The sequence below is a fragment of the Watersipora subatra genome, chromosome 7, assembly GCF_963576615.1.
Source record: "Watersipora subatra chromosome 7, tzWatSuba1.1, whole genome shotgun sequence".
Taxonomy (NCBI): Eukaryota; Metazoa; Bryozoa; class Gymnolaemata; order Cheilostomatida; family Watersiporidae; genus Watersipora; species Watersipora subatra.
Genome location: NC_088714.1, coordinates 16,265,248 through 16,326,195, shown reverse-complemented (window position 1 = coordinate 16,326,195; position 60,948 = coordinate 16,265,248). Strand labels below are relative to the sequence as shown.

Sequence of the window (60,948 nt, the reverse complement as noted above, 5' to 3'; positions counted from 1 at the left end):
TTCTACAGTAGATGTAATGTAGCTGCTGGAATAATCTAGTATGGTAGCCGTTCTAACCGCTGATAAAAGGGCTAATAAGGCGGATTCTAGAGTAACTAGTGAGATAGACGGAAAGGATTTGACGAGCTAAGAGAATATGTGTATCTGGCAATAGGTTGTAATGGTAAAACACAAAATAACTCTGAAACAAGTGAGGTAATGAAGTTTGTCTGTCTATCTTTGACTTGCAAGAGCTATCAAAATAAAAGGTCAAACTCACGTGTTACCAAAATGGTACAAATTTTTACTGTAATGTCATGTTCAATGATAGAATTTTGCAAGTTTTACATACTAGCTCATCTCAATTTTGAGAATGAAAAGCATTGTATATTCAATTGCTATTAGTTACAATAAAAAGAGATATTTCCGGTGACTTGTTTTTACTAAAAACTAGCTGGATGTTCGGCGTGGCACGGATAATAAAAAAGGTTTTTGAACAGAAAATAAACTTTTAATTAATATATTAAACACCAACATTTACCATTCTAACTTTCAAATCAAGGTGTTTGTTTATTTCTGTGAACTGTGCTATTTATGTTTATTCTGTTTATTTCTGTGTAATTCATACTGTACCGGCTGCAGGGCCTACTACAGATCTATACTGATTGCAATAGTCTTGTTGGCTATATGAATTTCAGCATTTTTCCTCACTTATAGGCATGAATTTCTATTATGGTAAGGCTACATGGAATTTTTTCTGGCATGACTTTACACACGAAGCTAGCGGCAGTGTTTAACGTGAAGTCATGAAAGATTGGCATGTATTCCAAGTATGTGCCAAAATTATTCCATGGTATAGCCAGTTGGACATTGTAGTGTATTGGATAAATAGATGTCTGCAGCACTAGAGGTTGTGAGTTCAAATCCAACTCACAGCGAAGTTCTCATTCTTAAAGTTTCTCACTATAGCTGGACAGGCAGAAGTATGAACAGACAGACAGACTTTGATATATATTATATATAGATTTGCTAAAAAACAAATGCTCACTTAAGTATATCAGAAGTCTTAACTTTGAAACCAGCATTGGCTAAATTACTTTTGCAGTGTGCATGCTATAGCTATCCTCTTATTATGAGTCTGGGCCTCAACAAAAAAATTGTATCATGATGATCGATATGTGAAAATAGGAAACTATAATCAGTTAATACTAGTTTTCTTTATATGTGTAATTTTATTGGTCAATCCACAATAATTTTTATCACAAAAATGTTTTTTATATGGTGCACCAAGAAAAGCCATAAACATAAGGCTAATCCCCTAAATTGAGTTAAATGAATTTAATAAAGTAGCCTCTTTGTAGAAAGTATTTTATGTGACAGCTTTGTAAATAACTCTAAAATATCTAAGAGAGATTACAAATGCTAAAACAAGGTTTCAGAAAATCAAGTATGAAACTCCAGATGTTAGTGAGCTTGGTTTAAAAATTTAAGTTTTATAAAATAAAAGCATTAAATCGTTCATTATTAAAGTGAAGCCACCATTCATATTTCTGATTTTTTGCAAGTACCAAGCACGTTGGTTATTCCTTGTATGGTAGAGCCAACTAGATAAAGAAATCTACAATTATATGCTATAGATGTTCCCTTCCTGACTGGTCGGATGACAACTACCAGGTGATAAACGAACATCATAATGAGTCCATACATCAGTGGATACCTATGAAAGATGGAGAGCTGGACAGTTGTCATATATACACTAGTAATCATACTAACCAGACGAGAGAGTGCACTCAGTATGTATACAACAGGTTAGAAGGTCAAGGCAACTCTCTCAACATGGAGGTTAGTTTTCTGACCACTATAAAACATAAGGGGTGGGTAACTGTAATAACTCACAGACATTTACAGAATTCTAAGAAGAGTAACCTATGAAAATAGCGTTTGTGGCTTGAAAAATACAAAAATAAAATGTTATAACATACATAGCTAGATAGCAGATGAATTGAACAGCTACAAAGATATACCTGCATACATACACTCTTGTATGCTCAAGAGAGTGATAATAAGGGGCTGTCTGTCAAAATCGACAACTGACTTACCACTTAGTGATGCATGCTTGCGTCAAGCAGTATGGTAGAGTAAAAGGTGACCCTGTTCTCAGAATCTACCACTTCTGGAACTGTCAGATTACCCTGATAGAATGCAATTTTTTGCAACACATCCAGTTTGACAGAGCCAGGTAGCCATATCACTTGAACAATGTGTGAAGGACAAAGGTGGATCTTTCACGTGCCCACAATGTCAATGTGGTACAAGGGACCTACAAGTTATGGTCTAGATCCGAGAAACCAAGCAATTTAGAGTTGAAAGCTTGCTGAGAGCTTTTTGTCGGATCGGCATTAAGCGGGACTTGAACCACCAAACCCATTGTTAACAATCAAAGACACTACCACTAGGCCACTCTGACACTCCACGAGGCCACCCTGACATGCTCAAGAGAGTCGCTTGAGAATAAAATGCTCTGTCGGCTTTGGCTCTGAGCAAGGTTTCGTTTAAACTCTGAAAAAACTTGCTCAGAAGCAATCTGCTGCTCTTTAATAGACTGTAAGTGCATTTCTGTTACTTGTATGCTGTACCTGCTGTTAAGTTTTCCTGATGCTAATAGGATATAAGTGGACATGTATAAATCGTTCCTGTAAGGCACTTAAAATATAAAGTGTGATAATTTACTATTAGCGTGGTTGACTGAGAACAAATTAATTGACTGATATTATCAGTCAAGGTTTTTATCTGATGTCATTCACAAAATACTGAAGAAAGTGTATCGGGTCACAACTATCAATGTCAGCAATGTAAGAAGATGGTCATTGGGACTGAAGACTGTGCAACTGTCAAAGGTGAAGCTGTGATGACTGAGCAACCATAAAGTGGGGGGCATGCGCATGAAGCAGCTGATGAGTTGATTAAAAGAAACAGATGGATAACAATTACCATGATCAGTGATGCACTACCGACCAGTAGAGGTAGTGCAGACATTTTGGTCAGCAAATTAGACTACTGCTAAAGCCTGTGTAAGAGCCAAAACCTGTTTTGAACCATTACAGCTTACAAACACAATGAAACAGCAAAGGATTGCAGCACCATCTGAGCTTCTACAACCTCATATGAGTGAAAAAGGTGATAGTTGATAAGATATTTTCTCAAAGAGTCATCAAGGGTAGACCAGGCCACCCCATACACTCCTGTTCTGGCACCATTAGATATCCATATGTTTAGTCTATATGGTGCAGCAAGAACTGGGTGGCCAGCAATTCAATGACTGTGAGCAGCAAAAAAAGACAACGTTGAAAGATAGAGTTGTAATTTTAAGTTGTGGTTGTGTATTTCTGGTCATTTTAACATTTATTTGGTATATATATGAGCAGTAAAAATTCTTTGTCATTGTACAATATGCGGTGCTTTTCGAATTACAATCATAGATGTCAGATGTGTTAGATCTATAAATAAGTTGGAGAAATCTTTTTGAAAATAGTTTAGAGAAGGTGTCAGCTAAAGGAAAGATTTCAACAAATCTTATAGTACCGATAGCGCTGATCCAAAATGCTTTTTTTTGCACAATGCTCATAATGAGTTTATAGTATAAAATTTTTTTAATACGTTTCTTTTAGTTCAACATGGTCTGCTCAGCAGCTATTATTGCTACCACAACCAAAGTAGTGTTCACAATTGGTCTAGTGGTTGGAGCTGGATTGACCGGCATAATCGCTGACAGGTGAGTCATTGTTCTGTCTTACAAATGCTTTAATTCAATTTTCTTGCATCATGGGTTTTGTTTCTGCTAAAATTTAGTGAGTTGTGATGACCGCAAGGGACTACAGATATGCTGCATTTGTAGGATAGGAAGGAAACCGACTCTATTGGCGCTTTTAATCATTGGAGGAACGGCTAGCCTAGCCTCTGCGTATTCCATCAACATCATCATGTTTGCTGCGTTAAGATTTGTTATTGGAGCTTGCTTTGTTGGAGTTGCTCTTCTTGACCACGTCATATGTAAGTCAATCACTAAGTAGATCTGGGTACAGCAGCTTATTTTCTACAACTTGCCATAAACCAGCCTAAAGTCTGTTTTATATTATTACTAGGTGAATGCCCGGCATTACACCGATATTAAAACAGCTCATAAATAGTGGCAGATAATGTAGTTGGCATTGGCTAATTTGAGTAAGCTAGTATACTAGAATAAGAGCCGTGATAGCAAGCTTTAGTGGCATTGCACGTAACACACCATTGTTATGCATATCTCAACCCAGATAATGACTATCTGCCAAATGAATTCATTGTATCCTGTGTGACTTAATGAGTTAGCTTATCGCCTTGTGCTTGGGTGGTTCCAAGATAAAATATGCCATGTGGCATTGCACGTAACACAGCATTGTTATGCATATCTCAACTCAGATAATGACTATCTGCCAAATGAATTCATTGTATCCTGTGTGACTTAATGAGTTAGCTTATCGCCTTGTGCTTGGGTGGTTCCGAGATAAAATATGCCATGTGGATTTTTCATTGAGAGATTTTAATCGCTATAACTGGGCACAGGGATGAAACCAAAAAGACAAACAAACACTGAGACTTATATATAGTAGTACTTTGGCAGTATAGTGCATTGCGAGAGGTCGTCAGGGTTAATAAGTTACTAAACAATCTTTCCAAGCTACAGCAAGGTCATTGATTCATGCAGGTTTTAGAGTGTCGGTCCAACAATCTGAATGTCATAAGTTTAAATCACGTGTGTATGGAATATTTTTTCCAACATCCAACTGGGTCTTTGGACAAACGGACGGAGAAGGCTCTTTTTATAGTAAAGATTGCTTGTCCCTTGAATTTGTCATGGTGTCCTGTTTTAGTAATGTGATCATACATTTTCGAAAATTTCATAACTTTAACTTTTTTGGTTTTTTGCACTTTGAAACATTGCAAAAAAACTTTGAAAAACTCGTGCAAAAAATGAACTTGTGCAAAGCATGTTGAAACACACTGAAAATATCTAAAGCAAAGTTTTTGCAAACAACTATTTTTCAAGGCAAATCAAAGTTGCATTTAGTTGTGATTAGCGGAATTTCTGGCGTTGCACTGGTATTAAAAACAGCTTACAAACAGTGGCAGATAATGTAGTTGCCTACAACTTGCCATTAGCCAGGCACATTGCCAATGGCTAATTTGAGCAAACTAGTATCCTTAGTGCTAAACTTACTAGTAAGAGCCGCGAAAGCAAGCTTTAGCGACGTTGTGCCATAACGTAATGCAAAGTCGCTATGCGTATTTTAACCTAGATAACCACTCAGATTACCCAATGAATCTAATGCATCTTGCATAGCTCAATCGGTTAGCCTATTGCCTGTGAAAGGGAGGTTCCAAGATCAAATCTTCTGCAGTACGGATTCTTCACTCAAAGATTTTAATAGCTATAGATGAGCAGACCGGAATCACAGACCGAATTACTGATGGAAAATGAGATTTACATGTATATATATGATGGTTGCTATTGAGAACAATCAATTTGTATGGCTTGCACACATCAATCTGGAATTACAGTATATATAAACTAATCTCAACAAACAAGAGCAGTTATTAATCACTTTCATTAGAAAAAGAATTGGCTATGTATAAGGATGCTGTACCGTAATACTTTATACTTTTTAGTCCCACGACCAAACGAGCAAATGCGAAGTTTGGGAAGTTTTATGATAAATGCATGTGCACACAACTAACGAAAATTATTCATCTACAATGAGACGAACCCTTGTATAAAAATTTCATCAACAAATTTAACCATCGTTTTGTAGATTAGTTAAAGTATAATAACAATACAAAACACATAGGGCCTATAGGCATATTTAAATATGTTACCAAGTCTTTGTAAATTATCGAAATTCTCTAAAAATTTACCCATCTGATCGGATTATACACAAATAGACAGATTTATTTGGACAAAAATCGTCACAAAACGCTTGAAAAGCTTGGTTTAATAAAAGTTAAGACCGGAAATTGAAACGCCGGGCGACAGAGAATAGAACGATTAAATCGTGCGTATTTCGCGAAAAAATAACGTGCACATTTTACCAGTCTATGGCATTGTCGACGATTTCTATAATTAATGTAGGAGTACTGAAATCGTTTCATTTTTGCCGATTTCAAATTGACATTTTAAACACTTGAGTATGTTGGTATTCTAACTGATGTTCAACGCAGTGTAAGTAAAGGAAATGACGATATTTTTTCTAACGATTCTTATGAGATTATTAAGATATTTAATTATAAGTTTGGATGACTACAGAACAATGACTACGTAGTACAGATTTTCTAAAAATCTATATAAATATCACAACTTCTTGATATCGCTAACTATGATGTTTTTAAATGTAAACAAAATTGTGCATTGGTTTTATATTATTACTATATTAATAATATTGATTATTCTAATAATATCAGTGCATTTTACTTTTAATATTGGCCAATATTGCATTTCTCCTATTGCAGGGGGAGAGATATAAACATATAATCTTTTCCTTTCATTATTGCTGTTTGTTGTATATAATAACACCCACACCCAGTACATTACAGCTACCATTGCAGTTATCCTATTGCACAGCAGTGCCATTTGACTGCTAACATTGCATTTCTCAACCATCAGTACCCTTTCTTTTTTCCAATATCACTTTGGTCGTGGGCTGTATGACAGTGGAATTTCTAGTAACTATAACATCAGCAAAATTCAGAACAATTGTTTGCCAGAACCACCCACACAAAAATGCTCAGCACCATGTGCTATGAGCAGATAACTTCAATTTAGTGTGAAAAGATGAACCTACACAAAAATTTTGTAGATTTCATCAAAACGTATCAATTTTTTTATCATTTGATGCTGTCTTTGATGTTTGAGGTGGTCTGATGGCCAGAATGTCTCAAGATTAAACTCGATAAAATTTGTTCGTGATTAAAACGCTCAGATGAAAAATACATGCGAAGTGACGCCATTAGTTGTCATCATTGCAATAGTTGATATCAACTATTGCGTTCATGTTGAAGCCTTAAGCGTCTCTATTCTGTCAGTCTCTTTGCAATTATAAATGTCGTAATCTCACTTTCGCTTGATCTGAGCGTTTATTTGCGATTAAGTTTTATTGATTTTAATGTTGAAACATCCTGGCAATCAGATCACTTCAAACATCAAAAACAATTGCAAATGATAGAAAAATACTGATGCTCTCTAATAAAACTTACTCAAAATTTTGTACAAGTTTATCTTTAGCAAACTCAAGGTTTGGTTGATACTATATCACCATATGCCAGTGTTAATCATGCAATACTTCAGTGATTCTTTGTGATAACAATATTTACCTTACCACAATCCCATTCGCAATCACAATTCCCAATCCCATTTCGTTTACACCAGCAAATAGGCCATGTCGTAGCTTTCTCATTATACAATGCTCTCCCAGAAACCACAAAATACTAGTTCGGCAGCAAATATCATGGAAAAAATACATCAAGTTATCTGTAGCAGCCAACCACCATCGCCAAAGTAATGCGCAATGCACAGGCTGTTGTGGATGTTCGCTGAACTATCGAAAAAGTTTGACAACTGCAATCTTTCCCGATGTACCTGCATTGTCTCAATGATGCTTTTGGTTTACAGTGACAAATAATCTCCGAGAGGAAAATGCTGACACATGGCGATATATTGTGAGCCAGCCTTTAAGGATCGACTTATAACATGGCAGACTTATGAAGTTTGTCAATATAATTACTTGCATTGTGTGTTTATAGCTGCTTGTAAAACCTTTAGTTCCCTAGTATAACGTTAGCCTGGGGAGGCCACTAAAAGCTGTAATGTTTTTTAGGATTCAAAAAGATTAAGTTTGCAGCAGCTTCAAAGCTAAAGCAGGGTATAGTGATTCACATAGTTATAAGTAGAACTGAGTACTGTGAGTCACACAGTTATGAGTAGAACTAGATAGTGTGAGTAACATAGTTATGAGTAGAACTGAGTACTGTGAGTCACACAGTTATGAGTAGAACTAGATAGTGTGAGTAACATAGTTATGAGTAGAACTGAGTACTGTGAGTCACACAGTTATGAGTAGAACTAGATAGTGTGAGTCACAAAGTTATGAGTAGAACTGAGTACTGTGAGTCACATAGTTATGAGTAGAACTGGGTACTGCGAGTCACACAGTTATGAGTAGAACTAGATAGTGTGAGTAACATAGTTATGAGTAGAACTGGGTACTGCGAGTAACATAGTTATGAGTAGAACTGAGTACTGTCAGTCACACACTTATGAGTAGAACTGGGTAATGTGAATTAGATTACTAAAGTAAAGCTAGGTACTGTGGTCACTTCAAAAACATTTGTTAGAAGCACCTGTTCTTTTGATCACACAAAGCACTTCAACAATGTCCTTTTCAGTAAAAAAGCTGTAATCCCCAACATACTTTTGTAGCCGTAGAATCCTCTGGTCCAAGTCGGCGCACCTATGTAGTAGCCACAAGGGCTTTCTTCTGGCCGGTAGGAACCATGTTAACATCTCTAGTGGCCTACTATATAAAGGACTGGGACTGGTTTCAAATTGCAGCTTCTATACCAGCCTTTGTATGCGCTTCTCTGACTTTACTGTAAGTTTCTTGGTATCAGCTGCCATAAGTAATATAATTAATTTCAGCACTGGTTTGTCTTAGTACCATTAATGGTTTTATTGCAACATTATTATTCTCCTCATTTCGATACCGTCTCTAGAAACCCTATAAATAGTTTGATACTAATTTTTCTGTTTAAACTGGTATGACTCTACACTCTGCATTGTTTGAGCTAGCGGTTCTCAAAAGCCAAAAACTAATCACATGTATTCATGTAAATTGGAATCTTTTTTATCGTGTAGATACTATCTGTACTCAAAATAGAGCTAGCTTTGCCATAAGAAAAGAAAACAAACTTTTACATTAATACAAATAATCATATATGTAAAAGTCACAACACATGCAGGTCCAAAGTTATATGTGCAATTTGATCAAGCCTTCTTCTCATATATGTTGCAAGCACTGGCGACAGCATTGGAGGGCTATCAGCTGTGAAATGTAAACCCATGCACCGAGTACCGCTGGTAGTTGCCGGCGGTCAACGCAAGAGTTCAGCACTGTTCAACTTTCACATAAGGCTGCAGGCAAAACCTTCCCAAATTGCACTTTTCTTCACTTTTGAAACGGTATTGCTAGCGACCATTTTTATGCAATCACCAGCGATGCAGCTTTATGTGAACATAAGCCGCCAAGCCTAGCGCTACGAGTGTTTTGCTGCATGAGGTTATTGCCGGGTCTCAAATTCAATATGGGAATGAGGCTTTATTAGACATAAGTAAAGACAACTTTAACTGAGAGGTTATTTGAAAAGTCATTTTTATTTTTTACACTGATAGTTTATTGTTTATATGTAAGCTTTAATGTTCGCAGCTTTGATACTTGCGTTTGATCAACTCATGGTAATGTATAGCCTTAGAATATGAAGTACTTATTGTGAGTGTATGTTGTTGCATGTATGGAGCAGCCGTGGTTCAGTGGTTAGTGCGCTGGTGTATAATCTTTAGGTCTGTGGTTCAAATCACAGAGCAACTATTGGTGGTCTTAAGGAGGGCATTTTGCCACAATTGCTTCTGTGCCAAAATTCATGAGCAAATGGTCACAGTGTATTTAGTTCCAGGATGGTTATGGTTTAAAATAAAGTGTCGTACATGCAGCAGAGAGGGAATCAATCTTGATATTGAAAAAAATAAAAGTTATATTTAAGATGAAGGTGTTTGCTACTAGGAGTTAAAGACCATGACACAAGATTTGCAGAAAGGTTTTAGCAATAAACAAGTCAACGCATCTATAATAGTTCTTTCATTTCTACAAAGTTTATCTGACTTGATGTATCTGTTTGGATTACTTTTGTAAAAGTGCCTTACAATAAGGTACTTAAGGAAAGGTGTATCAGGTGCCTTAATCTATTTTCCAAAAATGTCAAAGCTTTGTTTAAACTTTTTCTAATGGCTTTCGATAGGTTCCTCGATGAGACACCTCATTACTTGATGAGCAAAGGAAGACATGCAGATCTAAGAAAACTTTTTCAAAAAATGGCCAACCGAAACGGCAGAGAGCTGCCAAAAGAGCTTGTTGAAGCCCTCAAGGAAGACGAGCAGGCAGCGCTCTCTGAAAGGTTCTTGGACATCCTGAAGGCTCCTGTACTTCTAAAAAGATTTCTTGTGTTTCTCTACCTCTGGTATGTCTGCTCAATATTCAACAAACAATTTTATATTCTAAGTCTAGCAATTGTTTCACATGTACAGTGAGTAAATTTGAGCTTGTAGAGCTTTAAACTACCTTGTACCCACGTTTTACAAGTGCAGTGCAAAGGTATCATACAATTGAGGTCATCACCATAATCCTTAAAAATATAACAGTTTTACCAATGACATTATTTTGCTCACTATTGCATCAATTGTTATTTTGCCAGCAATAATTGTTGGCATTGTCAAAGAAGCCATAAACATCTATTCTTTTTCAATAACTTATCGGTAGAAAAAAATCATTTTATCATTTGCTTGACCACCCGTATCTTTGGTATGAATCTCAATCATCCTGGCAAGCCGTATACAAATATGTTGATTTACGTGGGTATACAAATATGTCGATTTGCTGTGTGATGCTGCAAATTGAGTCAAGGTTTAGGATGTGCCAGCATCATACTAGTGTTGAGCCGGTATATAATTTAGTGCCGGATAGTATATCCTTGCACTATTTTCTCGGTTTTCCCGGTGTCGGTATCCTCGGTATTTACCATCTTCGGTATCCTTTGCCAACTAAGGAAGTTCGGTATGTAGTTCGGTATATGGTTTCCAGTGTGTGTTTAACTTCAGCTTACCTACTGCCCATTTTTATATAATGCAGGTGGGGGGGGATAAATCAAATATAAAACGTATAAATATATCAAACGGGGGTGTTATCAAATATAAAATGTTACATACGTTTTATATTTGATAAAATATAAAATGTATATTACGTTTTACATTTTATCGATGTAAAACGTAATATAATACTAGATACCTATAGATAAGCGTGGTAATGTTTGTTGAAGAAAGAGTTATAATATAATTCGCATGTGTTATGTTTTCAGAATATCTGAGAAAAAAGTTGTGATTGCCAATGTGCGCTGAGCGACCCCTTTTGATTAGCGTGTTCCTTAAAGATGCATTTTAGCTATTAACCATAACATCAATTGACACGCGATTTTTCTTTTTCCTTTTTCTCATTTCTTTCTCATTCCGTTACATAGCTATTATGGGCGAGACGTCAAATGAGCTCTTTCATAAGCAGCTCATTGTGCAGGAAATTCTCCCGTGCACACGTCGCTGGTAATGCTGTAGCCTGTCAAATACAAAATTATTTCCAGATAACCAATTATCGATAGGCTTTCATGGATAAATACCGATTATATCAAACCGGTCGCGGATAACTAGCTGTCACTGAAAATGATTGGTTTTCCGGATACCGATAATCACTCAGTGTCGTTAAATGCGGATAACTCCTTACCGGCCCAACACTACATCATACGCTGTATGTAATGACCATGTAAAAACCACGCTTAACACTGTGTAGTTTATAGACTTCTAGAGCTTATTTTAAAGGTACATGTAATGATATTCAGAGATCTGGTAATTAGGTACTTTTGTGCTGCTATACAACTAGGCTGTGCATGTGTACGCTCTTTATCATTACTGTAGGCTTTCATCTCAACCTTTAAGATTGGCTGTAAGCATGCCATTAAAATATCAGCAATGGAGTACAAGAAAAGACACAATAGAGTGGTAATAATAGGCGTTGGAGTTTGTCTAGAAAGCGTAGACACAAAACAGAAACTTTTAATGAGAAACAGCCTTAGAGGTTGAAAAAGCAAAGATATCGTGAGATATGAGCATTGAAACAGATCATGTAATACTGGCTAAACAACCAGATATAGTACTGAAGGACAAGGAGTTTGACCACGTGTGGCTGATTGAAGTGGCTATACCAGAAGATGGGAGAGTAAAATACAAATATCTGGAAAAAATGGAAGAGCATCAACATTTGACAAGAAAGTTGAGGAAGATCCGCAAGACATTTGCGATGATTGTCTTTATAGTTGTTGGAGCATCAGGTGCAACCAAGAATCTAGACAAGAATCTTAATAAACTGAATTTTGACAAGAAGGAAATCCCACAAGTAGAATTTGTTGCATTGCTGGGATTGGCTAGAATACTAAGGAAGGTTTCAGATCTCTTAGGTTAGTTGTACTGACCCGATTTCTAAGAATACCAACACCAGCTCAACCTCATGCTGTGCTAAATACCAATAATAATAATAGTAATAATAATAATAATAATTGTAGAAACCTTTTCAAACACATCTATGAGTGTTGGTGGTGAATTCCATATGTTTTTACTGTTGGCCCGTTGCGTTGGCCCGTTGCGTTGGCTTGTTGCGTTGGCTCATTGCGTTGGCTCGTTGCGTTGACCCGTTGCATTATATCTTAAAATTCAAATAAGTCAGCCGATTTCAGAGCCAGTTAATTGGAAGCCTTAGTACTGGAAACAGTTAATTTACAAGCCTTAGTACTGGAAACAGTGTTTACTACAGAACAATGTTATTAAACAGAGGTTGTTAAAAGGAGACAAAGGTCAGTAAATTTAGTGTATGTATTTTGATGTAATACGTTTTATTTGCTGTAAAGATACATGTTTCAACAAAGTTAATTTTGGCAATTGGAAGACTTTTAATGGAAAGGTTAGGCAGCCACCAGCATTAGTTCCATGACTTTTATATTATATACTGTGTGCTATTTTACGCTATTGTGTTGTTTAGTTTATGTTTTATTAATTAATTAGTATTATGTAATATTTTTGCCTAGTTCATGTGAAGTTATGTTTTACAGACTTCACGGTAGTCTAAATAAAACAAAGACTAGCAGTGAAACTTATTCCTTCTTCAAGCAACCCCAAGTAATTATTAGCGGGACGTAAAAGTCTCCACAATAATTATTATTATTAGCACTATTGTTAGTACTATGGTAACTAATAACAGTAATTATTATTACCCAGGTAATCATTAAGATTACCTGAATAACAATAAGATTCAAGTAAGATTCAGGATTCATGTATCAGTGTGCAAGACCTAGTAGACGGATCCTATAAATACGTAAAAGTACTAGAGACAGATAAGGTCGAAACAGAAGATATGAAGGAGAAAGTCAGGAAGGAATGCTATCAAAGAGTGAGAAAAGTGCTGAGTTGATGCAGAATGGGGAGAATATAGTAAAATAATTGAACACATGAGCTGTGGCAGCAGTGCGTTACACAGCAGGAATAATTGATTGAACTGTTGATGAGTTGAAAGAGAGAAATAAAAAGAAAAGAAAACTGATGACAGCGAACCATGCGCTCTACTCAAAAGCAGATGTAGACAGACTATACATCAGCAGAGATATAGGAGGTCGCGGAATGGTTTCAATAGAGGAATGTGTGAAGATCGAGGAATGTAGTTTGTCAGACTACGTAAAAGAAATCAGGTTGAATGCAGATTCAGTTTTGAACGATTTTGTGAAAGGCCAGACCGCAAGAGAAAAAAAAAGAGCACTTAACTCAGAGGAGGTTGAGAAATGAAAGAAGGTTCTTCATGGTCAGCATCCTCAAACTGTAGAAGAACCAGATACCCACTCTTGGAAGTGGTTGAAAACTGGATGGCTAAAAAAAGAAACGGAAGGATTAATTTTAGCTGCTCAAGATCAGGCACTCCCCACAAGAAATCAAGGTAAGCATCATGAAGAAATACGCAGAAAGAGTTGTTGGATGTAAGATGAGCAGGATAAAACGTTGCTGCGCCTTCTCAGTGAATGGGAGAAGTTAGCAGAGATAAAATATAAAAAGAGCTATGGCCATATGGCTTCAATCACTTCCTGGGATTTGTGTGGTACATATGGATTCCAGAAAAGTAAAAACTGGTTTTACTACCGGGCTGATTCAGTGCTAAAAATGAAAATGTAAAGATCTTGTAGAATTTCAATATACATACCAACCGGGTCATAGAGACTAGGAGACCTGCTATTGTAATAATGGATTAGCTGAGATCAGAAACACTGGTTGTAGATTTTAAAGTCTCTGGTGATTTCCGAGCGAGAGAGAAGAAGTCAGAGAAAACTGAGAAATACCAGGACCTGGTATAGGAGGCGACCTGTATGTGAAAAATGACAGCAGAAGTTATCCCTTTTGTAGTAGGAGCTCTTGCGGCCAAGCATCAGGCGACTGATTGGATGGTTCTACTGAGAGTTGATGTTAAGAAATACACGTTGCTACAACAGACAGCCCTGTTAAGATCAGCTAAAATTCTTAAGAAATCCTAATCATTCCAGCCATTCCATTCCAGAAAAGGACACCAGCTTGAGCAGCAATAAAACCAACAATAATAAAAAATAAACAGCAGAATGATCTCATATTTGGGAGAATTTGGATCAGACATATCTTGCAAACAAAACAGAAATTGGCATATTTAAGGTCAGCACAGATTTTGAGAAAGACTATACAGTATAGAAGCAGTGACAAAACTTTGGCCCTTCTATAGGGATTGTTCTCACTTACAACCAACCTTGAAGGGTATAATAAAAATCTCCCATAATAATGATGAACGCCGTGCACACGTTTTGTGCAGGACAACCAAATTAAAAATAAATGAAACAACCGTAAAGGTTTTCAAACAACTGTAACTTTAAAATTTCTTAACTTGAAAAAATTGACTCGTTGAAATAAATTAGAAAGAAAAATAAAAAATGTAAAGGTGTTTAAATGTAAATGTGAAATCATTAGAAAGTAATGGCTAAATATAATGATATTTCATAATAATAGTAGTTATTATTATATTCTTATGGCGCACTGAGCACACTCATGTAGTCATGTACATACTTTATGCTCAAGTACATTAGATGAGGTTCTGTTGACTGAATAACAGCAGAACAGTTTGAATCTTCAGTTGTTTTTTTGTTAGATTTTTTGTTTAAACACATTTGATAGGGTTCTTCTGGCTGAACATCAACAGAACAGTTTGAGTCTTCAGTGAAACTTGTTGCACTCAAGTGGTGTTATTAAGATCCCTTTTCTAAGTTGAGTTGAGTTTATAACCCACTCGCTCATCAGCTTTCAGACTAATATTAATAGGCAGAAGTTGTCAAGGTATGTAGCTGTTTCAATTTTGGCATCAGCAAAGCCCTGTCTACTTTAAGGTATCATAGGTAGCCTTGCAGGACCAGAAATGTTTTTGACTACACTGGTAGACCGAGTGTAAATGCTCAGGGTTTTTGCCTTCTACTCTTACAGTGGTGATCGCAATTATGGGATCATTTAAAATAAACACATATTTTTGTTGTTTATTCATATATTGTTCAGCTGGTATTAAGTGAATTATGACAATATGCACATCAATAGAAAGCTCAGAGTGTAGTAGACGAGAATATTATAGAAAACTAACTGATATTGGCTTTATTAGTTTGATTTTGGTACAATATGCCATTTTTGGCATAAAGCGGTACAAAAATGTAAAATAAGTTTTTTTGGTGAAAAACGCAACTTAATTTGACATAATTTTAAAACATAGCTCTATAAAAGTTAATTGGTGGCGCTTTTAGGTTCCTTCAGAGTATTTTTAGCATCCCAGTATTTTGTATGACACCACAAGCCTAAACTGACTGACCTGATAGGATATCATGGGTGCCCATTAAACAGATTTTATTACTATAGTGCACCTTTAGGCGTAGACAGAATGTCTAGAAAACTTGCTTGTCAAATATGTATAATATGTATGGTCTGAGATTATAAGGAAAGGGAGTTTATGCCATAAATGAAAAATATTAGTATGACATTCCCAGAGGGTCCCATTATTATGATCACCAATGTATTATGACAGAAGAAGACAATGAAACTCATGCTAGTGCTAGATGACAACCCTTGAATTTTGAAAATAGTTTTGACCTTGAAAAGAGCCAATAGCCATAGCTGTTCAGAGAAGATAAAATGCTAGATTTAGTTTGGCTTATTTTTGTCAGCCGTTACCAACCGATTCTTTTTTCTACAACAGTGGTATCTGATATATTTTTAAGTTGAATGGCGACTTGCAGTAGGCAATTATTAGGTATCAGTAAAAACCCACCAATTTGAAAAAGTAAGCTCACAACACATGCGCTTATCTCTGGCTGCTCAAATGATCAATCTCTATAAAGTTGATAAATTAAGGTTCCATCAGCATCAACATTGAAACCATTAAATTTGTAGGCTTATTGCTGGGATGGGCTATTATGGTTTAAACTTCAACGTAGCCAACTTGACTGGCGATGTGTATATAAATAACGCGCTCTCGGGAGCCGCAGAATTACCAGCATCAATCTTGGTCTACATGGTGCAGAAAATAGGACGAAAGAGCTTATGCATTGCATCGCTGTTCTTTGGAAGTCTAGCTCTCATTTGTTCTGCAGTTATGACTGTGTACCTGGACATGAAGTTGGAAGGTGTGTAATGCTTACCTCACAACCCACTTATGTAGGTAATTCCAAAAGCTCATAGCTATTGTGCACGGTAGATATTATATACTATTATAAGCATTACATGCAAAACCAGTTATTCTTATATATAGTGTATGCATTATATATAACAATTCTTGGAAATAGAGCATGCAATATTAGTGACTGTTATAAATAGTGCATGCGATACTAGTGGTTATTATATAGAGTGCATGCAATATCAGTGATGGTTAAAAATGGTGCATGCAATGTTAGTGATTATTATATAGAGAGACCATGCAATATCATGATAATTATAAATAGTTCATGCATTATCTGCGATTATTATATAGAGTGCATGTAATACTAGCGGTTGTTGTAAATAGTGCATGCATTATCAGTGATTATTATATAGAGAACATGCAATGTCGTGATTATTATAAATAGTTCATGCATTATCTGCGATTATTATATAGAGTGCATGTAATACTAGTAATTGTTTGTAACTAGTGCATGCATTATCTGCGATTATTATATAGAGTGCATGTAATACTAGTAATTGTTGTAAATAGTTACATCAATTTCTATCTTAAGACATTTTGTCAGCAATCGCAAATAATAAAAGCATACCAATATTTTCTGATAAAATCAACTAGAATTTTGTGTAAGTTCATCTTTAATGATGAATTGATACGCATGCCTACATTCCTTACTAAACTAAGTTGTGATGTTACCTTCTTTAATTGATACGCATGCCTACATTCCTTACTAAACTAAGTTGTGATGTTACCTTCTTTAATTGATACGCATGCCTACATTCCTTACTAAACTAAGTTGTGATGTTACCTTCTTTAATTGATACACATGCCTACATTCCTTACTAAACTAAGTTGTGATGTTACCTTCTTTAATTGATACGCATGCCTACATTCCTTACTAAACTAAGTTGTGATGTTACCTTCTTTAATTGATACGCATGCCTACATTCCTTACTAAACTAAGTTGTGATGTTACCTTCTTTAATTGATACGCATGCCTACATTCCTTACTAAACTAAGTTGTGATGTTACCTTCTTTAATTGAACTAAAGCTGAAGCTACCATAACTCCCCTACAATTGCAAGGGGGGTCATGGTTAAAATCTGAATGTTGTGAAGCGACCATAACTCCCCTACGATTGCAAAACGTTCATGGTTAGAATTTTAATGCAAAAAGTGTATCTCATCCCATACCCTCTACGAGGAAGGAGTTAAAATCGTGCGCAAATGTTGACTCTTAGAATTGCCTTAGCTATGGGGAGTCGCAAATCTATGACTAATTAACTTCTATGATTTTTGCAGGAAACAGTTCGGCACAGATCGCGGTATCTATGTTAGGAAAGCTAGCTATCAGCATTGTCTTTATTCTTGACTACTTTTGGTCAAGCGAGATGTTTCCATCGACTGCAAGAACAACGATGGTCGGCTTTTGTTCACTTTCCGCAAGAGTCGGAACTATCCTTTCTCCCATCATAGCCGATTTAGTGAGTATATCTTATCTCAAGTTTATTATCTTCGCTTTGCTCTTGGCATTATTCCAACTTAACCTAAACGCAATAAACCTTTCCTGGGAAGACCTACTATCATAGAATCTAAATCCATGTTCCCGTATAGGCCCCAAGCACCCGCGACTATCTTAACTGACAGCGCAAAAAAATGAAAACATATAGCTTACTCTGAGTACTGGAGTAAGCTATATGTAAGCTATATGTAAGCTATAGTAACCCTCTTACGCTAACTGGAGGCAGTGATTATAAGAGATGAATGTTGCTATTGCTGGCTGTATTATTTATTTTGAGAAATTTTCAACTATCCTTCATTTTTTTCGTGACGTCATTCTATTGTTGTCTGCCATCTTTATGGACAACTTTTATCGTTAAAAATACGAAGCTTCTGCAATCAATTATTGCAAACAATGCTTTTTTAGCAAATTTTTTTATTTTAGTATCAGAACAACACCGAAAAATACTGTTAATCCAGGGAATGACGATCGTTTTCTACAAAGATGGCGGTTTTTTCGTAAGCGAGCGCATGTGCAAACAGGGTGATGACGTCTAAAAAATGATGGATTGTTAATAATTTTTTCAGAAAAATTAAGCTGCAAAATGATCTTTGATTTTTTTATAATCTACGTATGTCGGCGCAAAAAACTGCAACAAATTTGCAAAATATAGTGCTTCCATGACTCTGTCAAAAGCCTGGCATGCAAAAAATAATAAAGTTTAGATTAGTTTAAAATTAGCACGTACAAATGGTTTTTCATTCAAGAAAAAGCTACTTTTAAAATGTTTCTTCATTTTATTCAGATCTCCGTGACATGAAACACTCAAACTAGAAATATGTTTGAAAAAGCCCTCGGCAAATAAAGATAAGCTAATGGTTATTTGTTTGTCACTGCTTTTTATGAAGAAGGCCATATTAAATGCAAGCAGATGACAGAGAGCAAGATGCGGTCAAAGGCAATTAAGTATAATGCTGAAATGGATACACGATGAGAGAAAAGAAGCAAAAAGTTCTATTTGAAATGATGCGAGAGTCTGCAAAAAATCTATCAGAGCAATTGATAATACATAGTAATTGGTAACACATAACTCCAATTCCATTGAAGTAAAGCTCAAGCTCATATTCTGCCAGATACTTACATCTATATATATATTTCTCAAAGTATGTTCGCATGTCTGTCTGCATTTTGGCTATAGCTATTACTATAGCTAGTAGAATAACTGTAGCTGGACAACAATGCTGACGCAACGTCATTGAGTACCGTCATTAGAAGCCTAGCAGCTTACTGGAATTTTCTATTGGCAATGTGCAAGGCTAATATTTTGAAAGTTGCAGTTGTTTGACAAAGTTTTAAAATTTTCACTGTCATTTTATTTTTCCTTAATTTATTTCAACTACACAAAGCACTTCTCTCATGATATGTAGTTTGAAAGTTAGAATGGCAAATGTTGTTATATGTTAAATACAAATCAATTTTCTGTCCAGACTTTTTATTACTCGAGCAACGCCGGGTAGCCCAGCTAGTAAATAATTGATTTCAAAATGCCATGACATCATTTTCAATTTGTTCATTTTCCATTTTTTCTTATTCTTTCACACAGCTTTTTTAGTGGGCAAAGAAATTATTTATATAGACTTCTTTCTTTTGTCTTTGAGCTTTCTTTGCAAAAGCTAGTTTAGGACTAACCTCACTAAAATTGGCTGTAAGATAAATTTTTAAAAGATTAGTTCACATCAAATTAAATCATAAAGTTATACAAACCTGTTTTAGTCACCTAAGATAATGACCAGGCTCGATGTTTGTTTAGTTTGCTCTTTTTAAACCCTCTAAACTGTGGACATGTTTTAGCTTTTACCTGCCTCCTAGTTCAGCTAAGCAATTGTTTTTATTACAGTATCAGCAAGTAGGAACTGTATTTGGTGTTGGATTTGGACCTCTGATCTTTGGCATCAGCATGTTTATTGGAGGGCTGCTAACTTTTTATTTACCTGAGACCAAACAACAGAGAGTGCCTGAAACTATCAAAGAAAGCAATGTATTTCTTACCAAGGCTGCCAGGTAAACTTGCCTTTTTACAATTTTTAAATTTTAATACTTTAACAAAACTATGCTTCTTGACACAACACCAAACGCTGCTCTAAATATCAATTTTGTAAAATAAGAAAAAAATTTACTCATGTCATAATATTTAGCTTATAACGTGTGGGAGTTTGTAGAAACTTGTCAATTGTCAATTTTAATATAAAAACCAGAATATTTAGACGGATGTTGAAAAATGCTGAGAAAAAAGAGGAACCAACACAACGGGCTGGCAATACTGAGCCCAAAAAACAAACTCGGGCCCTTCAGAGACTCGGATAAGACCCGCCAGAACCAAGGAGAGACCAAGCCAGCCCACAACTCAGCTGGCAGGTATAGCAGTCCGGCCGTTGGCCTGTATGACAGCCGGACCAGCCACCAAGCTGGCAAAGAGGAAGATCGATCCATGGCTGAACCGACAAAAATGAAGACCAACCCATGACCAAGCCAGCAAAAAGAAAAACCGACCTGTAATAGAAGCAGCAGATGAATCGCTAACCTGCAACATAGCCAGCTCTGAAAGGACGGATTTATTACCGAGTCGACCTTTTCAACAGAAGGAGGAGCTTAACGATATGCTTTCATATATAAGGAGTCCTGATGAGCCAAGGAAAGCAAAGCATCTGCAGTCTCAATGAATACAATTAACTTATATGCACACTGTTGATTTTCTACATATATATTTGTAAAAAAAAAGCATTCGTCTATATATTCAAGTTGTGTAGTTTTTTGTTGTGTAGTAAAGAGGTGCAGCGGTTTCCTTTACACATTGGTAAAAAAACTCGTCAAAAAGCTTTAAAGGGAAGCTGACCCTTACAATAATGCCAGGAGTTAAGTTACTGCAACTACTTTAGGGTGTGTATTTGTTGAATGTGAATGAGAAAAAAAAGTTTACTAATCACCTAAATACACAATTGTACATACTCTACATCTATATAAAAATATTTCTCATATTTTGTAATAACTGAAGTTAATACCACTGGTTTTTGTACGAGATACACATCTATGCATATGACTTTCAGCAAATTATGCAAAACATTTTATCTGCTCCAGCGCCAAGGATTCATGCAGTATGTTTGTTATTCTTATTTATATTTCTCAGTCCTGAAACTACTCAATATGACAACAGGTGTCGCTACTAAAAAATTAGTTCTTTCAAAAAATGTATGTACAGGGAATGGTGGTGAAGCTGTCTAACACTTTTAAGATGTTTCGTGGACTATTTACAGGAGAAGATCAAAGAGTGAAAAGTCTGAGAACACTCCAGAAGCTGATTCGGAAAGATTTACTCAGTTTTAGCTTATTATCATCTTGGTCAATAATTGGTTTCTTTTAAACTGTGTAAACTTATTATTTTTAAAACGCATATAACAAATTATGTCAGGTTATTTTAAAACAAAGACCTGGCATCAGTTGAGGTGAGACCTTTACTTTTCTGTGCCTCACCCAGTAGTTTATGTGTTGGAATAACACTTATGAATCATGATTGAGCATCATCCGATTGGGAGTTCATTTTGCTGTATACATACATGTACGTGTGTGATTTATTTCATCAAATACATAGTACATACAATTGCATACATACAAACAAGAAAACAAAGAAAAGTTTCAAACAATTGTATATCAGCATTCAAACAAAATTAGAGATGATGGGGCCAGTGCGAAAAACAAAGCTAAACCGGTTGCAGACCCGAGTCAACAGCATAAGGCGTAGACACTAATGCTCACCAAGCCAAGCTAAGGTGGAGCCTTATCTCCGGTTTAAACTCACCAATAGGTTTTATTAATTTCAAAATGTATGTGATACGTACAAAAGAACTATTCAAATTGTGGCAATATATGCACAGTTACCTAAAGATAATCTTCTTTCTTTAAAGACAGCTCAAATATTTTATTTCAACTGGCTAATATTAAAAATATCAAGAAATAGTAAAATTTGAGCTGGAAGCGTTAGGCTGAAGGAAAACCCTTTTTAGTAAGATACATAAACAGATTTGGAGTTAAACACACTTGCTGCCTGGAGAAGATGCATCAAGGAGTGGTAAGTCTTGACACACATTGAGTCTTGACACTTGAAAATCATCAAGTGTAGAGCAAACAATAAGGATTTTGAAATATGCTGCGTAGCTGTCAGCAACATTCCTCCTAAGGTGTATGCAATTCTTACTAAGCTGCCTTTTCAAGCTTGAGGTAAATGATACAAACCGTGAAGTACATGTATATGGCGATGGCAATATAGCCTTGTGAGGCTGTGGAGGAGCAATATAAATTGCGCACAGTCGCGCCTTAGTTTTCAAATACTTCAGATCTCAATCAAGTTAGAGTTTAAACAAAAATTAAAAAGTTTTTTGTTGTTAATGAATTCGATTAGAAATTTGAAACTCAAACACTGTTGACTGCCAATTTACACTCTACTTTCAATGTTTAAATTAGTATAAGTATAAAATGCTTGAATGTGTTTACACTATCTTTAGTGGGATATACTTTATTGGAATAGACCCACAAAATCTTTCTACAAGTTTTATTTAATACAAAACAAATCTAAGAAAAAGCGCTTTAATCTATTTAATTTAATAATACAAACAATGATAATAAGAATTATAATAATAATAATAATCTATAAATAAGACATTTATGAGAACTCCCATGTAGTTATTTAATATATTATCTGCTTTGTTTATAAAAAATATATTGCGTGAATTAGGTCAGGAATGATTTGGAAAGTTATTTTCTATGCAACAAAATAAATTTATGAGGTATAGATCTATATATATATTTCTCAAAGTATGTTCGTGTGTATGTCGTATGTCTGTCTGCATTCTGGCTATAGCTATTATTAGAATAACTGCAGCTGGACAACAATGCTGATGCAATGTCATGGAGTATCGTCATTAGAAGCCTAGCAGCTTACTGCAATTTCCATTGGCAATGTGCCAGGCTAACAGCTTGAAAGTTACAGTTGTTTGGCAAAGTTTTAAAACCTTTACAGTTGTTTTAATTTTTCTCTTAATTTATTTCAACTACACAAAACACTTCTCTCATGATATGTAGTTTGAAAGTTAGAATAGTAAATGTTGTTATATGTTAAATACAAATCAATTTTCTGTCTAGACTTTTTATTACCCCGGCAACGCTGGGTAGCACAGCCAGTGTAATTATATATATCAAAAAATGCTGGTTCAGTCAGACTTCAAACAAACTATTTTAAGAGCAGCATTCTAATATAGATCATGAAAAAATCTATTGTTTGAACTTGTGTAAATGCAAATGCTACAGGTATCAAGATTTTTATAAATCATTTTAAGTTTTCAAAATGGCATTTCAAATCACAACTTGCTCATACAATAGATGGTCTTCATAAAATTGAAATAAGTTTTTTTCATTTACTTAAAAACAAAAGTATGAACTTTGACCTTTAGAATTGATAGTCATATTTCACATTTTGAAGGTTGCGGAAATAAATTATAACCACCACACTGGCCATATGCAGATGCCTAAGTTTGAATATTGCATTTTTGCTTACGGCTATTAAAATTTGGGGCTGATAGTCTATAAATTTGTTACATTTAACGCGGCCATGTTTACATTTTCTCAGTTTATTTTTATGCTATTTTTATTATTTATATGCTTTTGGAAAAGCAGCAGCAAAGGCTAAATGTTGAGATGCAGGTAGCCATTTGCAGTGAGTTCTAAAAAATGTGTGGACTATTTCGCATTTTCAGTTACTTATTTTAGCTATTTACCTGTAGCTTTAAGCAAAAGTTTGCAAGTAAATAGTAAAAGTTGTATGCATTTAATATATTATAAATTAATCCAATGGATGAACAGAAATAAACACTTTCGTAAAAGTGTAGCTTTTTGCGTACTTGTACGTGTATATCAAAGCTTTATAGATATATATTTATATTTTATATTAAACGGTTTGCTGTTTAAGCTTAAGGCAAGAATAAAAAAGACAAGCAATGTAATTTACTAGCTTCATTGACTTATAGAAGGAATATAAAAGTAAATCGTTTGTTGTCACAAAGTAAAAATAGTTGTGTGCTACATGGACTAACTAGAGAAAATATGGTAAAGGTATCTCACATACTTGCTAGCCGACTAGCTCTACTGTTTCTACTGCCTTCAGACAGTAAGTTTCTTCTGAATTAACTCACTATTAAATGTGTATACTTCCAATACAAAAATGTAGAACAGAGGTGCTTTTGCTTATTGAGTCTTAGAGTCTACTACACACCTAAGTATGAACTCTTCGAATATCAGTGCAGAAGGCCTGTAAGTTTTGAAAAAAATGAGTGGTTAATATTGCTAAGGAAGAAGTATGATGCTAATTTATTTGAACTGAAATTTTTTTGATGGTCATAAGCACATAGTGTAAAGGTTTGTGCGACCTTCACTTTCCTCCACTTGTACAAGACTCGTGCATGAGTACAATACATATATTTCTGCTTAGTTCATCAAGGTGTACAAGAAATGAATCAAGTGACAAGCAATGAACAGGCCCAAAACAACTCTGCTCTACTAAACAAATGTTCGGGCTTATATAGCTGCTAAACTCCGCCCCTGTTCTGCTTGGTTAGACCCAGCTCGGCTCGCCTCGGTCCAACTCGGCTCGGTCCAGCTCGGCTCGGTCTTCAGTCGGTACGGCTCTGGCTTGGCTATTCTTGACTCGGCTGTACATCGGCTTGGCTTGGCTAAATGTAAGGGGACGCCATCCACCACAATAGTAGTTGTGCTAGACGTTCTTATCACACATTAACTAAGTTTCCATGCAGCGACAGCATAGTGACACACTTCCATATGGCACTGCAATACCATCAAGGCAACAGCTGTATCATTTTCATTTTGTCGTAATTCAGTGTTGCTGTTCGGTAACGAAATGTTTGCATGATTGGCCATCTTAGTGTCATTTACTCCATGTACACAGTAGTTTGGCTAATCAAGGCACAGAGCCTAGTTAGCAGGTAGTGTGCAATATGTGGCTCCCATGGATGAGAAATTACTACAATTTAAAGGAAAAGAAAAAGACAGCTCAACGATGTGCAGACTATTCTGGCCTCGACTACAGGCACCACTTTAAGGCTGTCTTAAATAGATTAGTGTTTTTGGTTTGCCAGGTGTCAGCAGGTTAGTATGAAGGCTGACTATGTTTAAATGCTAAAGTAAATGCTGGAAGCGGTAGATTGAGAAATGATTTACTAATATAGCAAGGGTGGATGGTTTTAAAGAAAGACCAACCGGTGTAGTATGTACAGGTTGTGAGCAAGCATACGAACACGATGGTGGTGTAGGACAAAAACAGGAAAATATTTAGCAGTTTTAAACAATGGAGTTGAATAGGTATGAGAATCTTTTTTTAAAGAAGATTTCTAGAAGGTTCTAGAAACATCTGGAACTTAGTTTGAGGTTTTGAGCATTGATTAGTACTCAGAAGTAGAATATCTGCTTGCTAGCAGCTGATTGTAAAGCCAGCTTCTGTAGCTAGTCAGAAAGCAAGAGCAACTGTCTTGTTAGTTGGTAGGATAGCAAGTACTCTGCACTCATCTGTTATTAATAGTCAATATTTGTACATCTGTTACAAGTCGAGAGTACGGACTGTGTATATTGGCCGATACATAAGATATGTGGACACAAGCGGTGTACTGCGCCTTGATTAGGAATATTGTATAACCTAGGCTTACAATCTGTCTATCTGTCTATCTTAACTTACCTTGACTGACCTAGATTTAACATAAACAAACAAATTTTGGTCTTGACATACAAAGTAACATTTAATATGATACGACTATAACGCCTTAACACATTGCAGTTTTGTGAATTGGTGCATATGTACAAATTCATCTTCTAAATGTATGGCTGTATAGCTCTTGAATAATACTAAACTGTGATCCATGCATTCCTTTTTGGTATTAGATACAAAGATCTACAAAAAAACTAATGCCTAAGGTGATTGCAGGGCAAAAAAGAAGAAAGAAGGAAATAACTTTCTTAGCACTAAAACAAAAATAATAGTAACATCTGATTAAATACCTTTGCAACATTGTTTGAAAAGTTGTGTTTTAAAAAGAGCCATAATTAGTGTTTGTTCATGTATAGTAGTGCAACTCTAAATACAGTCTTCATGTAGTCTTTGTGATAATAAATCTTAAGCTCTTTTCTTATGGTAAAGCACAGAGCTCCACAAATGTTTTAATATACTAATAAAAACATTCTTAATATTGGAGCAGCTGCCACTTAGTTATAGCATAAATATAATACTAGTAATTGTAGTTAGCCGTTATTGCACCACCAGATTAGAAATAGAAGAAAAGGCTATAATAATCCCAGGATTTTGTTCCTTTTGAATGAGTGTATATATTCAGTCCATCGGTAGGAATCACGGAGTTTGTTTATACCTAACAAACATGCCACTACTTGGGTAAATATCTACCCTGGTTTTTGCAACCCAAGTGCTGCCTTATAAATGCTTTGGGCTGTTCAACATTCTTTGTTCTATGGTCACTACACCATTTTCACTTGCCCTCTCAGTGCAGAACATTCATATTGCATATGATTTTGGCAGCATATCTCTCCCACTTGTTATTTTATGACTAGCCATTTTGGCAGCCCATATTCATGGAATGACATCCATTGTGCACTGACATGCATATGCTACTTATTTAGGCTCCGATGAGCCAGAATGAGATCAGCAGCTAAAAATCAACTGAATATAAACTCAGTAAAGGCCAGTAAAGCCTGGTTCAAACTATATCGACGTATCTCGGTATTGATGCTGCAATACTTCGGTGATCGTCGATGATAACAATCTTCACACTATCACAAACTGATCTGCACTTGAATCAGCAAATGCTCCATGATGTAGTGTTCTCTTTCTCCTTTTTAATTTTTTACAAAGGAACTTTTTTGCATTTAAGTGCTTGAGTCAAATACTAGTCTCACAGCAACTATCATAAACGAAAATAAATCACTCTATTCGCAACCCGAACTATTATTGTCAAAGTGGTGCACATTGCAGTTTGACGTTGATGCTCGGCAAAATACAGGGAAAGTTTGACAGCTGCAAGCTTTCCCAACTTATCCACGTTGCTTTGTCGATGCTGTCAGTTTACTGTGCACATAGTAAACTGACAGCATGAACGCCAAAAGGACAACTCCAACATATGACAGAACTTAGTGTGAACCAGCCTTAAGGAGCTTTGCTTTAGTCTCATCTAATTCCTTAACAAACTACAAAATTCTTTCTCCAAAATGCTCAGCCTTAAATTTGTTCTAAGCAGGGTAGGTTTTAGGTAGTAGTTCAAACAAACCAATGGTAATCTAACGCTCATAAAGTGTGCAACTTTGAGACAATTCTTGGCAACAATTTTCAAGTTAAACCTTAAAACTTCCATCGTTGTCTTCAACAATCAATCTTGCTTTTTAAACTGCTAGTAGTTGGACAGATCTTGTGTGTCCTACAAGTAGTTAAATATCTTGGGCGGGTCATATCACAAATGTTGAGTATGAAGAAGAGCAGAGAGAGAAATTAAATAAAAACAATCAGGAAAACACAGCTGGAGTTGTTTGGACACATAATGTGTAAGGGGGTCCAGAAATATTAATGGTAATAGGAAGAATGGAAGGAAAACATAGCAGGGTCAGACAGTGGCTGACCTATTTTGGAAGCTTGAGTGAATGGATGGCGGTTCATTTATCAGAAAGAATGAGTAGAGCTATCAGAACAAGCATTGTTGAAAAGAACAAGGATAGGAAGTTGTGAAGAGCCATGATCATCCTCACAGTGCGTGGTACTTAGAGAAATAGTAGTTATTGCAAGGAAAAGGGTAAAGGCAATGCACACGGAAGAAAGCCAGAAATCTCTAAAAATGGTGAAACTTACCAAAGAGATATATATTATAACACGGGCCGTATCCACCTATACATCAGTCTGCGCAAAGCCACGAACGGTGATTAAAAAACAATTACATCATGCAGAACTTGTACTCTCAACATTCAGCTCAACAGCTTGATAGATTTAGCTTAGGAGCCAAAAGGTGAACTAATAGTTTACCTTCATGGATTTTAGAATTGTACATTACTTTTGCTACACTAATTCTCTCTGCTTTATTAGCACACCCGAAGCTCTCACCGCACACCAATCTGTCAGGGTACTAGTTAAAAATCCAATGACAAATGCCAAATATAGTAACAAAAAATGTCTACATAAATTATATTGATATATTGTTCACATTGTCTAGGTTAGAATAATTGTGTATCTCTATTATGATGCCGCGCAAATACATGTATGTCTAAAGCATGAACTTGCGGTATGTAGGGCCCTCTTATGTAAAAGGTGATACAACAGATGCCATAGATATGAGATCAGTTATACGCAGCTATACATAGCACACATAAGGCAGGCAATCTTACCTCACTAATCATTGTCAAGCCCCCAACAGTGTTTGTCACATATCAAATTCATTAAAAATGTTTCTAATGACTTAATCTTGTGACAGAATATAATACGCGAGTAAATAATCAAATTTGCAGTGTTTTTAAATGCCTCGGTTTTGATGAAGAAACGTTCAGATTATGTATGTATATTTCTCATCAATTTATTTTTGGTACAAATAACTTAAATTTCTTTTAACCTTAGCTTGCAATTAAAGGCCTTCTTTTGTGTATGTGGTTTAGTCAATAATTAATAGTTGCAGTCATTGCCATCGCTATAGGAGGAGTGGTCGTCAGCATCATGAAGTCGATGCTGTCATTGTAGTCGTCATCACAACCATCATCACCAACCACAATCATTACCATGATCATGGTAATGATTGTCATCCTCATTATCTGGCCTCTACCAGTGCACCATCTGTCTGCTATATTAACGATGGTTTGACCTCATGACCTCAATTTTCCCATTTTGATATGAATATTTTTATCTATAACTTTATTTTATCAGATTTTGGTGTACAACAGAGGTTTCTATATTTAGTTTAATACATATTTTTATATGATGTATTCATTGCTAGGTTTTTGGTTCTTTAGAACAAGTTAAACAGTAATCAATGTATTCTTATAGGAATTTTTTGTGCCAGCATACAAAGATCTCAACATACAAAGCAAATACTAGAAAAGATTAGCTTTGTATGTCAAGGTTTGATGATAGAAGTTTAGTAGATTACTCAGCAGTAGAAACTTCTAACACTATGCACAAATGTTAAACACGAAACGTTATAAATTTTAAATGCGTGTGCGTAGATAGGCACAAATGTAAAAACTTTAGGTACTTTAAAGTGAAAAAAGGTTTTAAAAAAGACATTACTGTAACTCATATTCTATGTTGACTAGGTCAAAGTTTAGAAGAATACAAGCTCGGACAATATGGCTTTGTTACCCCAAACAATGGACTTGGAACCTACAACTTTAATCTCTACAAGACAGAGCTACTGATAGAAATCAAGGTGAATAACTCTGATACGGCCAATGGCATGCTGTTTCTCTTCGTTAGCAATGAGAAATTCTTTCCGAAAGGTGATGGACCATGGTTTGGTTTAGCCTACATTCGCAATGGGTTTGTCACATTCAAGTAAGTGCTATTTATTGGAGCAAACGCATGCCTTTTTAGCAGTGCTTTGTACTCACCATGCTGTACATAGATTAGTTTATAGAGATTCAACACAAACAAACCTGTTTAAATAGCGTTGAAGGTTAAATTCGGCTCAAGTGAATTTAAACTTTTGTTTGAGTTTTTAAAAGTATGATGTGAGTATATTTATAAAGATCCTTTTTTTGTAATACATAGTTTTAAAGCTAATATTTAGAACAAAAAAAATATATTTTTTTAGTTTGTAAGTTTTGTACCTACTCTGGCTAAATCTATGCTTTTAACATCGTTAACATTTTGAAGAAGTACTCTGCTAATAGGAAGATAACTAAGGTACTGTGTGAATGAGAGGATAACTAAGGTACTGTGTGGATATGAGGATGGCTAGGGTACTGTGTTGATAGAAGTATTGCTGAGGTCCTAAACACTATGTTTATTGTGGATGAACTGCATATTGTCTAAACTTTATCGTACATGAAGTGCAGTTTGCTAAGATTAAGCATAACTTGCTCTCTCACTGGAACTTCACTACCCGAAAGAAAGCTGTGAGTGATGTATATTGGCTATTGTGAGTTCACCATCAAATACTAACTAGAGTGAAAGCACAGTGTTCATAGCTTTAAACATGCCACTCTCTCTGTTAATTTACTTATCTAAAATTTCCACAGAATTTGAGTAAGGTTAAGTGACAGCAACCAAAATAAAACATAGGAATAGTAAAAGTCAGCCATTATATAAACAGTGTTTCTCTCCTGTCCCAAAAAAATAAGGGTAAATATATAGAATTTTTACACAAAATGGTATCAAATCATAGCAGCAAAAATAGAAATAATAGGAACAGCAAAAACTAGCCATTATGTATTGTGCCCATCACGCTGTTCCAAGCTAAAAATAAAGGCAACTTTACTAAGTACGAGTGGGTAAATTGGTACACTCTAAACTATGGTGCTTCTGATATGTCTGTTTTGTCTATAATCATTTTACTGTTTTAAATGATCCTTGTTTTTCTGGCGACTTGAGCAGCGTAACATCCCCATTTGTTTTCATTATTCATTACAAACTTAAGTGGTAGTTATTTAGGAATCAATACTTGCCTCAGACACCGACACGCAGGCACCACCTATTTCAGACTTCCTGAGACAAAGTTTCCCGCTATCTCTACCTCTAGCGAGTGGAGCTCAACTGAGTCCTGAGTCAGCAAAGTGTTTTTTTATGGTTGCATACCATTACTTGACAGAACTCGCACTCTCTCAAAAATGCTCAGTCAAATATATCCTCTGAGCCAAAATTAATCTGTAAAGAGTTGTTGAAATTATCCAAGAATATTTTACTCTCAGGCGTATGCATTTTAGTAATGATTTCTCAAATTAGCCTAGTTTTAGTTTAGTTAGCCGCGTTAACTAAAGCGCCCCTTCAAGGCCACCCACCTTATCAGATTCACTTGGCTCCATTAGTTGCCTTAGTCTATTTTACTGCATCAGAGTTGCTTATCAGGCATATCGTAAATTAGAGAAAAAAGTCCTGAATTCTCAATTTAACTGTTCAAGGAACTTGATGCTTTTTTGCACCTCATGTAACCTCGTATATGATCATGTTGTTTTAATTTGCGTTAGTTTTGTGCAAACGGGTAATAACAATATTACCTGTTTATATTTTTATTATCAGACTGGTGTAAATCCTGTTTCTGTTTTTGGTAAGCTTTTAAAATTTTTCATCAAAATTCACTGCCATATTCTTCATCGCTAGTCTAGTTTAGAGCAGTATGTCAGCAGTCTGTGCTGTTCAACTTGGCTGCTTCAGCTAAGGTATGATCAGGCACTCACCATTTTCTGAAATACATATTCCTACAAATATATGACTTTTTAATAAATGAACACTTCAAGTGTTTCAACAACCAGTAAAGTAACGTAATTTACATCTACATTATTTTAAGCCTCAGCGCAAACCGCTCCTATCATACAGATGCAAAGAAATATAAAGAGACAATAAATTTAACAAAAGAGCACATAATACAAACAAAATAAGAGAGATAATTATGGCAAGTTATGAACATACAACAAATCCAGCGAGTAGCTCTGTAGCCTTTCCGCTGGGAAAACAATATAAATGTGTTTTATCCCAAATCTGTGTTTTATCCCAAAATGTGTTTTATCCCTTTTGTAAACAAACTTATTTTATGTAATTTTTACTAAATTTTGCTAATTTTTTTAATTTAGTAAAAAATTTTTTAATTTAGTAAAGCCATTGCATAACGCAAGAAAAGTATACTAACTTTGCAAAGTCCTAAACAATTTCATGAAAGTATTTCTTTATGACCCACAATATTGTTGTGGAATGTGATCCGCTGAGAGCTGATCTGTGCCTGTGATACGACTTGTTGCATGCTATTCTTGTAACCACTGTATACTAAGCAGATAAAATATATGTATAAACTCTTGCACTGAGTCTTGTACTTTGGAGCAGTAAAGATAGCGCGCAAAACCTTTATAATATGAACATTTAATTGAATTTTTATCAAAAAGATTTGCACAATTTCATATTGTTTTTGGGAGATTTTGACTTGGCAAAAGTTTTAAGTGCACTACATGTATACTACACATATATTACATGTAGTAACATGTAGTATACATGTAATACTACATGTAGTATGCATGCATCCTACATTTATACTACATGTGTGCCACACATATTGTGGAGGACTGGTACATATACCAATTATTACGCACTTATATATATCCTTACTAGCACTTGCCTAAACTTCCTGAACTTCCTTTCTATTATGTAATCGTACTCCTGAACTGCCTTTCTGTTATATAATCGTATGCTTATCCTGTGTGCAAATCCTATTACATCCTGTGCATCCTTTGTGTCATAAATAGACTGGTGGGCGGAGCTAGACCATGGTGCGCTGGCTATATAAGCCAGCGCAGTGAGTAGACAAGTTGTGCTTGATATCACTCAAAATTGTGAACACATGTGTTAAAGCTATCATTTATAAAACTATTACATACTCGCAAGAATTGATTATATTGACGCCTGCCTGGTTGGCTCACCGATTACGCAAGCAGGCTCATTGTAACCATCAGACGGAACTGCCAGGGTGGCTCTAGAAGGCTAGGGATCGATCCACGGCTCTGTCTAGACTTGATCGGGTGTGCCATGGCACAAGAGATCAAGTCGTAAGGCAAGCCGCTAGTGGATCTAGACTAGCCTGAGATAGAGATCCAGAGGGGAGGCCGGGGGTTTGGTTTCGGAGCAAGCCTGACTACCAGGTTCTTGTCTTGGACCGACTTGACCGCTCTAGGCAGGTCAATCAGGCCTCGGACAAGGCAGGCCAGTAGCTCAGGTTGCGTCTCCCTTGTTAGGAAGTAAAGCTGACTCAGCTACCGAGGTCAGATCCTTTACACTGGTGGCAGCAGTGGGATTTGCTGAACCCACAACGAGACAACTAACAGGGACTAAAGAAGACGCAAGTATGGCCAGATGGGCTCGCAGTGCAGAACGACCGGAAGCTCTCCGAACGGAGGGACTAGGAGGTCTAGAGCGACTGACAAACGTTTTGGAAAGACTGCTCACCAACCAGGGAACCCAAAGACCCCCTGCACACAGAGAAACATTCAGAGCCCCAGAATACGACGGGAATAGCGATGTAGAGTCCTTCATCAGACAATTCAACGACGTAGCCGTTGCAAATGACTGGAGGCCAGGATCCGCGCTGCTACACATCTGAGAGAGACTGCAAGAGCAGGCTAAGGACTGTGGACACGGGCAGACCATACACGCAGTGTTTAACAACCTCCGGGCCAGGTTTGGACTGACGCCCAAAAAAAGCTAGGGCCAAACTACAGGGCCTGAAGAGGGACCAGCACGCCACACTGTTCGATCACGCCACTCAAATAGAGAAGCTGACCAACATTGCATTCGAAGAATTGTCGAATCGCCTGAAAGAAGAGATGGCCGTGGACACTTTCTGTGGTTCGCTGGGTAATGTTTATCTACAGAGAGATCTGCTCGAAGTGCCTACCCCTACATTAGAGGCAGCCGTGAGAGCAGGGAACGAGTATTTGCAGATTCGACCTAGTATAGCTCCTCACCAAGCCCAACCCTTCAGGTCAAACGTCAGGGTAGTCCAGCCGGGTGAGACAGGGCAGGCCGAAGGAGAACAGGCCTTCGAAGAGCTGGCTGTGGTGGCCAGGACCACACCGAATACCCTGGAACTGTTGTTGACCTTGGTAACATACCTAACCAAAGAGGTGGCCAAACTAAAGTTGTACATTCATCAGCCACAACCCATTCCAGGAAACGGGACCAAGGAAAAGGAAATGGCTAAATGCTAGAGATGCAACCAGGAAGGCCACCGGAGGAGAAGCTGTCCACGGAGACAAACAAATCAAGGGACGCCCCACAGGCAAAACCAGGGAAACGCCTACGGCCCGCAGCAGTAGGTCTAACTGCTGGCTGCAATAGGGCACCAGGACACAAAAAACGCAGAAAACCTAGAAGAACAAGTCGAAGGGAGTTGGGGGTTGACCCGGAAGGCTGGCAGCATCTGGCTAGGACGGCTGCCCCGGCCCAGAGGGCCCCAGTAGAGACGAAACCCGTCTACAACCCCTACCAAAGTCTATGGGGTCTGGACGAGAGGGAAGAGCATTGCGAGGTGAGCCCCCGAGACTCGCCACAGGTGGCCAAACAGGTACAGCGGCAGTACTTCCACCAGATCCAGAGGCAGGGCGAGGGATGAAGGGTTTATGGACATAGCGGAGAACCGGAGAAGCCACTAGGAGGCTGGGAAAGGCCAGGGAGGAAGGGAGGTCCAACCAGGGCCGAGCACCCTGAGAGATCTAGACAGCAAGGGTCGGGACAGAGAGCGGATTCAGTGGTAACTGAAGCTCTCGAGAGACCAATGCAATACAGATCGGGAAAGGGGGAACACTCGGCACGGATGGAACCCCGCCATAAACCTAAACAAGTTAGGTCGGAGAGAGATGGCCCTGCAGGCGCTGATCCTTTCAAGAGATCCGTATCAACCGGATCGGGATGGAACGAGGACCCAGCAATGGCTGAGCATCTCCAGAGACCAGAGTATCACAGATCCAGAGGTGAAGGGGGCTGGAACGAAGCCGACTCTCCCAGAGGATCTGTGCTCAAAGAGAGACGAGGGCCGAACCAAGGCGGCCATCTCCGGGAAAGGAACCCAGGCCAACGTATGAGTCCGGTGTCGGGTCCGACAGGCCGGTAAAGGGAGAGCACGATACCAGCTACTCTTGAGGAAAGACTGGCAGACCAGCTCGAGAAGTGTCCACCACCGGACAGGCCTAGGAGACGTCCAAGGAGGAGAAACTCAGAAGAGACGCGCGACACCGCAGCGGTGGAGGAAGGGTTGCCAAGGATTGGAGCCTTGGAAAAACCACATAAGTCGAGCTACTTCCTACCTGGAAAGGTAGAGAGGCAAGACTTACTGTTCCTCATAGACACCGGCTGCAACACTAACCTGCTCTCCAAGAAGGTGTTCGATAGAATGCCGGGAGGGTGAAGATGCATCTCGAAGAGATTGATCGGTACGGGCTCATGGCAGATGGTAGCAAGCTCCAGTTTTATGGACTAATAAGGCTATCCGGAAGGATCAGGGACAAACCTATCGAAGAGAACTTCCTTGTAAGCCAGATCAGCGAAGATGCTATTTTGGACATGCCTTTTCTGATCTCCCATAAGTGTCAAATTGAATTTGGCCGACCAGTCATTTCCCTAGGAGATAGGCAGCTTACTTGTACCGACAAGTATGGGAGACTGATGGTGTCCAAATTTTACACCTGGAAGAAGGTCACTATCCCTCCTTTATCAGAAGTAAGAGTGGCAGGAAAGATTTCCACCAAAAATTATGTTCTAGTGGGCATGATAGAGGGCTCTGACCCGCGCATACCCGTAGCCTATAGCCTGAACCAACCTGGAGAGAGGGGCGATGTCGCCATACTATGCCTGAACCCAGGGCATGAACCCATAGAGTTGGGCGCTGGGCACGTCATTGGCTCGTATACGGCTGTTGAGGAAGAGGACGTGCAGACGGATCTCTGGTCCGGGCCGAAACGCGAGAGCCTCGACGAGTCAGGAGTTGGGTGTGCCGCTATACGGGCGGGGGAAGCCCTCTCGGGTCACCTAGTTGAGTTGTACCGGCAGGCCCTTCTAGGATGCCAGCACGAAGAAGAGAAGCAGAGCTTGGCATGCCTTCTGACCAGGTATCAGGACGTGTTCAGCAAGTACGATGGCGACATAGGAAGGACAGACCTGGTAGCGCACAGCATACCTCTGATGGAAGGTGCCAGGCCGGTCAGACAACCCCCCCACAGGTTAGGACCCCTCAAAGAGGCAGAGGCGGATAAGCAAGTACAGGAACTGCTAAAAAAGAGACTGATCGAGCCTGCCAATAGAGCATGGAGTTCTCCGGTCATTATGGTGAGAAAGAAAGATGGCAGGTGGAGGTTTTGCATTGACTATCGACAGCTGAATGCCGTCACCCAACAAGATGCATACCCCATTCCAAGGATCGACGAGAGCCTGGACGCCCTGGCGGGAAGTCGATTCTTCAGTACGCTGGATCTAACCAGTGGGTACTGGCAAATACTGTTAGGTCCAGAAGCCCAGGAAAGATCTGTCTTTGCCACGAGAAGCGGATTGTGGAAGTGGAAGGTACTGCCCTTCGGATTGATGTCGGCCCCTGCCACTTTCCAGAGACTGATGGAGTCTGTACTCCAAGGGCTTCAATGGAAAACCCTCTTGTTGTATTTAGACGACATAATCGTCATAGCTCCGGACTTCGAGACCCACTTGGCCCGTTTGGGGGAAGTCTTTCAGAGGCTAACCGCCGCTCAACTGAAACTGAAGCCCTCTAAATGCGAGCTCCTCCAGGAGAAAGTGAGGTATCTTGGTCATGTGGTGAGCCCAGAAGGAGTGTCCACGAACCCAGAGAAGGTAAAAGCAGTTGCCGAATGGCAGATTCCTCAAAACATAAAAGAACTGCAGGCCTTCCTGGGGACCACAGGGTACTACAGGCAGTACCTGAAAGATTACGCCACTGATGTCAAACCACTCACGCTCCTGACCAGCAAAGGAAAGCCATGGAAGTGGGAAGAAGAAGAACAGCAGGCATTCGAGACCCTCCGACAAGGCCTGATCTCGGCACCCGTGTTGGGATATCTCACCCCAAAGAATAAATATATTCTGGACACCGATGCCAGTAACGTGGGAGTGGGGGCCGTCCTGTCTCAGAACCAGGAAGGTAGGGAGATATTGGCGGCATTGTAATAGGCCGTGGTAGCCTATTACAGCAAGACTCTCAGCCCAGCGGAACAAAACTACTGTGTGACGCGCAGGGAGCTCCTGGCAGTGGTAAAGGCTGTCAAACACTTTCGGCCTTACCTGTATGGACAACAGTTCGTGCTCCGCACGGACCATGCCTCTCTGAGGTGGTTGTGTAGGAGAAGGGAGCCGTCAGCTCAAGTGGCTCAGTGGCTGGAGATTCTGTCAGAATTCTCGTACCTACTAGAGCACCGACCAGGGACCAAGCACGGGAATGCCGACGGTCTGAGTAGACAGGTTTGCCCAAACGGCTGTCGACAATGTATCCGAATAGAGGAACGAGATGGGGCCCTAGCAAACAGGCACTGCTGAAAGGAGAATCTGACACTGTGGCAGCAATTAAGTTACCAGGGGACCGAAACTTTCGACAGCTGGTGCAGAGTCAAGTGGAAGGAACACAAGCCGTGGCTAGAATGTACTGGACAATAAAATACGACCAGGAACTACCGGAGGAGGAGTTAACCCTGGGGAGTAATGAGCTCCGGATTCTACATAAAAGACGGGAAGCCATGAGGTTGTCCGCTAACGGTGTCCTGGAAGTCAGACTAGCGGCAAACGGCCACCCCAGATGGTGTACCCCATGCCCCCGGGCAGACCGGGACCGGGTGATTTGGGAGACACAAAGACTAGCCCATGCAGGGGTTCACAAGACCGTAAAGAGGCTACTGCTAAATTGGTACTGGCCGGGACTGAATGCCGGCGTAAGACGACTCATCAAGACGTGTGAGATCTGTCAGGTGGCAAAGACCAGCGGAAACCACGCGACAAAGAGCAAACACCGACTATACGCCGGGCGACCTTGGCAGAAGTTAGCGGTCAACCTGGTGGGACCGATGCCAGAGACTGACCGGGTAAATAAGTGGATCCTAGTAATTAGTGACCACTTTTCCAGATGGCAAGATGCCATAGCGATTCCGGATGCAACTGCCCCGGTGGTAGCTACAACCCTGGATGAAAGGGTGTTCTGCTATTTTGGCCTACCCGAGGAGTTGCATTCTGACCAAGGGGCCCAATTTGAGTCTAAGCTCATGGGGGAATTATGTGGTCCATGGAACATAGATAAAACACGGACTACACCGTACCACCCCCAAGGAAATGACGTCGTAGAAAGAAATAACCGGAGCCTAGGAGATTCCTTAAGGGCCTTGCTCCTGCGCCGTGGACCTACGGAGTGGGACTTTTTACTACCTCAGATAATGAGGGCCTTCCGAGGCACTCCCCACTTTGCCACGGGTGAAACCGCGAACTATATAATGATGGGCAGAGAACTGAGGTTGCTGGACCAGCTCTCGGAACCCGTTGCAGTCGCTAGTCAGGCGGTACAGCCCTACGTACTGGGACAAGCCAGTCGGCTAGAAGAAACTTATGAAATTCTCCTGGAATGCCAGATGAAGGTCTGAGTGGAGGATGAAGAGGAGCCCCGTTATTTGAGGCGGGAGACTTGGTGCTGCTAGTCAATAAGAGACGTCAACGAGGGGAAAACCCCAAATTACAGCCCAAATATGTGGGACCATATACCATCACTAGGTGTAACCCTAACAATACATACCAAGTAGAGAGACAGGGCCAAATATCCATACAAAACGAAAAGAGACTAAAACCATACTATACATGCCCGGAAGCCGATGGGAGCGCCCCGGCCACCAAGGAGCCTTCCAGGAGGCCAAACATGAGAGGTGCCACTGGACGGAGGGAAAGGAGGCCAGAAGGGCTGGTAGAGATGCTGCCCACCTTGGAGTTCATTAGGAGGGAGCTCCCTCCGCCACCACAGCAAGGGGGGATGGACCCTCCCCTTGATATGGACAGTGACACGTTCAGGAGGCGACTTCTGGAGGTCCTGGCCAGGGAAGGAAGGCCTACCTCGGAAGGTCACAATCCTCCCGAAAGAGCTAGGGAGGCAACGGAGCGACCCGGTGTCACCAGCACGGAACCGGAGGAACCGAGTCTCGAGCCCTGTCCCGAGCCCCCGGTGGAGTCCCCCGGGCAGGACCTAACGGAAGAGGAGGCAGACAACACCCCAGTCGGTGAGACCTCTAACCCCGGAGCCACGGAGCAAAGAGATCTACTCCAACCTGACGCCTCTAGACCAGCTCCAGCTGGAGAAGAGGTACGGATAAACCCAGAACCAAGGGGAGCAGAAAGCAATATTGGAGGAAGGCGGGACGAGAGACCTCGACGAATGGTGAGACCTCCCATCAGATACGGTCAGGCCGTATGCCACCAGATTGACCCTGAGGACGAAGGGTCGGAAGCAAGGGAAAGACAGGTCGAACATATGGAACGGTACCAGTCCACCAAAGTTATGATGGAAAAACTGGAAACATTAATAAAGAGGGGAGACCTGAGGACGAATCAAGAATTGATGTCCCAAAACGCGATATTAAAAGAATTGATCTCTGAACTAGAAGGGATGTTGGCCACGAACCAACACGTGGAAGAACAACCGGAATCAATTATATCTGGCCGAAACATCTCGGAAAAGGGAACGGAGGCTGAGGCGGACGGAAAAAATCAAGAGGTAGGAGAACCGTCCGGCAATAAATGCTTTCGAAAGAGGACTCCGGACAGCGAAAATTTTCAGGAACAAAGGCACGATGGGACCGGAAAGTGGCCATCTTCTGAAATTGACGCTGCTTCCAATCATTTCACACGCCGTACGCTGACGAACAACAAGCTCCCTCTACCTCCGAAAACTTATATCGCGAAATTCAACATGAAACCGGCACCAGACGATACCGGAGCTATCGAGGACCGTGAACTGCAGGTACTATTGGCAGAACTGGATGGTATTCTGGAGGAAACAGAGGTATCAGCAGGAAGACAAGGAGTTGATCGAGAGAAAATATCTGTGAATAACGAAACAAGGGGAAACACAGTACCCATTGCTTATAAGGGAGAGAGACCGGGGAACTGGTAGCGACCAACACTAGAGTGGTACAATTGGTAGAAAACAGGACACCCGGGGACAGGGCCAAGTCAAACCAAGACAGGCCTAATTCTGAGGGACAGAGTTTTTGGGTCAAGAGCGGAGGTGAACCACTCAAGGGTAGCCCTCCGCTAAAGACTAGACAGAAACGCCAATCGCACACTCCGCTAACACTGAACAAAAGCAGACCAGGGCCGATGCGGGCCTGCTCAGTAAATCTACAAACAATTCCTGCCAACAAGAAAAAAAAAGACGAATTGTTCAAGAGAAGGAAAGACCGAGAAACCGTCGAGGGAGTAGCAGAAGACATCTGGTACTCCCTCGCTTCCTACGAAAGGATGGAGGCCGCCGAAGACCGCCAGAAAGGGGAATGCCGGCTCTGTGGCTTTCAAAATAAGGACAGCCATGTAGTTAGGAGACACATACGGCAGCACTTTTGGCGCTACGGGTGCAAATGCCAAAAGAACTCCTCTTCATTCTTCAGCATATATAAACATCAGAAGAAAGCCAAAAATCCTCAACTAAACCCTAGCGTTGTGTACCAGGTAGACCAAGAGTGGTATGCTAATTTTTGCACATATATGAAATGGAAGGAATGCCCCCTGTTTGGAGCCTGCCTTCCCGTGAAGGATGGAAACAGAAAGATACGAGGCAGGAGGGCCGGACAAAAACGGTCAAGGGCCGATTCACCGAAAGAGAAGGGGTGCGCTGACCGGGAGAACCGCCAAGAGGACGGGAAGAGTGGCCAACCCGACCTCCGCGTCTACCTAAACCGCTGCAGAACCACCGAAAGAAGAGAGATGGCCAACAAGCCCCTCCCACCAAGATATGTAATCCCAAGGGTGAGTCAGAAGAAAACGATACCCATCAGTCGGAGGGTAGACTCATCGCCTAAGGGAGCTCTCGCGGAAAGCCGAGAGGTAACAGGAGTAGGCGAGACCACCCTAGAGATACATGTCAGCGCCGAAGATATTGCCGGGGTCTATTCCGAAACCGGTGCCAAGGCCCATGACCATGTCGGCAGAGAGGCAGAAAGAACCAACGAGAACCCACGACTCCGACAGGAAGAATACACCCGCAGGGCAGAACGGGAAGAAGAACGCTACCAACGATATAGCCGGATGGTCGATGAGTGCCGTAAGGAAGCCCAACGATTGAGAGCCCACGCTCGACGAATCCGATAAACACTCATTTAATTGTTCATCCCTAGGCCAAACAATTGGGGGGGGGGGAGAGTGTGGAGGACTGGGACATATACCAATTATTACGCACTTATATATATATCCTTACTAGCACTTGCCTAAACTTCTTGAACTTCCTTTCTATTATGTAATCGTATTCCTGAACTGCCTTTCTGTTATATAATCGTATGCTTATCCTGTGTGCAAATCCTATTATATACTGTGCATCCTTTGTGTCATAAATAGACTGGTGGGCGGAGCTAGACCATGGTGCACTGGCTATATAAGCCAGCGCAGTGAGTAGACAAGTTGTGCTTGATATCACTCAAACTTGTGAACACATGTGTTAAAGCTATCATTAATAAAACTATTACATACTCGCAAGAACTGATTATATTGACGCCTGCCTGGTTGGCTCACCGATTACGCAAGCAGGCTCATTGTAACCATCAGACGGAACTGCCAGGGTGGCTCTAGAAGGCTAGGGATCGATCCACGGCTCTGTCTAGACTTGATCGGGTGTGCCATGGCACAAGAGATCAAGTCGTAAGGCAAGCCGCTAGTGGATCTAGACTAGCCTGAGATAGAGATCCAGAGGGGAGGCCGGGGGTTTGGTTTCGGAGCAAGCCTGACTACCAGGTTCTTGTCTTGGACTGACTTGACCACTCTAGGCAGGTCAATCAGGCCTCAGACAAGGCAGGCCAGTAGCTCAGGTTGCGTCTCCCTTGTTAGGAAGTAAAGCTGACTCAGCTACCGGGGTCAGATCCTTTACAATATGGTACTTGTGTATTACAGGTATACATGTATTCTACATGCATACGTGTAATACAGTATTCTATATGTATGCTAGATGTGTATTACAAAACATGTAGCATACATGTAGTATACATGTATACTACATGTATACTACATGTAGTATACATGTAGCATACATGTAGTATACATGTATGCTACATGTTTTTATTTATGTTGTTCCCCAGCGAAAAGGCTATAGAGTTACTTAGTGAGTTCTATGTATGCTCATAACTTCCCATAATTATCTCCCTTCTTTTGTTTGTATATTTATGTGTTCCTAATCCAGTATACATGTAAGTATAGCTACATAAGGTCAAGTCATCCAACTACCAGCCATTCACTAAAAAAATGTTAAACTATGACCCCTGAACACCTGAATTTTTTATAAAAAAAATTTATTTATCTAATAATGTGAGAAGTCATCTAATAGATATATTTTTAAAAGTTAACTACTTATTAAAAGACATTTAATTAGAACTATAATTTTATTTAGCCATTGTGACTTGCTGTATATCACATAAGATGTCTTTCTAAATGCACATTTTGCTAGGTCCCCCAGTAAAATGCGTTGCGACTCAAATTTACCATCGTTACATGACCAGCTTTATAATATTAAAAGCAAGATATTGATTTTGAAAAGGATTTCAGCTTTAAAATGTGTTACCATATTATTAAAAAAATATTTTGTGTTTTTAGCAAACTTTTTGAATAATTTTGGGTACATAGGGCTCTTGTATAGGAGTATTGTTGTTGTCTGGTTCAGTACAACAAACTAGAACAAACACAGCAATCATAAAGAGGTTATTTGAAAAAGAGGCTTATATGTCCTAAAGCCTCACCTAGAGATCTTGCTTTCGTGCTCAATTAATTATTGTAAATGTTTGTAACAGGATGTAATAGTCACTTTTTGTTAGCATTTAAATCTTATTTCAAAACTTACAGCTTCAACCTATAGACAGATAAAACTTTAATTTTCATTGTTAGAATATGCACGTCTGCGAATGATAATACAAAAGAAGCAGATATTACAAAAGTTGAGAGTGAGTTTCGGATCTTCACTCAGCAGTGGAATACTATTCTAATTACTCTAGGTGTGTATATAATTGTCCATAGTAGTTGATCTCTTCTCTGAATATCTAGGCTCAACAGCTACTACAATTGGCAGCAGCATAAAACCAATTATCGCATGGCATCATAGAATTGATTTTAGTGTTGAACAGGATTTGTATGGTGATAGAAAACACTGTGATACAGCTGTTTGATACAGAATGCTAATTTTTTACCAGTCTACGCGCGTTCGCTGTAATTATGTGGCATAACATTCAAAGTTGGGTTTACTCCTTTTGTAAGAGCGTAAGCTGTGTAGCATTTTGTTTTATTTAGGCCATAAATTTAACGCTTCTGGTTTGATAAAACAACATATTTTGAATAAATACAAGAAATAAATATATTCAATTTATGGTAATAAAATATGATATTGTGTAATTATGTTATTTAGTAATGTTTAAATTAACTAATTGCAGAATTGGCTCCAAATCACTTTTACTTACAACAATCACTACACGCAGGCAGCCGTGGTTCAGTGGTTAGGTTAGTACACTGGCATATAATCATAAGGTCAGTGGTTCAAATCAAGGAAGGGCCAAAATGGTGTTAGGAAGTCACAATTAGTGGTTCACGATTAATTGTGACCATATATTGTGACACAATTAATCGTGACCATATATTGTGACACAATTAATGGTATCACAATTAATGGTATCACAATTAATGGTATCACAATTAATGGTATCACAATTAATGGTATCACAATTAATGGTATCACAATTAATGGTATCACAATTAATGGTATCACAATTAATGGTATCACAATTAATGGTATCACAATTAATGGTATCACAATTAATGGTATCACAATTAATGGTATCACAATTAATGGTATCACAATTAATGGTATCACAATTAATGGTATCACAATTAATGGTATCACAATTAATGGTATCACAATTAATGGTATCACAATTAATGGTATCACAATTAATGGTATCACAATTAATGGTATCACAATTAATGGTATCACAATTAATGGTATCACAATTAATGGTATCACAATTAATGGTATCACAATTAATGGTATCACAATTAATGGTATCACAATTAATGGTATCACAATTAATGGTATCACAATTAATGGTATCACAATTAATGGTATCACAATTAATGGTATCACAATTAATGGTATCACAATTAATGGTATCACAATTAATGGTATCACAATTAATGGTATCACAATTAATGGTATCACAATTAATGGTATCACAATTAATGGTATCACAATTAATGGTATCACAATTAATGGTATCACAATTAATGGTATCACAATTAATGGTATCACAATTAATGGTATCACAATTAATGGTATCACAATTAATGGTATCACAATTAATGGTATCACAATTAATGGTATCACAATTAATGGTATCACAATTAATGGTATCACAATTAATGGTATCACAATTAATGGTATCACAATTAATGGTATCACAATTAATGGTATCACAATTAATGGTATCACAATTAATGGTATCACAATTAATGGTATCACAATTAATGGTATCACAATTAATGGTATCACAATTAATGGTATCACAATTAATGGTATCACAATTAATGGTATCACAATTAATGGTATCACAATTAATGGTATCACAATTAATGGTATCACAATTAATGGTATCACAATTAATGGTATCACAATTAATGGTATCACAATTAATGGTATCACAATTAATGGTATCACAATTAATGGTATCACAATTAATGGTATCACAATTAATGGTATCACAATTAATGGTATCACAATTAATGGTATCACAATTAATGGTATCACAATTAATGGTATCACAATTAATGGTATCACAATTAATGGTATCACAATTAATGGTATCACAATTAATGGTATCACAATTAATGGTATCACAATTAATGGTATCACAATTAATGGTATCACAATTAATGGTATCACAATTAATGGTATCACAATTAATGGTATCACAATTAATGGTATCACAATTAATGGTATCACAATTAATGGTATCACAATTAATGGTATCACAATTAATGGTATCACAATTAATGGTATCACAATTAATGGTATCACAATTAATGGTATCACAATTAATGGTATCACAATTAATGGTATCACAATTAATGGTATCACAATTAATGGTATCACAATTAATGGTATCACAATTAATGGTATCACAATTAATGGTATCACAATTAATGGTGTGACAATATTTTCTCTATCAGGATATAGCATTGCGGTGGCAAGCCCTTAAAGCCGAAAAGATACGAATCACAACCAAACTGCTAACACTTGGTATTTTTTTAAATTCATCACACGCCTATTGTTATCTTAAATGAAAACTTAAATGATGTCCTAATAAACTGTTTATAAAAGTGATAATGGCGATAAAAACGTGGATAGATATTCTCAATGAAAGACGCTATGAATCACTCATTATAAATATGTAACATAATATAAATATGTAACATATGATAAATATGTAACATATGATAAATATGTAACATAGTATAAACATGTAACATAGTATACGTATGTAACATAACATAAATATGTAACATAATATAAATATGTAACATAATAATAATATGCAACATAATATAAATATGTAACATAATATAAATATGTAACATAATATAAATATGTAACATAATATAAATATGTAACATAGTATACGTATGTAACATAATATAAATATGTAACATATAAGCTTTTTATGCTTTTTTGCTTTGATGTTGAAAAGTAGAAAGAGAACTGCTTTACGACATTCGAATAATATCATTAGTAGTAGCATAAAATAATTGTATTGATGCGCTGAAAACTTTTAACAGATTCGCAAAAGATAACAGATGAGTTTTTAAATTTGTTTGTATTTTAGATAGGGGCAAGTATAGTTTGTACGTCAATGGAAATAAAAAAACTGAGGAGGGTGGCAGTTTCGCACCACCAGATGTGAATTCTATATCTATCCTAGACTACGTAGCAAATGATCAGACCTGCAATGTCAATGTGGAAACAATACAAAAAAACAGGTATGTACCTTTAGCTTTTTACCGGCATTAGTAAATATTCATTAAAATGAAGTTTTTCGTTACATGCCAAACGCATAAATGAAAAAAACAGAAATCAGGGATTAAGTTGAACAAAAGTGTTTTAAAAGTTGAGAATCTATTAATATTACGGAGGAGTCGGATTACTGAACTGAAGGTTTTAGTAACAGAAAAATCATAACTGAAATATCCAGTCGTAGATGTAGTACGTCGGTGTTATGGGATAGAAATCGATGTTTGCCATTTGTGTGGAAGGATAAATACAAATATTATGAGCATAGTTTACACAGTATTTTGAAGTATGTAAAAAAAATGCTGAATAAAGAAAGTTTGGGACAAAGCTTTTGTGATGTGATTGGTGGAAGTGTGGTGAGCTGGATTATGTAATCGATAGTACACAAATCTTAGTATAGATTTCTGTAAGAAAATTTTTTTGGGCTGCCGATATAGTGAGACTAGAAAAATATGTATCAATGCTATCGATCAGATGACAAGGCTCGAATTAAAAGTCAAACATCAGTGCTGCCTGCCTGTTTATAACTTATCGGCATTGCCTCAAAAATGAGAAGAGGTGAGGCAATGCATTGACTTTTCTAGTCAATACGCACTATCAAATATGAGACAACTTCAAAACAGTTGACTAAATCAAATCAAACTGAATCATTTTTTGGTTATAATATACTGTCTAACGAATGTGTTAATGTTTCAATAATGCTTGCTAGTTACTTCATGCATCAAAGGTAATTCAAATTTAATAACATTTATAGTGTTATAGTTTATAATTTATAGTTATTTATAGTTTATTAGTCTAATTGTTTATTTCATATTATAAAAAAATATAATTCAATTCTAAAATTTTTACCTGCTTGGTATTTTTAAATTCTAATTCTTTCAAGAGTAATTTATTTGCGTGCATGTGATTTAGCTAAAACTAAGTCACTTATAAATAAAAGCACAACTAGAAGATCCACTTCAATATAAAATTTGCATAACTTGTTACTGTGTAACTATGCTACAACACAGATTGTTCACATTCTGTGCAAGCAGCCTGTTAGTCCTACTAAAACTATGGACTTTCTAAAACACAGTTGATAGTCGATAGTCGATAAACAGACGTTCCATAGGTATAAGGTCAATAAACGGATACATAATACATATAAGTCTAGGGATATCCATGCTTCTTCACATTATCCTTTGATTTTAATTTTTATCAAATATTACCATTCCTGGATTTTTTTATATTCATTGCTTTTATAAATCAATCGTAAAGCAATGGCTTAGCTACAGTTGTTTAAAGAAATATTAATTAGGTCTACTCTAGAATTCTATCCACTATGGATTTTTCTAAGTAGATCCCTGGATGCTATAAGATCTGTGGTTTAGGATTAAAAGGTGAGGAAAAACTTGGCAGCTTTTTCATGGTCTTTGACTCCCACAAGATGGCTGCCTTGTCATGAATTAGCTGAAAACTAAATATAGAAAGCTAGTTGGGTGCTGAATACACACTATACCACAAATAAGACGAAGCTAAAATGTTTAACAATTAAAAATTACTTACACGTTTAAAAACCTAACAGTAGCTACTAGTAGCCACATGTAACAGCTACTGAAAACTGATGGCTAATAACTGCTGATAGATAATAGTAGTTACTAGTAACAGGTAGGTCATTGCCCTTTATCTAGTCAGAGTTCAATATTTGTAGCCATTAGTAGTAAGTAAGGCACAGAGTTTGAATTTTAAAGATGAAATTACACACAATTTTAATAGATTATATAATAAATTATTAGTATTTTTCTACTCGTTGAAATTGTTTTTGATGTTTGGCTGGCGGAATATTTCAAGATTAAAATCGACAAAATTTCATAATGATTGAAACGCTCAGAGAAAGTACAATTACGACGCCCATATATTTGCAAAGAGACCAATAGAATTGAAATGCGTCATGCTGCAACTTGAATGCAATATCCTATATGAAATATCACAACAATAGTTAGTGATGTCATTTTGTACATATCTTTCCTCTGAATGCTTTAACCTTGATCAAGTTTTGTGAACTTTAATTTTGAAACATCCTGGCAATTAGATCACCTCAAACATCAAAAACAATCGCAAATGACAAAAAATCACGGACACTTTCTGATAAAGTCTACTAAAATTTGGTGTAAGTTTTATCTTCAGGGTTTGTGCTTCAGGATTGATATTGATATTGATATTGATATTGATATTGATATTGATATTGATATTGATATTGATCATCTTACTTGGACTTGCTAGGAATTAACACTGCTATTACCATTTTTCTAATAGTATCAATTAAATCAAAAATACACCAGCCATAACTGAGTGGTCAAACAAAACTTCTTTACAGCAAACCATTTTTCATAACATAAATGTTCAAAGTACGTAATGCACCAGACAGCCATATTCAGTTGCAGACTTTTTTGGAACTCACTAACACTTGCACCAACTGCACTGCTCGACATACTTCAACTAGTCCACTGGGCCTTGCTGGATAGAAACTATTTCTGCCTGCCCTATTGCACTATGCTAAATAGTACACAAATTTATCTATAAGTAAAAATGTGTAGATATAATATGACTGAAGTCTTATACATGTACATTTAAAACCCTACTAAATAAGTATGCGCTGCAGGTTCAGGGTTTCGTGTTTGTTTAATATCCAAGAATCTCTCTCTTTTAGGTACATATATACATAGATCGATTGAGCTGAATATTGCTATGTGGGATATAAAAATATATTGCGATTGAATGTATAAACCTTACTTCTTTTTTACAATAACAGAAAAAGTATCTTCACATTTCTTTTATAATTGAATCACATTCAAACCTAATTATTGTGTGTAATAAGAATAATGAAGCTAAAAAACTTTTGATGGCTTGCAAATTGTTATAGTGTTTTATTGTAAACATTTAGGTGGGCGACGGAAGTGCCCGAAAAGTCATTAAAAACTCTTTCCGGATGCATCAGGAAATTTCAAATTTGCCACAATGTATCCAAGGTGACATATGAATTTACACCAAGCAACCTAAAGGCCTGCATGTTTGAAGGTTAGTATTACAGTTACACTTCATTTCATTGATAGAAATTTTATCATTGGTAACCAACGCTGCAAAGCTGGTGATAGCTGATTCGAAAGTTTAGTAAGGTTACTTTGCTAACTTAAAAAATACAAACTGCCTGTTATTCCTTTGCATACACGTATATATACATATAAACAAGGTATATGTACATGTATATATACATATATACATACATACATATAATTATTATACATATATACATATATACATACATATATACATATATACATATATACATATATACATATATACCTTAAAACCTCTATTTGAATGCCACCTTTATTTTAATGCCGCCTCTAATATAACATCACTATAGGAAAAAGATTGAAAAATACAGCGACACCATTAAATTGAACACCAATATTATTTGTCCACTAATCCGACGTCTTTTATTTTATGAACCCATAATAGAACAGGATCAGTAGAAAAGCGTTCACAAAATGATAGTAATAATGACTCGGTTACATCAATAACAAATAATTCTTTCGTTGTTACTGTAGTGGTTGCCATGATTCTAGCGACAGTGTACCTGAGAAGATCGATTGTCCCAATCATCAGAATTGCACTCTGATATGAAGTCATTAGGTCTAAACCCTTAGGTCTATTTCATTAGGTTTATTTTCATCGGATTCATTCATAATATAGTTTAAAATCTGACTTGAAAACTTTAAAACGCTGTGATGAATGATGAGTATTATACTTGTTTTAAAAACACTATATGATGTAATAGCAGCCATTGTTATGGCGTATTGAAGTCCATATTCTAACTCCAGAGTTTTGCATTTTTTTCTTTAAAAAACTTTGAAAGCGACACCCACAAAATCATTAACAATGGTATCCAACTAAACTATTCGTCTGAAAAAAGTATATACATACAGCGAAAAGAAAAATTGTCTCAGTAAAAGTAATTTACTTATTTACTACAATTTAAGTTACTTTCATATTTATGTTTTCACACATTTAAGATAAGCAAAGCAGCACTTGACTTATTTAAAAAAACGTTATAAAGTCAGGTTACACAGTAGTTCAACAAACTAAGAACTATCCTTCTTTTATTCACAACTCTTTGAAGAGCAGTTGGATAAACTCCTAAAAATTGCTAGTGCTGTTAAATGATCTAGTATGTGCTCATAAGTATAGTTTACAGATAGACTAACTATAGTGCATGGGCAGTTCATCTTAACAGAGTACTAAGGCACTCAGGCATACTCATCTGATAACTGCGGGTAACTACACCAGTATAACGCTGGACAAAATACTAACTTATAACCAATATTGGCAACAACATTTTGCTAAACTAGGTTCAACTTTCAAGGCTCAAATCATACTTTGTTACAAAACAAACAGCTTTTGCTGGCAATGAGCAGGTTCAGTTTTAAGAATTTCAGGCTTTGTGATGAAGCTTTTCAAAGCAGTATTTGCAAACCTATACTTTCAATATGTTACTCACATGTTTACAGAGACAACTCCTAGAAGCAGAATAGGTTTATGTAGTGTTATAAATTTCTCTAGTTGCCTCCCAAGCAAAGACATGTACTCTGCCTGCTCCTAAAAAGGCTTCTGAGAGACTAGACACAGATGCTTGTATTTTATCCAAATACATGTAGTACTTACCATGTTGATATTTGTAGAGGGATGTGATATTGGTAAGTTGTCTTCTTTTAATGGCTTGCTGCGGCTTATTTCTGTTTCGGCTCTGGCTCAACGTCAGTTTTGTTACTGCAATAAAGAAAAAGCATTAAGAACTTTCGGTTTATTTGAGCCGCAGGTGCTTAATGCTCCTTATACAGGTACCCATGTATCTAGCCAGATTGACCTCAAATGGACGCAGATGGATACTGCTAAAAATTGCCATGTATCAACAATACGTGACTAGCTCGAAAAAAATTTTATTGTTTATTTAAAAACTAGCTAAAGCATACAAAAAACAGTCAGCAAATAATTTTAGTGGTGTAAGATTTCATGTTTAGTTTTTTTTCTTAAAACAAATTAATTAAAAGCTTAATATCTTGCTGGCAATTTTTCAGTTTACATGTTATTTTATCCATGTTTTTAGAAACGTTGTACCAAGCATAGTTTGTTGTGAATTGTAATGCCTATAATCTTTGAGTTACAAAATAGTAAGACATAAATTTTTGAAAAAAGCCTAAAATGGACAATTCAAAATCATCAGGTCTGTTGTTCAATGTTGCATCATACTCATGTTTTTTACTTACGTACTTACTTACTTACTCACTTACTTACTCACTTATCTTACTTGCTTACTCACCTACTTACTTACTCACCTACTTACTTACTCACCTACTTACTTACTTTGTTTTAGAATAAGTATATAGATTTTTCTGGACATCTTATCATATTATAACACATTTTGATTGTAAATTTGTTTAAAGAAATTTTAAGTGCAGATCCTATATCTTAGTAAAGCTCTATATTTAGCACCAGTGTATACATCCTTAAACAACTGCCAGCCCTCCATTTGTGCTCTTGGTATGTTTTGTAAATTAGGAGTTGCGTTCTTAACAAAAGACAACTTCAAAGGTGCATAACAATGCCTACAGATTCAACTCAGTAATTTTTTGTTTTTAATCTTAAGCCAACCAGTTTTATAGTGTCAGACTACTACTGTAGCCGGCAGTGTTTAGTATGATTTATAACTATCTGTAACTTAAAATAACAAAAGTGCTGAGAAACTTTTCTGTTTATCTGAAAAAATGCTGGCAAACACACGCCGAGAGATTGTATTTCGCTAGTTAACACTCAATACTCAATCAACCTGCAAGCAAAGATATAAAACCGACTAGTTGATAAACAGAAACTCGATATCGTTGTGTAAAGGTTGGGATTTTTTTTCACCAAGTTTCAGTTATCTGTCAAAGTATAAATTACTCTGCGATGCTGATTTACGGATGAGTAATTTAGGGTCAGATCAATTTTTTGTCATCAACGATGGCCTTTTTTAAAGATTTAACCCCAACTTGCTGCTCACAGATTACGTTTTTCAGCCTACAGAGCAGTCATCATTATATATGTTAAGTTATTGTTGAAATATTATAAAAACCTTCAAACTTGTCAAGGGTATTTGAATTACACAAAGTTAATGGTTGGTCATCAGTTTTTGGTATCAAAAAGTTTGATTATTTGATTTTAGGCAGCACCTTGTTATTTAGTATTGCTAACATTTTAGTCATTTTTTTAGCGTTTTTATTTCATTTGCTCAATCCAAGCCCTGTTAAACATACAACCCTAATTTTATTCCTTCAGTCTAATCTATATATTTGGTTAATTGTGGATTTGCATTGGTTGTAAAAGTAAGCTATTATCGTCTTTGGCTATGTTGCTAATAGTGAGACCTAACAAAATGTTTTTTTCTTATTTTGATTTATTAATTTACTATTTATTTGACTAACTGAAGCTGTTTAACCCTTTCATTGCCATCCATGTACAAATTTAGCTATCGACCTAGTGCCAGCCATTTTACCGAAAATTGCCAATATCGCTTCATGATATGTATTCAATATTTTTTAAATTTCAAACTATCTAGAACATTTTTGTAACATATTTTATTTTGCCAACATTTTAATTAATACTGCTATGCAAAACATTCAATGTATCTATCCTTTGTGCAATGATAAAACTATGTGAAGCGATCGCTACGGAGCTAAGACGATTCTCCACAATGTTCCTTACTCCTACATAATTATTACTTTCACCACTATCAGAGTCACTGCTGGTATTTTAATTATCTGTATAATCACAAAAGTCTAAATCTGAATTGGCTATAACCTCACCAACATAAGTAATTAAGCCTACCTGTTTTCTGACTCGCGTGGTACTTAGCAAAACTTACACAAAAAAGTGGTTCGTTTTTAGGTTAGTAGTTCTCAAACAAAAGTTTAAAATTGCTTCATTATTTTAGGCTAATTTTATAGAGATATCCTAAGACAATGTTGTCAAAATCATAAAAGTCCTAAAGACCATGAGTTATGTTATCAACGAATAATAAAATGAAGTTACTACGCAATTGCTTGGAAAGTCGCAAAAAATGCGTCTACTGACCTGGACCATAGAAAACGCATAAATGCGTCTGCAGCATCGAAAGGGTTAAATAAGATAGACAGCCTGTCTGCAAATATAAAATGTTTTGATTTCCATCAAAAATCTGAGTTTTGGAAAAAAAATTCAAGTTTACAACTGAGCAAATGCTTAAGGGGCTTTACACTGTTGTTTAACCACTTTACACTAATGAGATAGTTCCGGTGAATAACTTGGTGGCTACAGCGTCTACTACACATACACTTACGGAAGCTTCACAAAAAACATTTTAAAATTTATGGAAAAAATATTTCAATTCTTTGTGTTGGTTAATGTTATCCAGATTGTGCTGATGGTGTTGCTTTGGGTTTACGTAAGGTTTACTTCTCAAAAAGTCTACCGGTGGTGACACAACAGGCATCCAGCCTTGACCCGCTAGCTGTGGCTGAGCATGTCTCCGGTTGTTAAGGTTTGCTTGCCGCTGACCTCAGACATGGTCAGCTGAAATCATATAGACAGTGTTTGTGCAACAACACTCTCAAAAAATGCCCAACCTTTGCTTGCAACCATCAAAGAAATGTCATCGAGGAATTGCGCGGACACACACATGCACACATATGTTCACTATGCTAAATCACGTGACAAACGTTTAAGCAAAATATAAAAGGGGTTCTGAGAAGAGGTTCTTTGGTGAGTAGAAAAATAAAGAGAAACCTTACATAATCAACTCATCAGAAAAGATTGCTACAGCGTGAGTTAGAGGGCTGTAAAAACTATCGGCCTATTGGCTGATCTGCTAGCTACAATAATCGTACAAAGGACGAACCACTGCTAAATGGTAAATCAACTGTGTGATTCAGAGCTGCTCCAATTGCGGCTGTGAGCTATTACTGACCAGTTCGCTTGTTCTCTTTCGCAATAATGTAGGGTCAGTACTATACTATTTCTCTTTGCTACCAGGAAAAAAGGCACTGCATAAACCACTTCTGTTCTTTCCTCGCCCCTGAAGCTGCGTTTCCCTCTCACCTCAGTGCAACTGCTCTGAATAGAGCCAGGTGACTGGCTCACTACAGGAACATTGCACAAAATATCTCTTTTTAAACTGGCATGCTGCCACCAAACCCCCCCCCCCCCTTCCCGCTGAGCTGTGTTACAAGGGCGATCGCGTCAATAATCTGACACTAAATTGTACATAAACAAACCCTTCAGAGAGGTGAAATATTAGAACAAATGTTTGACGTACAGTAGTTGAAGTCATGCTTCCCGTATGCAAATGGTATTGCATCATGAAGTTGTAAATTCGCCTGTCTTCATTAGATCAAACAGGGGCCTGCTTTCATTCCCCCTTCATTAATAAATGAACGTAACTTCTCACCTATACAGGATGTGAAACTTGCTGTTCTGTTCCGTAAATCCAAGAAATAGGATAATCAAATATTCAACATTTGTTAGGGTATTTTACATCAATAAAAATCATACATTGGGATTTTTTAAGTTCATTCGTCAAAAAAAGCTGGGAGCTTCATCAGTAAGCTTTCCTTTTTGTGGCTTTTCCTCTAGCGATTTCTCGTTTCACGGCTTTCCGTCTAGCAGCAAGTGAATATTATAGCACAGATGTGTTGTGCGCAACTATACTGAAAAACGATTTTCTTGCCCTATTAAGACATGTTCCTATCTCTAGCATTACTCCACCCTGAATATTATCTCTATATCTACACTAGCTTACCTTAGAAATAGCTTGCTAGAAAATTGTGTTGACAGTGTATTCTTAGGTCTGCAACTTCCCTCCCGCTAGCTCATGCAAGCTTTTCGTGCAATATTTCAGATATGTTGAGGATAAAAGTGAAAGATCTTCTAAGAGATTTTTAAAATGTGATTTAATGCTAGCAGTGCCGACGAGTGACAAAAAATAAATATAAATTTATCAGAGTATCAACCTGCAGAGTGTTGCATTTTAGGCAGTTGCTTGTTCCTTTGTTTTCGTCCTTTTGGAGAGTTGCTATTTTGATTTGATCTGATCTCAATGCCAGATCGATATCTGCCTGATCTTAATTGCCTGATCCTTAAGCCAGCAAAAGTAAATAGGGTCACGTGGTAATAAAATAAAAAAACTAAAATAAAAGTATAGAACTCAATGAAAATGAAATTATTAGGATATAAAGATATTCTAGATATAGCCTTTGCAAGATCTTTATGTCTGGTGGGCACAGCGGTTTCTTTTGGAAGGTTGTAGCTATAAAGTGGGTGGTCGAGTACAGGGGATCGTCTACTAGTGTACTTTGAACAGCAGAGATTCAAGCTTGGTTTCTATATAACAGCACAAAGTGCGCAACAAGGCGCACGAAGGCATGTGTAGGCCGGTTGTGATGTGGAAACGTCAACGCACGACGATCGCGCGACGAGCGTACGCTGATCGCAAGGATCCAACAGAATGGATTCTTGCGATGGGTGTGCGCGATGATGTATCCCACAATACACCGCTCGACCTTTTCAACCTATCCCACAATTCAAACAGAGGGCGGTTTTTCGAAGAAATCGGTCACCCGTACGAAAGAGTAAGCCTGGTTTTCATATGACAGCGCAAGGTCGCAACGGAGGGCTGTTTTTCGAAGAAAATCGATCTCCCGTACGAAAAAGTAAGGAAATTACCCACCCTGTCCAATGCAAGCATGGCGCCTACGCGCGCTATGGAAACACTGCATCTCAGCCCAAGCGATGTATTTTGCACAATCACTGGGCCGCGCACGATCATTGCGCTGTCATAAGGAAACCAGGCTTTAGTAGTATCAAATAGTAATTGAGCCCAAGGACCCCCAATTGTTGGTCGCAATTCTTCTTAAGATGTATCATCACACTAACACAAAATATTTGCGTGATTATAAGCTGTTTTAGCTACTATTGCAATAGTTAGTTTGACTGAATTTTACTAGATTTTAACAGGTGGGCATCCCACGAAAATCTTCTTCACTATGCATTTAGATTTTTTCTCAGCTCAGCTTGACTTCGGTACTAATGGCAAATTAAGCATATCGGTTACATTCTGGCTGACGCAGATATCAACAAACTTCTGACCTAACCAGCCTTGCTAAGTTTGTTTATGTTTAGTGTTAGCAATGTCACTCAGCTCAAAAGTTCTCAATCAAGCTAAGAGACAGCGACACGCTGCAGCTTAAACCCAAAAACATGTGATAAAATTTAGTATTTTATATTTACAAGTTGTAATTTTGGGCTCATTACAATACCATTTAATGTGCAAGTTGTGAATGGAGCGCATTGTAGAACTTTTTTCAAGTATGTTGTAATTTGTTGTCATCAAGAACCGCACAGCTGCATAGCAGCAGCTTCAGATTTCTAAGTAATTATAAATATTACTTAACCTAGCATGGCCATTTGTATTCACCTTTTTCTAGTTGTAGAAACATCAAATATCGATAGCCATGGAAACATCTATCGCTTTTATAGTTTTAATAATTACTACTGTTATCCAGATAATGTTATCTGAATAAGGTTATCTAGATACTTTCCTTCAGGTTATCTTATTTAAGCTGGGTTATTTAATAAAAGTATTATTACATAGCTTTAAGTTTTCTATTATGGCCAATAATTTTACTGGGTTGGATTATGAAGGTGTTTGAGCAGCTAAGAATATTTTTAATAAACATGGATGGGTTAAGTCTCTGAATTCTTGGATTAACCGTTTTAAAGTACGTCAAATGTCAATGAGACTTTGTATTCCACAAATAAATAGTATTTTGCCTTTGTAACTAAGCTCATTTTGTTAGCACAAAACGATTTTCATGGTAAACATAGATGTAACAGTTATAGTTGGACAAGGTTATCCGAATAAACAGTTATATTAATATATCTGCCTGTTCAAAAACTTGAGTTTTTCATTATCTTTGTCACAAGTAAAAATGTTTTCCTTCATGCGTCTAGTGGCACTGTTAGGAAAAGGCTGCAATGAGTAGTGGGTGAGTTTTTTGTATTATTCAGAAGCAGCTGTCAACAGGTGTTCCTATGTGTAGTTTTCTGACGCATTCATAGTTTCCTAGGCAAAATTTGCCCAATGTGCAGTATAATCAGGCTTGCAGTGTTTAAGTTCTTGCTTAAAAATGTCATAAAGACAATTGATCGAGGTAGTACTTGTCACTAAATGGTCTCACTATCCCTTGACAAACACCAAAAATTGCTTTATTGTTTTTTTCTTTTTAGTTCCTTCTTAAGCAAAAACAAAAAATAATTGTACTTAGAAAAGTATGAATCACATGGTCAAAACCAGTGATGCTTTGAAATGAGGAATGAAGGCAAAATTGTGGCTTCCTTTCACGACCTATCACGAAACTGGCTATTTCTCTTCATCCGTCTAATCAAATCTGTTTATAATTTGAGTAGCTTTGAACATTCCATAGCGGTTTGTCACTTTAGTGCGAGGACCTTAATTACCATTCATTATATTTATTGGGTGGTGTTAAACTAGTCTTTTATTAATCGATCATTAGGAATCACAGGCTTTAAAACCGGCAGGATCTCGTTGTTCAGTTTAGAGAGTTATCTATTCTTTACATTTCAGATTATGAAGCTATTCATAGCAGTCAATAGTTTTCGGCATTACTTTAACTAACAACCACTAAAGAACAAGAGCAGGAATTTAGCAAGTGAACAGCTACATTTACATGCATAATTGCTGTGTGTTTTAATCCAACCTCTCTTTACTTGAATTTCTTAAAGATTATTTTGCTGTTGTCACAATTTTAGTTAATTAGCCATCGACTTACAGCAGCAACTAAAAATACCAACTGACACACCGACTGCCACACCGACTGACACACCAACTGACACACCGACTGACACACCGGACTGACACCCCAACTGACACACCGACTGACACACCGGTTGACACACCGACTGACACACCGACTGACACACCAACTGACACATCAACTGACACACCGACTGCCACACCGACTGACACACCGACTGACACACCAACTGACACACCGACTGACACACCGGACTGACACCCCGACTGACACACCGACTGACACACCAGCTGACACACCGACTGACACACCGACTGACACACCAACTGACACATCAACTGACACACCGACTGACACATCGACTGACACACCGACTGACACACCGACTGACACACCGAACTGACACACCGACTGACACACCGACTGACACATCAACTGACACACTGACCGACACACCAACTGACACACCGACTGACACACCAACTGACACACCGGAATGACGCACCAACTGACACACCAACTGACACACCGACTGACACACCAACTGACACACCGACTGACACACTGACACTGACACACCGACTGACCCACCGACGGATGCACCGACTGACACACCGACTGACGCACCGACTGACATACCAACTGATACACCGACTGACACATAAACTGACACACCGGACTGACACACCAACTGATACAGCGACTGACACACCGACTGACACACCGACTGACACACCGACTGACACACCGACTGATACACCTAGTGACACACAAAACCACTTCACTTACCAATGTCAACTCACCCATTGAAAAACCATATTGACGCTGCAATTGCTGGTTAACACAAAACAGACTTCTATTTTTGTTTTTAGAAAAAAGCAAGTAATACTACTGTTTTAGCCAAACTATAAAACTCAGCTAAGTGGGCAGAACATGCAGTAAAAAACTTCATTGTATTGAAAGGTTAAGTACACAGACTGATTTTGCGAACTTGAAATACACCGAGTCTGAAAAACAACAATGCTTGCGCAGCAACCATAGAAAACTATTTTTCAGACTCAAAGTTATGAGGCTGTTTAACGCTTTCAGATCAGATAATTTGAGTTAAAGTTTCATATGCTGTCTACAATTATATCTTAAGACGTTCTGCAAATAATGAACATCATATTACATTATATACCATCAATCCAACCACTAGATTATCAGCATTCAGCAAGCAGCAATGCATCACTGAAATGTCAACTGAATTGACTAAATCTTACAAGTGAACTCAGTTAAAAGAAAGACCATATATTGTAATAGTTCTAAAAAAACATTAAATGCAATAAAATTAATTTAGCTAGAGAAACATTTTGGCTTGATGTAAAACCAATTGAAGGTAACGATTAGATGAGTATGTTACTCTAACAGACATTTATAACTGCCTTTTAAGTGTTGTCCTCCTATATACTATGTGCACATTGAAAAGACAACTCCTGTAGCAACCAATACGCGTTACATAGTTTGGAGCTATATATTGCTCACATCATTTGTTACATAGATTTTCACTCTCATCAAAGAGTCCTAATAAGCAGTTCAAAAAGCATTATTTTTTTGCGATTTACACAAAAAAGCAGAATAGCGGCATCTGACTATTGATGATTCAGCTCTGTCTATTCTTGTCTGTCTTGACGTAATAAAGCTGAATTAGGCACTGAGACTAAATAAGATTATGTTCCCCCACTTACAACTTTTTGTTCTTAGTATTGCACCAATGGGCAAGATTTAAAGTCAAATCGAAAATTTTATAATAATTTTATAACTACCAGCAGACACTATGTGCTGACCTTACAAACTGTCAAGGTCAAGTTTTAGTGAAATTTAGTGAACTTAGCAAAAAGTTACCAGAAAAACTTATAATGCTTTACTAGCTGTGACACATTGCTAAATTGAAGCAGCACAATGTCTACACGTTAAAAATATTGCTGTCAATTCATCACCTTTATCTCCAAGCATGAGTATGATTGTTGTTCTTCCAGTTAAAAGGGCAGTTAAAACAGCATGAGTAAGAAAACAGGGTTGATAGAATTTTACAACAATCGTTAAAGATGAACTTTCACAGAATGTTAGTAGATTTTATCACAAAGTATCAGTATTTTTCTATCATTTGTGATTGTTTTTTACGTTTGAAATGATTGGACTGTCAGGATGTTTCAAGATTAAAATTGACAAAACTTGATCGTAATTAAAGCACTCAAAAAAAAATACATGCCAAGACTGCAAAAACGATTGCAAATGATAGAGACCAATATGTTCTGATAAAATCTATCAAGGTCTTGTGCAAGTTGACCTTTGCACCTTTAATAAAAGCTGCTGAAACAATATGCTTTTAAACAAAAAGTGATGAGGCTGATCGTACAAGACTAGAACAAGAAAAGGAGAGAACAGAGGTTCTCTAATAAGAAGAATACATTCCCTTCCAAAGTTAAAGGATCCGCATAGAACTTTTAGATAATTATCCGCTCAGCTGAAATCTTTTAATCGGTTAATCGAGGGTAAAGAAGCATATCATAAAATGTTGGCATTCCTGCATAGATAGCATACTTGCTTAATCGATTATCTTGGCATATCTGCAAGGCCTCACTCATACTGATCTGTACAAACACAATGGAATTGCATGCCTTGTTAACTACTGTATGTAACAGTCATTGTTGATTATCAGAGTCATAAAGCTTTAAGGTTGTACTTCTGCTCGCAATGACTTCATTACACAAGTTTTTGTAACATTTGTTTCTTAATGACTTAGATTAGAATGCAAAGGGAGAGAAGATTAATAGACAGATAGCTATGAAACTCTATAAGAACAGGTTGGCATGAGGCAGTATT

The 60,948-nt window shown here is 37.6% G+C and overlaps 1 protein-coding gene across 2 annotated transcripts; it reads left to right on the top strand.

Moving 5' to 3' along the window:
• Positions 1-3,910: 3,910 nt before the first annotated feature.
• Positions 3,911-21,659, top strand: LOC137400313 (organic cation transporter protein-like). 2 transcript variants are annotated; one of them, XM_068086639.1, is made up of 7 exons: positions 3,911-4,029; positions 8,486-8,657; positions 10,078-10,296; positions 16,367-16,599; positions 17,930-18,111; positions 20,026-20,189; positions 21,440-21,659. In XM_068086639.1, exons 1-7 carry the CDS (start codon positions 3,960-3,962, stop codon positions 21,507-21,509), a joined length of 1,110 nt encoding a protein of 369 aa, XP_067942740.1. In that variant the 5' UTR covers positions 3,911-3,959; the 3' UTR covers positions 21,510-21,659. The 2 variants fall into 2 exon arrangements, with proteins under 2 accessions (XP_067942740.1, XP_067942741.1); XM_068086640.1 differs by lacking the exon at positions 3,911-4,029 and adding an exon at positions 7,698-7,772.
• The last annotated feature ends 39,289 nt before the right edge of the window (positions 21,660-60,948 follow it).

What these genes read in the sequence shown, in the direction of transcription:
- LOC137400313 (XM_068086639.1), top strand. Translation starts at nt 3,960, where the DNA reads ATGTTTGCTGCGTTAAGATTTGTTATTGGAGCTTGCTTTGTTGGAGTT. An exon ending in TGCGCTTCTCTGACTTTACT is followed by an intron (nt 8,658 to 10,077) that starts GTAAGTTTCTTG and finishes GGCTTTCGATAG; the next exon opens with GTTCCTCGATGAGACACCTC. An exon ending in CTCCCATCATAGCCGATTTA is followed by an intron (nt 18,112 to 20,025) that starts GTGAGTATATCT and finishes TTTTTATTACAG; the next exon opens with TATCAGCAAGTAGGAACTGT.